The sequence below is a fragment of the Notolepis coatsorum genome (assembly GCF_963971535.1).
Source record: "Notolepis coatsorum genome assembly, chromosome: 8".
NCBI classification, from domain to species: Eukaryota; Metazoa; Chordata; class Actinopteri; order Aulopiformes; family Paralepididae; genus Notolepis; species Notolepis coatsorum.
The window spans coordinates 152,289,996-152,362,084 of NC_140172.1; the positions used below are offsets into that span (position 1 = coordinate 152,289,996).

The 72,089-nt window shown below is 42.9% G+C and overlaps 1 protein-coding gene across 1 annotated transcript; it reads left to right on the forward strand.

Annotated features, from left to right (window-relative positions):
- The first annotated feature begins 2,613 nt into the window (after nucleotides 1-2,613).
- tmlhe (trimethyllysine hydroxylase, epsilon) lies at nucleotides 2,614-35,004 on the forward strand. Its single transcript, XM_084320881.1, has 7 exons — nucleotides 2,614-2,743; nucleotides 3,965-4,141; nucleotides 18,356-18,635; nucleotides 20,019-20,138; nucleotides 20,713-20,949; nucleotides 24,293-24,431; nucleotides 34,256-35,004. The coding sequence occupies exons 2-7, from the start codon at nucleotides 3,988-3,990 to the stop codon at nucleotides 34,385-34,387; spliced, it is 1,062 nt and encodes a 353-aa protein (XP_084177007.1). The 5' UTR covers nucleotides 2,614-2,743; nucleotides 3,965-3,987; the 3' UTR covers nucleotides 34,388-35,004.
- The last annotated feature ends 37,085 nt before the right edge of the window (nucleotides 35,005-72,089 follow it).

Genomic DNA, 72,089 nt, shown 5'->3' on the forward strand with positions numbered 1-72,089 from the left:
TTATTATTATGTACATAACATAAAATCACATCACATTTAAAGGTACTATAGATAATATTTGTATGTAGAGTAATAATAATAATACAAATAAAAATAAAACATCCACAGAGCTTTTAGAAAGGTGCAGAATAAAAGTATTGCTTTTCTCCGCCCAAAAATATTGATATCGATTTATTTTTGGGCGGGTCCTAAATTAATGTTGTTGTTTACATGTTGTGTGTGTGTGTGTGTGTATCCCCTCCCTATACCTCCCATTTCCCCACGTGGAACGCACTGATTGGATAAATGACATGCTGGTGCTCTAGTATCTACAGTATATAGCCCCTTTCGTGACTGTGATGCAAGCAAGTCTTGCTTTGAATACCATAGATATCTATAGAACACTAGATAGCTTAAGGCGGAGTCACCAGTGTCACTGAACCGCCGCCATCTTGCCCCAGTCAGCCTTGAGTGAGAGTGAGTGAGCTGCACAGACAAAAATACTCATAACTCGCTGAAATATTGACGGATTTACAAACGGGTTGGTTTGATATAAACATCAAAGATGTAGTTATGATACTGCATACTTATAAAAAAAAATTAAAGATGTTTTTTTTACAAACCGCTTGAATCATAGCCACGTTAATAATGCTTGTAATAAACCAAACCGTTTGTAAATCCGTCAATATTTCAGCGAGTTATGAGTATTTTTGTCTGTGCAGCTCACTCACTCTCACTCAAGGCTGACTGGGGTAAGATGGCGGCGGTTCAGTGACGTTGCTCTCCATTGGCCGGCAGCGCGGGTAAGCTATCTACTGTAGTGTTCTATATATATCTATGTTGAATACACACTGTTACATATATCAATTCTCCACTTGCACAAACTGAAAGTAGCCATTTCCGGCTGACTTCCGGTTGCCAATGGCACTTCCTGTCCCATCCAAATACATTGGTTTTAGCTACTTTTCTCCCCTTATTTAAACAACTTTGTCGTCACAGAGAGGCAATGAAACGTTTGTATTATTATAGTATAGAATGTATTTAATAAGCAAACGTTTGTCAGCAGGGTTTTTGGGCTGTATTTCATGTAAAAACGTTTACTGTTAGTTTCCTTGCTCAGCCAGCATTAGCTAACCGAAGCTAGTGGTTAAACAGGCCGGATTAGCTTTGAGCTAACTATCTTTCCCGACCCATGTATTCATTCCATTCTAAACATAACGTTAGTTTACAAAACATGACCCGTCTATATAACGTTGAGGAACAAATTATATAGACGGGTAATGTTTTGAACAACTAACGTTACGTTTAGAATGGAATGCATCGGCAAAGATCCGTTAGCTCAAAGCTATTCCGACCATTTTATCAACTTCCTGTCATTTAGAAATATGTTTTTATAGTGAAAATCATTACCAAAACGTCCGGAAAAACCTAACAGGAGCATTATAGACGGTCATACAAATGTACAAATGCTATAAGGTGGCAAGAAATGCACTATAAACAATACTTTATGCATCGGCAAAGATCCTTAGCTCAAAGCTATTAAGGATAATGCTGGCTAACAAGAGGCTAGCGCAAGAAACGACGCAGCAAAGTATTGTTTATAGTGCATTTCTTGCCACCTTATAGCATTTGTACATTTGTATGACCGTCTATAATGCTCCCGTTAGGTTTTTCCGGACGTTTTGGTAATGATTTTCACTATAAAATCATATTTCTAAATGACAGGAAGTTGATAAACTGGCCGGAATAGCTTTGAGCTAACGGATCTTTGCCGATGCATTCCATTCTAAACGTAACGTTAGTTGTTCAAAACATTACCCGTCTATATAATTTGTTCCTCAACGTTATATAGACGGGTCATGTTTTGTAAACTAACGTTATGTTTAGAATGGAATGAATACATGGGTCGGGAAAGATAGTTAGCTCAAAGCTAATCCGGCCTGTTTAACCACTAGCTTCGGTTAGCTAATGCTGGCTGAGCAAGGAAACTAACAGTAAACGTTTTTACATGAAATACAGCCCAAAAACCCTGCTGACAAACGTTTGCTTATTAAATACATTCTATACTATAATAATACAAACGTTTCATTGCCTCTCTGTGACGACAAAGTTGTTTAAATAAGGGGAGAAAAGTAGCTAAAACCAATGTATTTGGATGGGACAGGAAGTGCCATTGGCAACCGGAAGTCAGCCGGAAATGGCTACTTTCAGATTGTGCAAGTGGAGAATACATGAACATTCAAAGCAAGGCTTGCATCACAGTCACGAAAGGGGCTAGTATCTATAGCACCTTAATTTAAACTTTTTTTCTCCCACTGAATAGACCTGTTTGTTCTGTAGCAAGTCGTTTCGTTGTTGCTGCCATCTTTAGCGTGATGGATTTCCCCCATTCAAAAATAATCGGCATAGAGACAGATGTCTATGATGATTATTATAGACCTTCTATAAGGTCTTTATAGCCTATAGCTGTCTCTGGTCACGCCCCCCACATCCCCGGATATCAGATGACCCAGATCTATATTCTGGCTCGTCGTTGCCCACATTTACCAGCCCTCTCACAGACTAACATTATTTTCGATGGCTGGAGTTTTATACCGATCAGCTGGACTCCTGCGACTTGCTTGGAGACGTGCAGCTCGCTTCAGTTCTGGTTCGGGACTCTGCAAGGTCCCGGTCCCAGGAGGACCATGCAGACACTTTTTGCCGAAGTCGCTCTTTTGCACGCAGCAGGGAACGACGTGGAAGTTACAACAAGATTGTCTTGGTGAGTTTCAGCGTTATTGTGTAAAGTGCAGTGTAGCACATAAACACTTGAGGGGTTTCTCTCTCTAAAACGCCACACAATAGACTAGTTATAGATGATGACTGACCACCATCCAGCTACATTCATTGCACACGAAAGACGAAAGTCTTTCTCTGGTCTGCATCCCCTTAACAATTGTGTGTATTGAGCTGTACTGTATTGTACCCATTCTGCAATCTGTTAATAAAGTTTTCAATCAATCAATCAAAACACACATCTACATGCACACTCACTGTAAACACTCATCTTAACATTCACTTTAGACACTCTAAACACGTTTTTTTTTAACACTACACCATATATTTATTACAAACATATTTGCACTACATCTTGCATTTTGTACTTTAGTTTTGTATATTATGTATAGTGTTTGGACTTTATTATTTTTACTGTAAGAAGCACAATCTCAGGAGGCTCATACAGAACCAAGCATTTCACTGTAATGTACATTTTACCTCACTGTAAATGTGACAAATAAAACAAAACGTGAAACTTGAAACATAAACAATTGAAGGGTTTCTCTTGCCACATAATAGACTAGTTATAAGATGATCATTCTCTAAAAGGTCTCGAGGCTGATTTTATTTTGCACATCATCTCACACACATCCAAAAACTCTAAGCTGTTTTGCACACATTAATTTTTAGTTTGACAGTTACTGAGAGTAAATGAGTTTGAATATGGCCACAGCAGGTGATGTCATCGGGGACATAATTGTATTTACTTTGAAGTCAGGCAATCAGGGTTTTTTACTGAGTTACAGTAGGGAATTGTAATCCATTACAGCTATTGTGGAGGCTGTATAAGATATACAGCTTCTGGGAAAGACATTATTATTTTTGATGGAAATTAGGCATTACTAACATAATTGCTGCACACTCGTAAATTGATGCAATAAATGTATATCTTCATATAGGCTATTCTATGGACAAAGTAATCCGAAAGTAATCTAATTACATTTCTGAAATTGATTAGTCCATTTGTTTGCGTTATGGATTGCAATTCTATAAGCAGGTAATCAATAATCTGTAACAAAATTAGCTACATTTTAAAGGTAGCCCTCCCAAAACCTGGATATCTCATTTTGGGAGCAAAACCTCGTCCAATTGGGACGTTTTGGGAGAAACACACCTATAAGTCAGTGACCAATAATAATCCACCCGTTTGAAATCCCCGCTCCAGAGATCAACTATGGAGGCGCGCGGATGCACTTGAATTACGTGTGGCTGCGGGACCACTGTCGATCAGACTCCTGCTTCAACGCCAAGACCAACCAGAGGAACCTGGACACTGCCAGTGTGGACCTCCACGTGCGTCCAGCTGAGGCCAGGGTGGAGGACGGCCATCTTCACCTCACATGTGAGTCATTCATGGCTTTGATGACCTACATTATCACGAGCAGGAAGCGTGGCTAGACTCTCGTCGCTGTGACATAACGATTGAGCTATAGCTATCTTTGGACACGGCGCCTTGAGACTTGCTTGTGCAACGACTCGAGACGTGCTCATGACTTGACATATAATAATGACACACTGGCTCGTCTCTTTCTAGTCTATCTGATGTCCCTGATATACTGATAAGTCTCTCTATAGTCGATCTGATGTCAACCTCTAGTCAATAGAACGTTAGAGTTAGTGCATTTCTCAAAACAATTGTTACAAACTGCAAAACCTATAGGTGATAACCTGCAAAAGCGCGTCACTTGCTCAAAATGGATAGTTCTTTCCTCAAAGGAAAGTATTCATGTCAATGAAAGTGTCAGTGTCATCAAAATGAAAAGTCCTGACACCATTGTTTATGAACAAGATAGTCAAATGGCTTTGTCATGTTTTCATTATGACAGTTCACTCTGTAAGTGTTTTCCAATGCAAAAAAAGTCAGATCTCAAGACAGCACTATACACTATTTGCACATGCAGCTATTTGAAATCTACAGTTATATTTCGTATTGCATCGCGTCCCGCTCTGAGCCTTACGAGATACTCATATCTCCTGTGATACCTAATGTATCTCCCACGAACAAAAACACATGCACCCCACCTGTATGGGGCCCCGCCCCTTATGGTGGCCACCGCCCATATAACCATGACCCTGGTCATGAAACACCCTTCCTCTATTTTCGTCCCAGCGTGTTGGATGCGTGCACCATACGAGCTAGCGGAATGAAAAGATTAAGGAAGATTAATAATGTTGGAAGCTTACCGGAGGTTGCTGGCCCCTGGCATCTTCGACGCATGTTTTCGGCGACACGACGGGCCTGTGATGTTCCTCGTTTGATGACTGCACATCGAGGTTCAGCTGTACAAGGCTGGCTGTCGGGCCAGCTTGTACTCAGGTAGGCCCTGTGTCTTCAGGCATGGGTATTAGTGTTAGTAATGCTGGTTTGTGTTGTTAACACAACCTTGTTGTGTGTTGGCGCCAGGGGCAAGATGGTTTGGTGAACGTTCTCTGCAGGGAACGGTTTCCAAGCTGTCTTGGGCGTGCTGCTAAAACATCTAAAGCTATGCTAACATGCTATCGCTACTGCCGCATGCTATCACTACTGCTAATTGCTATGCTGTTTTAATGTCTCCGCCGTGAGATGTTGTCACTCTCCCGCCTCTTGCCCGGTTCATCAATGAAGGTCAGTCGGTAGCTGTTGTGGGGTTTTGAGTTCTATTTACCTTTTTCGGGTAAATGGGTTGACAACGGGGTAGGTCGTGGCTAGGTTCTAGCCAGGTATTACCTTGTGTTCCGGCGGGGTTTTGTTGAACGGTGTTCCCATCTGGGTTGGCGTCGGGTAGTGGGGCTATGGGTCCAGCCGACATGGTAAACATGTTGCGTGTCTGTGCACAGGCAATTGTTGTCTTGGGTTCCACATTGCCTGGCGTTAGGCTGCAGTAGTATAAGGGCAGGGCCGCTTGGGAGAAATGTGAGGCCCTGTGCGTTTTCAGACGCGAGGCCCCCCATCTCCTGGGGCGGCCCTGTGTAGGGGGCTATTGTTTCATTTTGTCACTCTGCTATGAGAAGGTCTGTCTTGCTACAGCTTTCTCTCCTCTCAAACCATTCATACTGACGGTCAATCGGTATACTGGGGGAGTAGTGCGGGGGGGGGGCTTTGTTTACCTTTTTTGGTAAATGGGCTAAACTAGGGCTGGTGTTCTGTTGTGAATATTTTGAATGAAGACGGGTCTGGTCCGTCTCCCCTTAAACTTTGTGTGTATGGGTTTGCTCATTCTACAGTTTTTGTGGTTTAGCTCTTTTATTCATTTAACCTTTTCATGGTCCACACCACAGTGGAGGGTGCTGTTTGCAATCACCACTGGTGCTCCATGTTAACGTCAGTCCTTTGTTTTTGATATATTGAAACAATGCCCCGCCCGGCCGACACCATGGGTCGGCCTGGCGAGTGGCTGGTGGGCTGTTAAGGCTTGTACCGCCACGGTATGGAATTGGCAACGATTAGAACTGTGTTCGAATTGGTGTTTTTTCTATTAAAGAAATGGTGTCTGGTGGAGGGGCCTTGAGGGCCGGCCGACGTCGACACATCGCGCAAGGTTGTTGACGTTATTAGCTTTGACCCAGCCGCAAGCTATAACCGCTCAGGGTTCCCCTCTCCGCAGGGGATTTTGGTCTTCTGCTGGAGCGCGGGCGGTATTGTCCTAGGCCCTACACCGCCTCACACCGCGCAGCCAGAAGAAGAGAGAGCACGGCCTCGTCAGCGGCGATGACGGGGCCCTCGACAGGCGGCCATGTTTCCCCCGCCAGTGGTGCCCTGGTTGGAGAATCGACAGGGTATCGCGAGGCCGACAGTCTTGGCGGCCGAGGGATCGGCCATTTTGGGTGATTTCGGTGTTGGTAAACCACTCCGTCGTCATTTTGCCGCGAGCAGCCCGCTCCCCGTTCAATCCTCTCTCTGGTATCCCCAGAAGCGGGGCTCTGAGCGTTCTCCTTTGGCTGCGGGCCGCGAACCTTCATTGAAGCGTATGCGGCCCCATTCTTCGCTTCTCATGGAGACAGGGGCTGACACCCAGTTGATGGCTGAGCCTGGGTCTGTCCGTGAGAATGTTGTGCTGTCAAGCGGCTCCCACACCTTGAACTGTGTTGGTTGAGCCTGGTGTTACGTCTGTCAACTTAAGTGTTGTCAGCAGGGGGGCTCGAAACCTTTTGAGGCACACAGTGCGGGCTTCCCCGGCCTCGCCTTCGCCAGGCCAGGTATCATGTTGGTGCTCCCACTCCTGGAATATTGGCAAGTGGTCGCAGCTCACATGGTTTGGGGTGGTAGTGATATCACTGCAGGGCTACGGTGTGTAGGAACCCATGGGGGCCTTACACCTTGCATGTCCGGCTGCAGAACAACTCCTTCAGCATGTTCTGGAGGGGTGTTCAGTGGGGGGGCTTTTTTGATCGGAAGCCCCCCGTATCAGACAGGCCCTTTTCTGTCGGGGTTCCCCCTTGGGTGCGATTGCCTCGTGGGTGGTGTCAGGGTCAGGTGTTCCGACACGGAACGCGCTCCTCGCACGATTCCAGGGTTGTCTTCGCACAGCGGGGGGGACCGGGCCAACTATCTACAGTTCCTGGCGGACCTGCGCCACGTGACGGCGGGTGCGTTGGGAGTGTCGTCACATATGACTACGGCAGTACCATATGTCGAGGTAGATGGAGAGAATGGTGAGGCGGGGACTTGTGTTTACACAACCCCACCCGTTTTCAGGTTTGGTACAGACCCTGTTGTCGGGGTCTCCAGCAGGGACAGCTCTGGTCGACGAGATCCAATCTCTGTGGACGAAGCAAGCCATCGTCGTGGCGTTCTCCTCCCGGTGTTCTCTGCCCGAGAAGTCGGGAGGGAGGGGTGTAAGACCCAGGCTGGACCTGTCCCATGGGAAGGTTCAGCATTTTTTGGATCGTCTCCTACCTGTTGAACACTGTCAGGTGGGGGTCTGGTTCTCCTCCATAGACCTGTAGGATGCGTATGCGCATCCCTGATCTTCCATCCTAGGGCTTACCTACGCTTCCTTTGCAGGGTTAGCGTATGAGTACCAGAGGCTGCCGTTCGGTTTTCTCTGGCTCCCCGCATCTTCACCAAGTGCGTGGAGGCCGCACTGGGGCCTCTGCGTCATCCGGGGTTACGGAGTGTTCTGCCCTGATGACGTTCTGGTCCTTCGCGGTCAAGGTGGATCGTCAGGTCTCGTACCAGGCAGGTCTCTACCAGCCTGGGGTTGCTGTAGACTGGATGTAGAGTATTCCTCTTCCCAGTCAACGGTTGGAGGGCTATGGGCATCCATCTCGGAGCGTGTTGTCAACACGCTCGGGAGGTTCCGTCCTAGGACGGTTACGGCGCTGTCTCACGTCGCGTTTTCACCGACGCCTCCCTCGCTGGTGATGCGTCGGGCCAACGCAGTAGGGGGCAGCTGGCAAACCATGCTGCCCGGTCTGCGCTACGTTCAATGTGTTGGTGTTGAAAGCGGTCCTTCTGGTCCACAAATGGTGTTGATCAGGACGGACGATACGACGTCAGTGTCGTGTATCGACAGACAGGGAGGAGTACGCTCCCCCTGTCTGCACCAGGCGGCGGGCGGCTGGCTATGGGCGTCCTCCATCTGCGCGGCCTAAGGGCTCCCCACATCCCCGGCAGGGAGAATGTGGGTGCAGGTGTACTGTCGCGGGGCGGCCCTCATCCTGACGGGTGAGGATTGCGTCTGGACATGGCCAGGCAGGTCTGGGACCGATGCCGTGCCGCCAGGGATTCTTCCCCATACATCTGTTAGGTCAGTTGTTGGGACGGGTACGTTGAGGGGCGCAGGTTCTTGATCCTGATGGTGTTACCATCTGGAATGCGCATGCTCCCTCCACTGTCGCGCTTACGCGGGCAGATGACGTATGTTCCAAGTGTGGTGTAAGGCGGGGGGCCAGGACTCAGTCTCCTGCCCCCTGGTTGCTGTCCTTAGTTACCTCCAGTCTCTCCTTGATAGACTGTCGGCTTCGACGGTGAGGGTATATGCAGCAGCTATATCCTCCTATCATGAGGGGTTTGAGGGGATGTCTTGTTCAGCCACCCTCTTGTGAAGCGTTTCCTGCTTGGCGCTCGACGCGTTAAGCCGGTGCAACGCTCCTTGGCTCCGACTTGGGATCTTCAATTGGTCCTCGGTCGGTTGTCCTTGGCCCCGTTTGAGCCGCTCGAGCGGGCGCCGTTGGGACAGCTGTCCTTCAGGACCGCGTTCCTTCTGGCTGTCACTTCCGCTAAACGCGTAGGTGAGCTCTGTGCTCTCTCGGTACATCCAGAGTGCCTGTCTTTTCGGACCGATTGCGGTGTCACTCTGCAACCTAATCCTGCTTTCGTGCCTGAGAATATCCGGAGTTCCTTCCGCTCCCGGGATATTGTGGTTCAGGCGTTTCGTCGTCCTCCTCACACTGGTGAGTTAGATGCGGGCCTTCACCTGTCATGTCCAGTCCGTGCTTGGGGATTTACCTCAGCCGTACTCAGGATTTCAGGGTTACCGACCAGCTTTTTGTCTGTTACGGTGGGGCTCGTGCTGGTAAGGCACTGTCGGAGCAGCGCCTGTCCCATTGGTTGTGCGAGGGTGTTACCCTCTGCTACACGCTGGCTGGGCAGGATCCCCCTGGGGGTGTCAGGGCGCACTCCACTCGTGGGGTGGCTGCCTCTGCCGCTCTCCTGGGTGGGGCCTCGGTGGAGGCCATCTGTGCTGCAGCTTCATGGTCCTCCCCGGGCTCCTTTGTAAGGTTTTTCCTCATGGACATGACCGGGGGTTCTGTCTCCCAGGCGGTTCTGGGGTCTGTGGCCTTTCCTGCTTCCCGTCCTTTGGTCGGGTAGCAGGAGTGTATGGGTATGGGCCGCAGTGTGTTGAGTCACACGTGGTTCCGCCTGTACGGTGTGTTCAAGGGGTTCTGGCTCCCTCTTGTTCGCATTCAGGTGGAGTTGACTGCGCCCCCCCTTCGTTAGGAAGGATGGGGTGACAGGGCTCCCCGCACCCCTTGATGTGGGCTTTCCTCAGGGGGTACATCTGTCGGGTCTCGCGCCCGCTCTTCCCCATTATCTCGTAAGGCTCAGAGCGGGACGCGATGCAATACGAAATATAACGATAGGTTATGTAGATAACCTAGTTATATTAGTATTGGCTAAGCGTCCCGCTCTGCGCGCCCTGAGTTCCCTCTTGAGGGATCTTTTCCTGGGACGGGTTTTGGCGAGGAAGGGTGTTTCATGACCAGGGTCATGGTTATATGGGCGGTGGCCACCATAAGGGGCGGGGCCCCATACAGGTGGGGTGCATGTGTTTTTGTTCGTGGGAGATACATTAGGTATCACAGGAGATATGAGTATCTCGTAAGGCTCAGAGCGGGACGCTTAGCCAATACTAATATAACTAGGTTATCTACATAACCTATCGTTAAGTTACACATTACTGTATTTAGTGAGGTAAATGAGTACAAGTATGACACAATGGCAGTAGTGCAGTGCGGATTGTTTAGTGCTGAATTACTGTCCAATATACACACCTGTTCTCCCAACTAAATGTTTGAATACAGTAATTTACAGTGGTTCTCCCAACATTTGGCTGCACCCTTCGACCAGCCTCAGCCATTGTGAGGCCGTGATTGACAACATGGTCCACAATTGTAGCCCTAATTTCATCAGGAATCTGCCTATATACTTGGCCTCTTCTTCTTCCCCTTCCCCTGTCCCGAGAGAGTGACTGTGGAGAAGTGACTTATCATTGGTTACAACTAATGCTTCACACACTCCTCCTCATCAGTGAAAGCTGAGGTACACCCCGAGATAAATTGTTCAATTTGGGAGACGTTTTCAGGAAAAATTATAAAGAAATGTATAACATTAGCTTGACAGATTTGGACAACTGTCATACAAATGTTGTATGTAATGAAATGAGGACTATTCGTTTTATAGGGACTGACTAGTATTCAGCGAGCATAAGTATAGTTCATTTTGACTGACATGACATAACCAAATTATAATGTTATAAAACAGCAGAGATTTGTATGAAAGCAATTGATGCATGTCCAAAAGCATTTGCAATTTGTTGGAAAGAATGAGAAACTGCTAACTATGATGTGCACAAATGACTAAATGTTGTGGAGGTTGAACTAACGTACAGTTATGATAATTTTTATTCTGATCAGAGAAATGCACCAAAGCAATTGAAAAAAACTGTAATAGAACATTAGTGAAATGAAATTATCCCCCATTTTTCTGGGGACCCCCTGGAACTCCCCCAAGGACCCTTGGGAGTCTCTGGACCTCAGGTTGAGAACCCCTGCTCTATTGTGTGTGTATGACTCTGAGGCAAGACCAGACCAAATAAAGACACGCAGAACACAATGCTTTGGTGCTGGTGACACTTTCTCCTGTTCTAGAGCTAGTCTAATGACTAAAGGGATAGTTCAGTGTTTTAGAACTCTAGCCCTATTTCTTACCAGTGATGTTGTTGATGGGTAGAGTCCTTTCTCAGCACAAACCATGCTGTTCCTCACACTAGCTTCAGATAGTTAGCTACAAACCATGCTGTTCCTCACACTAGCTTCAGATAGTTAGCTACAAACCATGCTGTTCCTCATACTAGCTCCAGATAGTTAGCCACAAACCATGCTGTTCCTCATACTAGCTCCAGATAGTTAGCCGCACAAACCATGCTGTTCCTCATACTAGCTTCAGATAGTTAGCTACAAACCATGCTGTTCCTCATACTAGCTTCAGATAGTTAGCCACACACCATGCTGTTCCTCATACTAGCTCCAGATAGTTAGCTACAAACCATGCTGTTCCTCATACTAGCTCCAGATAGTTAGCCACAAACTATGCTGTTCTTCATACTAGCTTCAGATAGTTAGCCACAAACTATGCTGTTCCTCTGCTCATACTAGCTTCAGATAGTTAGCTACAAACCATGCTGTTCCTCATACTAGCTTCACATAGTTAGCTACAAACCATGCTGTTCCTCATACTAGCTTCACATAGTTAGCTACAAACCATGCTGTTCCTCACACTAGCTTCAGATAGTTAGCCACAAACCATGCTGTTCCTCATACTAGCTCCAGATAGTTAGCCACAAACCATGCTGTTCCTCATACTAGCTTCAGATAGTTAGCCGCACAAACCATGCTGTTCCTCATACTAGCTTCAGATAGTTAGCCGCACAAACCATGCTGTTCCTCATACTAGCTTCAGATAGTTAGCTACAAACCATGCTGTTCCTCATACTAGCTTCAGATAGTTAGCCACACACCATGCTGTTCCTCATACTAGCTCCAGATAGTTAGCTACAAACCATGCTGTTCCTCATACTAGCTCCAGATAGTTAGCTACAAACCATGCTGTTCCTCATACTAGCTCCAGATAGTTAGCCACAAACTATGCTGTTCTTCATACTAGCTTCAGATAGTTAGCTACAAACCATGCTGTTCCTCGGCTCATACTAGCTTCAGATAGTTAGCTACAAACCATGCTGTTCCTCATACTAGCTTCACATAGTTAGCTACAAACCATGCTGTTCCTCATACTAGCTTCACATAGTTAGCTACAAACCATGCTGTTCCTCACACTAGCTTCAGATAGTTAGCCACAAACCATGCTGTTCCTCACACTAGCTTCAGATAGTTAGCCACAAACCATGCTGTTCCTCATACTAGCTTCAGATAGTTAGCCGCACAAACCATGCTGTTCCTCATACTAGCTCCAGATAGTTAGCCACAAACCATGCTGTTCCTCATACTAGCTCCAGATAGTTAGCCACAAACCATGCTGTTCCTCATACTAGCTTCAGATAGTTAGCCGCACAAACCATGCTGTTCCTCATACTAGCTTCAGATAGTTAGCTACAAACCATGCTGTTCCTCATACTAGCTTCAGATAGTTAGCCACAAACCATGCTGTTCCTCATACTAGCTTCAGATAGTTAGCCACACACCATGCTGTTCCTCATACTAGCTCCAGATAGTTAGCTACAAACCATGCTGTTCCTCATACTAGCTCCAGATAGTTAGCCACAAACCATGCTGTTCCTCATACTAGCTTCAGATAGTTAGCCGCACAAACCATGCTGTTCCTCACACTAGCTTCAGATAGTTAGCCACAAACCATGCTGTTCCTCATACTAGCTTCAGATAGTTAGCCGCACAAACCATGCTGTTCCTCATACTAGCTTCAGATAGTTAGGGGAGGTACAGGTATGGCCAGGGTAATAATAGAAAGACATAAAATATAGACAATACAATTTGATATGAATATAAAATGAGTGTAACAGTGTAAACAAAGGTGCCGATGAGGGTCTGTATGCCCTATCGGTTATATTATACATAAATAAATATAGGCAATAAATAATTTGAATCTGAATGTATACTCTGAGTAAGAGTAAAAGTAAACAGTATACACAAGGTGCAGTAATACACTCCTTTCTTGAGTGTGCAGTACTTGTCGTTCCGTCTTGGATACGACCTTGCGTCAGGTTAGAGATGCAGGTTGCTGATAGGTGACGGCACTGTCCGCGATATTGTTATATTGTCATTGTTATATTGTCGTCATCGGCTTCATAAAGTGTTGCTGTTTCAAGTTTCAAGTTCAAGTTTGCTTTTATTTATATATATAAAAAGTAAAAGAGGAATAAGTCCCAACACTACAATAATACAATATACATTATACAAACTAAAGTACAACCTAAGTACAATGAAGTAAAAATGCAGACAATGAGGTACAAAATGCAGGCAATGAGATAAAAAAAAAAAAAGGCAAGATGTAAAATGCTAAATGAGGTATGGATGTAGTGCAAATCTCTTTAATAAATAGATAAATATGAGGTAGTGTTTTAAGTGAGTGTTTGTTTAAAGTGACTGTGTGCATGTGGACGTGCCGATGATAAATGATCTCCAGGTGTTGATACTTGATACTTAGGTTCCAGGGCGTTGGAGTCTGACACAGCGTTCTCTGTGTAAATTCCTGTATGATAAGCTACAGGTTATTCCCCCCCCCCCCCCGCAGATCACGTCACCTGCTTCATTTTAGGACTGTATTCTATTGCCGCCATAAAGCGGTTCAAGGACTGTGTGCACTTTGTTGCACGACAAATCGACAAATCAAATATCAAACTACTCGCAGCACAAGCATTATGTTCATTATGTGTTGTTAACCTTCCGGGCACCTTTGTTGCAATTCTCGTCAAATAGCCTTTCAAAAGATTGTTAAAATCCTGAAAATGAATAAATATTGTATGGTGAGGACTGAAGTTAATAATGATATTCATGAAAAGAAATTGGAACAATACGTGAAAAATATATGTTTTTACTGAGATCGCAGTTTCCGTCACTAGGGAGAAAGGTGGGAGTTTTTTTTTAAAGTTGACTGGCGGTTTAACCCTTTTCCCGCCAATAACGTCGTACGATGGGTTTCAAGTTCATGCAAATTCTGCCAATAACGGCGTACGACATGATTCTGATCATAATTTCATATTTTCGCCATGGTATTCATATTTCACTCACGGAGCCTTGTCATATGCTGCGGGACTCAGCACAACTCTGCAACGCTTCAATACTGCCACCTGGTGGCTGATCGGCGAGTTGCAACCGGAAGTGGATCTCTTGTGATCCCGGTGCGTCTCCCTATTCCGTCCGGCCACTCGTTTATCGTCCCTGGACTCAAGACACACACCGTGGATATGGATCTTTGCCATAACTCAATAATCCACATGATTTGGGCGGATATTAATATTATACAAACCGGAACTGGATCGCATCGATCCACATCACATAACTGGGATCTGTTTGCTCCACTCTCATCGCCCAACGCTACGAGGAAGCTGCCGTGAGTTTCAGCGTTTTTCTTGATCATTTTCGATACAAACTGCTCTGATCTATATATCACCCATACTACATAAATCATTTAACGTCGGTCACAGAATTATAAACTACCCCCCCCCCTCCGTTCACCGGCGGATGATCAGTCATAACGTTTAGGACCATGTACAGTTGACATTTTTAATATAACGTTGATCGGTATCAAACGGCATTTGATAATCTAATATATGCATTTATGTCTATATCTCACGTTCTAGGAAATACTGCAGAAAACGATAAAAACATTTATACTCTAGACGGTATTTTCGTATGAATGTGTGAATGAAAAAGTAAAACGTTCCTACATCCTGAACGATATATAATCGATGTTGAATGGGCCATAGTAATGTCAATTTAGCAATACAATTTAAAAAGTTATAGCCCTGCAAAGAAGGTGAACATCTCCATAGACTTACAGTACTGGCAAGAATGGTATAAGATGATCAAAGTGGTGGCAGGGAATGAGTTAAGGGGAGACCACCCCCCTAGATAGGGGAAAAAATAAATAAAGGATGAAATCATTTGCAAACATCTTAATTGTTTAGAATAGTCAAAAAAAGAAAAAAAATTTATTACAATTTTTTTGGTCGCATAATTTTATTACCCAAAAAGGGGCGTGGTCTATTCAAAATGGCCCCTTTTTGCATGTTACCCCAAAAAAAATTTTGAAAAAATTTATGATATATAGATATTTTCTCATGGGTTTTCATGTTACTACATTAAAAACCAAACTTTTTGCTAGAGGATTTTTTTATATGCCACCCGAACAGGAATTTATGACCTTTTATGACCCCCTAGTCATATTTTTTGGATACATTTTTTGTATAACATTTTCAAAAAATCTGGATGAGTGATATATCAAAAAATCCTCTAACAAAAAGTTGTGGTATATGGATAGGAGGAAATGTGGCCAGTTTGGTGTGTGGAGGTACTAGAAAAATTTAGATTATTTTGTTTTATGTGTAATACAAACTCATACAATCTCGTTTTGAGAAAAACACCTTTAAAGTTTTGTATTGTCTGTAAATCAGGCTATGTATGACATATCAACAAACCATTTGGCACAAAGAAGCATGATATAGATATGAATAAAGGTGGAAAGTTTGGTGTGTGTAGATGCTAGGGAAATAGTACATGTCTACCCTTTGGGAAAACACCTTCAAAGTTCTGTATTGTAAAATGCCATACATTTTTATTTGAAACCGCTATTTACAAACACAACACCCAATCAAACCATTAGTAATAGACAACCTAAACACATGCCTGATAACTTAATAACATAATAATAATGATGTAGTAGTAGTAACAGTGTAGTAACAAACAACACAACCGATTACTGTACCCCCTAATAGGCAAGAAACATATTTGAATAGATATCACTATGAAACCTTCCCAGTTTGTTATGTACATATAAACTAAGAAAAAATTTATGCAAGTTTTCTGAATTTTATGTTTATATATGCAAATGAGGCACTTCCCCATTCGATATGTGCACATTTATAGATGCAAGCAAAATAAGCAACTAAATGTGTTTTTTTTTAAGTTGTCTTGTCACTAGTTTGAAAGAAGACATGTAAAGGGGCAACATTATACAAAAATCTCAAAATTGCCCCAAAATCAGGAAAATGGTATTTTAGGTGGGTGGGCTTAAAACAGTAATGGGCTGTTTCAGTTTTAGCCTGCTGCAGTTTCTAACTATAAAGGAAGGAATCTCTGTGTGCGCGTGTGTCTGTAATTTGCGTATCTCCAGAACCGTTCATCTAATCGGCTTCACACTCAGTGGGTGTATTGCTGGGAGTTTAGTGTCGGATTTGGTGTAATTTGGTCAGATGGTGGCGCTACAGCAATTAACTTTATTTTTGGCGGGTGTGTTGCTGAGGACCCAAGGGAGTGCTGTGTCAAGTGTGAAGTAGATCGGACAAGGGGTTCTCAAGAACGCTGCTAGCAGCCATACAAGCAAGCAGCACTTCTCCAAACGGCCACATGGGCACCAAACGGGCATGCTCTCTGGACTCTGGCGATGCTGCAATCTTTATTTAAATGATTTTACTGCAATTGTTTTTCCAGCGTTTGGTTTTTCCGCAAATTCTTTTTTTACGTCAATTTCTTTTTTACATCAATTTCTTACATTTTTTTTCTTTCTTTTTCTGTGCGTAGGAAATAGGAGGCGTGGCGTGAGAGCGTGTGCAGAGGCTCAATGTGAAAGAAAAGGATCTGGCGTACGTATATTTCATTCCTCTTGAAATATATATTTAGGGGTAAAAATATTCCAATACAGAATTGAAAATAAAATGATGTTCAATACCGTTGTCTAAACCAGTGGCTCTGGACCTCAAGGGGGTCGCAAGATCATTTTGTGGGGTTGTGAAAAGATTAGGTTAGCGACTGGTAAAAAATCAACAATTCAATCAAATCGTGACCTCAACATTTTAAAATGTTTATTAAATCTGAAAATGTGTGTATGGTTACTAGGGATGGGCAAAACTCACAAAATTACTATTCCATTCTGATCACCAATAAAAGATGCTGTTCAGCGGTGTAACAGTTAACACATTGAGTGCCACGCCCCTTCCGGGAAGTGCATCTGGCCTTGCCGTCCATTAACCCCATGTAAACGCGCACCTTGTTTGTAGAGCTAAACCTATATTTTATATAGGATCGGTATCTGCAGATACTCAAAATTACATGATCGGGATCGGATCGGGAGCAAAAAAATGCGATCGGGACATCCCTAGTTTGGGTGCTTCTGAGTAATTCCAGGAAAAATACGCGAAAATAGCGTTTTAGTGGAATCCACTAAACATGTTGTAATTTTTCGCCTGATTATCGAATCTTCCTGAAATCAACGCTAGATTATCATTATTATGTCTCCTCGTGCATACATGAAATGGGCCCTGGAGCGCGGCGCCCCCCCCCCCCTCCTGCACCCAACGGTAAACAGCCACACACAGCACACAGACAGCTTCAATCGTGGTAGAAAAAAATATCAGATCAACGCAAGATTGGATATATAGAGTCCTTACCTGGTCTCTGATGTAATGCAAAAAAAATAATCCAATTATCGGATCGCCATTCCAGTTATCCACGGCGATTCTGTCTCCGACGTTATTGGGCATTGCACATGAACGGGCGGGCGGGGTCAGTTGTCCAAGCCATCCCTACAAGCGCGTGTTTTGCCGGAGTGTTTAGGACCCACCTCCACGCCGCAGCTTGGTAGAGAAAATTACTACAACGTTTCTAATGGAGTGCAATAGCGGCCGAAGGCGTTAGAGGGCGGTATAAGACCGTCTGCCAGCTCAGACACACTCAGAACAGCATGCACAAGGTGCCCCGCTGAATTATGAATGGCAATAGCGAATAAAAAATACCATGAGAAAAACGTAGATCCGGCACTCAACCGTCGGGCGACAGAAACGTAGTTCTACGTTAATGGCACCCAAAGGGTTAATAGGGTCCCATCTCAATACACTACACAGTGTAGGTGCCAGTAAAAACAAGGGGAAATATATTTTTTTTGACAAAACAATATTTGCATAAAATAATTTATTTATAATTTAGTGACGAAAATCGATGCCCATCCCTTATGGTTTAACCCTTAAAATTCGTAGTTACGAAGCACCTCTGACTCCCTCACTCAGTCATTCACTCACTCACACTTAGCCTCTCCGCCCCCTAGTGGCGGCTCACAGGCGGTGCACTTTGTGTAAGACTTTGTGTGTCCATCTGCGTCCGCCAGGGCCCGACGGCCATGTGACCCAGTACGCCCTGAGCTGGTTGGCCCAGAACAGCTACGAGGGCCGGAAGGGCAGCACCGTGCAGCCGCGTGTCCTCTGGAACTCCCACATCTACACAGACGCCCGGGTTCCCTCCGCCCGCTGGGACAAGTTCATGAGCTGCGACGACGAAGTGAAGAGCTTCCTCCGGAACTACGTGCTCTACGGGGTGGCCTTCGTCGACGGCGTCCCGGCCACGGTCGAGGCCACTGAGGCCGTCACCCAGAGGGTCAGCCTCATCAGGTAAATTAACTGTCACCATGGAGACCGTCACCCAGAGGGTCAGCCTCATCAGGTAAATGAACTGTCAGTCGAGGCCATGGCTCTTCACCAGTGGCTCAGGAGGTAGAGCTGGTCTAGAGACAGTGGCTCAGGAGGTAGAGCGGTCTAGAGACAGTGGCTCAGGAGGTAGAGCGGTCTAGAGACAGTGGCTCAGGAGGTAGAGCGGTCTAGAGACAGTGGCTCAGGAGGTAGAGCGGTCTAGAGACAGTGGCTCAGGAGGTAGAGCGGTCTAGATACAGTGGCTCAGGAGGTAGAGCGGTCTAGAGACAGTGGCTCAGGAGGTAGAGCGGTCTAGAGACAGTGGCTCAGGAGGTAGAGCTGGTCTAGAGACAGTGGCTCAGGAGGTAGAGCTGGTCTAGAGACAGTGGCTCAGGAGATAGAGCTGGTCTAGAGACAGTGGCTCAGGAGGTAGAGCTGGTCTAGAGACTGGCTCAGGAGGTAGAGCTGGTCTAAAGACAGGCTCAGGAGATAGAGCTGGTCTAAAGACAGATCTCGGGAGGTAGAGCGGTCTAGAGACAGTGGCTCAGGAGGTAGAGCTGGTCTAGAGACAGTGGCTCAGGAGGTAGAGCTGGTCTAGAGACAGTGGCTCAGGAGGTAGAGCTGGTCTAGAGACAGTGGCTCAGGAGATAGAGCTGGTCTAGAGACAGTGGCTCAGGAGGTAGAGCGGTCTAGATACAGTGGCTCAGGAGGTAGAGCTGGTCTAGAGACAGTGACTAGGAGGTTGAGCGGTTTAGAGACAGTGGCTTAGGCGGTATACCTGGTCTAAAGACACCTTGGCACCTTGCATGGGCGCCTCCGCCGATTGTAAAGCGATTTGGATAAAATAGTTCTATAAATGCACCGTTTACCACGGAGACACCCAGAGGCTCAGCCTCGTCAGGTAAATAAAGGTGTGCAAAAAAAGCGGCCGAGATGGAAGTTCGTTCGATGGCCTAAATACATTTTTAGACTAATACTGGACTAATACTCGAGGTCGAGGACTATGTCCACTAATCCATTTGTTGATTTAAAAGACAAATCTGTGAAATGTGAGTTTTCCATGTGAAGCACCTCATTGAGGGTGCAGTATCAAGGGGTCAGTGTCAATTTCCCAAGAACCGAGACTTTTTGTTTACTTTTTTGTTTACTTTTCTGTTGCATCGTGGCTGACGGCAGCAAACGCTCAACAGTTTGGCTGAGCTTCACAAAAAAGGATAGAATTGGCTGTGAAACATCAAAGGAAACCTGAACTCTTTCAGATATGCAGTGTGTATTTTCTGTGCATATTACAAAATAAAGCATTGGTTTCCAGCAGTGCTAATCAGTCTGGGACTTGGTGTGTTCATTAGCCTGTATATGTTCCAGGGAGACTACCTATGGTAGGATGTGGAGCTTCACCTCAGACTACTCGAGAGACGACACGGCCTACACCAAGCTGGCCCTGGACCGCCACACGGACACCTCCTACTTCCAGGAGCCATGTGGGTAGGTATTGACTTCATTGACCATCTGCGAGGCAAAAGAAAATGCAATTAAGAAAGACGTTTGCTGTAAGTTCCTGCAACTTAAAGGAACACGCCAACATTTTGGGAAATTAGCTTACCGTCTTCTCCAGAGAGAAATAAGTAGATACCAGTTTCCTCTCTGTAGAAAGCTGGCTGCACGTTAGCCTAGCTTAGCACAATGAATGGAAGCGGACATGACCGGTTAGCCTAGGCATTGTCCAACTAACACCTCTCCTGAAGGCTAACCGGCCATGTCCGCTTCCATTCATTGTGCTAAGCTAGGCTAACATGCAGCCAGATAGCTTTCTACTGAACGCACAGAGAGGAAACTGGTATCTATCTTCTTGTATCTATCTAACCCTTTCACTACCACACTACAGAAGGTTAACCCTTTCACTACCACACTACATAAGGTTAACCCTTTCACTGCGTCACTACAGAAGGTTAACCCTTTCATTGCCATACGACAACGGGTTAACCCTTTCACTACCATACTAAACATCTGTAGTGTGGTGGTGAAAGGGTTAATTCCATCCCCGTGGTTGGCCTTGCAGGATCCAGGTGTTCCACTGCTTGAAGCACGAGGGCACCGGGGGGCGCACTCTGCTCGTGGACGGATTCTACGCCGCGGACAAGGTGCTCCGGGAGACGCCCGAGAACTTTGAGCTGCTGGCCAGCGTTCCCGTCAGGCACGAGTACATCGAGAACACGGGCGAGCACCGCAACCACATGGTGGGCATCGGGCCCCTGCTCGACGTCTACCCATGGAACAACGAGGTCTACATGATCCGGTACGACCACTGCGTTTTCTGGCTGTAGTGCGACATGAATGAATGTATTCTCCACGTTCCTCCAAACAAATGAATGAATGAATGAATGAAAAGTTTATTTTTGAACATGTAATTCTCCATTTCCTCCAAACAAATCAGGGTATCTTGTTCCGTCAAACCAAACAATCATAACAACAAATTTAAAAACATTAAAAAAAAATAAAAAATTTAAAAAATACCAATATAAAGCTCCGTCAAACAGAACAATCATAATGAAAAATAAATTATAAACAAAAAAAAGTCAAGAGCAATGTAGTTAGTTAGTTGTCATGTTCAAAAAAGGAGTAGAGGGAAGCTAGGCTTATTGATCCCTACCCCCTTACATTTACATTTTCTTCCAAATCTTTCTGCTTGTGTTCGTGAGGCCATGGGTTAATTTATGTCCTCGGGCTGTGGTCTAAGCCGTCGGAGGCAAAGGACCTTCAGAGGAATACAGTTTTATTAACATAACAAAACCGGAGTTCATTTAATTTCAAACCTTTATTTAAACTTGAAAGGCAACGGAGGTTTCTTGCATTTACAGTCACGTCGAGAAATGAGCAAATAAAAGCATATAAAATCACAACAATAAGACAACAAGACGGCGCAGAAAGCAGGGATAACAAATCAATTAAAACACGTACAACTTTCTCAACGTCTTCCCCAGGGACAACGAAGTCTATATGATCCGGTATGACAGCGTTTTCTTGTTGTAGTGCAACATTTTATTTAATTTCAAACCTTTATTTTATGAGAATGAGGTTTCCCTCATTTACAGCGACGACTCGACGAGCTTACAAAACAAGACAGTTTATGGGCAATTTATTCTTAGCATATTTAGGCTACAATCAGTCAAATAAAATCTTTTTTTTTCTTTCTTTCTTTTAACACATTGACCGCCAGCAGCAGGGGGCGCTGATCCCCCTTCATCGCCAGGTCTTTATTCAATGGATATAGTTTTAGACTGCGACATTTGCGAGTGCTTAAAATATATCTTATATTATATCTATGGGTCTAATAACGCCATCGACTGTCAGTGAGTTTCTTCCAGTTAACATGCCCAAAACAGATTGTTTTTTCATCTGTACATTTCCGTTTTATACCGTTTTAAATAGAGTATGTTTGGGTGCTTTTGAGCAATTCCAGGAAAAAGACGAGAAAAAGGCATTTTAGTGTAATCCAGTCATCACGTTGTAATTTTTCGGCTGATTATCATATCATCCTGAAATCAACGCTAGATTATCATTATTATATCTCGTCGTGCATACATGAAATGGCCATCGTAGCGGGGCGCTCGCCCCCCCCCTTCCCACCGCAGTCAACGGTAATAAGCACATACACCTACACACAGATAGCTTTGGTCGCGGTAGAAATAAATATCAGATCAATGCAAGGTTTCATATATAGAGTCCTTACCTTGTCTGATTTAATGCAAAAAAAAGAATCCAATTATCTGATCGCCATTCCAGTTATCCACAGCGATCATGTCCCCGACATTACCGAGCGTTACACACGGACGGGCGGGGGTTAATATTCCATGGCGTCCGTGTAAGCCCCTGGCTCGCCTGAGTATTTAAACCCCGCCTGCATGGCTCAGATCGGCTCATAAAACACACCAGCCCATTTACAATGGGATGTAATAGCTCTGCAAGGCAGTAGAGGGCGGTGTTGACCGTCTGCCAGCTCAGACACATTCACCAGGGTATACAGAGGCTGCAGACATGAATTATGAATAGATATAGCGAATAAACGAAATAACGATCCCAAAAACAAGTTAACTTTCTGAAATGATTCATTAATGAATTTATAACTTAAAAAAAGTTTGCAGGTCCAAAATGAATATTGTTGTTTACCACGTTGCGTGCATGGCGATCAGGAGGTAGAGCGGTCGTCTAGTGGTAATCAGAAGGTTCCTGGTTGGATTCCCGCTCCTCCCGGGCAGCGTGTTGAAGGGCAGAGTCACGTGTCGGCCATGGAGAAACTGACCTGTACGTAGCCGTCGGCACAATGCAGGTGGCGGAGCAGCTTTCAGCAAAGGAAGCATCGCTTCGCTGGCCGATGGCAACGTTTGACACCCAATGGCTGTAGTGTAGCTGGACCCTAATAATTATTGACTAAATGTTGATCTGAGCAGCCTTGAGAACAGCTTCTTGATGGACCAGTTTGATTCTTCTTTCTTTTTTTTTCTGTAATATTACTGGTTTTTATTGATATTTCAGTGTATTAGTTAAAGGTGCTATAGATAATGTTTCTATGTAATAATACAAAAAAATTTGCAGCTCTAAATGAATGTTGTTGTTTACATGTTGCGTTGCATGTATCCCCTCCCTACTTCCCCACATGGAACGCACCTGATTGGCTACATGACATGCTGCTGCTCTAGTGGCTAAATGTTATCTATAGCACCTTTAACCTTTTACTGTATGCACACAAACAGATGTAAACAGACAAAGAAGAATTATGACGGTGTGTGCTATAGCCTAAGAAAGACAAGACAACGTTGCAAGAGGTTTAAATTATACCATATTCCACAGATACAACTATAACAACGTTTGAGAGGTTTAAATTATACCATATTCCACAGATACAACTATGACAACGTTTGAGAGGTTTAAATTATACCATATTCCACAGATACAACTATGACAACGTTTGAGAGGTTTAAATTATACCATATTCCACAGATACAACAACTATGACAACATTTTGAGAGGTTTAAATTATACCATATTCCACAGATACAACAACTATGACAACTCTTTGAGGTTTAAATTATACCATATTCCACAGATACAACAACTATGACAACGTTTGGGAGGTTTAAATTATACCATATTCCACAGATACAACAACTATGACAACTCTTTGAGGTTTAAATTACACCATATTCCACAGATACAACAACTATGACAACGTTTGGGAGGTTTAAATTATACCATATTCCACAGATACAACAACTATGACAACGTTTTGAGAGGTTTAAATTATACCATATTCCACAGATACAACAACTATGACAACGTTTTGAGAGGTTTAAATTATACCATATTCCACAGATACAACAACTATGACAACGTTTTGAGAGGTTTAAATTATACCATATTCCACAGATACAACAACTATGACAACGTTTTGAGAGGTTTAAATTATACCATATTCCACAGATACAACAACTATGACAACGTTTGAGAGGTTTAAATTACACCATATTCCACAGATACAACAACTATGACAACGTTTTGAGAGGTTTAAATTATACCATATTCCACAGATACAACAACTATGACAACGTTTTGAGAGGTTTAAATTATACCATATTCCACAGATACAACAACTATGACCGCTCAGTCATAAACACCGTCCCTCACGACGTGGTGCAGCGATGGTATGTTGCTCACCGACAGCTGACGGAGGAACTGAGGAGGCCGGAGAACGAGCTCTGGGTGAAACTGACGCCCGGGAAGGTAAATCAAGTCAAATCAAATCAAATGTATTTGTAAAGCACGACAACACACGTCCATGTCCCCATGGGCCGGACACGTATTCTTTAAACAAGTCAAGAAGAAACATCACAATAAATATAAGAACAAAACAAAACACCATGAAATCCAAAGTAAAATGTAAAATAAATTAATGCAACACTCCCAGACATACCCCACGCGAAGGTAAGGAAAAACTCACTAAAAACCTAGCAATAGGAAAAAAGCACCACAGGCAATGTGGAGGGGAGAAACCTTAGAAGGGCCGTTCAAGATGTCGGTGATAGTAGTGTTGCTATAAAACAGGTGAAACAGTTGGTAAGCATGTAATGAAACACAAATAAGTACATGCAATAGAACTGGGGTACATACGAACATTTTGAAAGATTGAAAATAGAGCTGATGGGGCGCCACGGTGGCGCACCGCGTAGCTGTGCTCGCAGTGTAATCGCAGCGTCCGGGTTTAGAATCCGGCCCAGGACCTATGCTGCACGTCCTCCCCATCCCTTCACCCAACTTTCCTCTCTGCCTGTCCTATCCACAATAAAGCTGTAAAATGCCGAAAAAACATATTTAAAAAAAATCTATAGAGCTGATGACGGATCCATTTGAGGTATGCGGGCGGCGTAGAGAGGATCGCATCCTCCCGGTCATCATCACGGGACGTCCACCACTCCGGTCATCACCACAAGACATCCACTCACAGGGAGACGGGGACAGGCGTTAGACAGTTTGCGTGTTTGTGATGGGCGGACATAGGAATAGATACATGTAGTAAGCATATTATGTGAATAGAATAGATACATGTTGTAAGCATATATGTGAATAGAATAGAAGTACTTAACCCAGCAAAGAACTAGAACAGGCATGGTTTAGAGACGTTGTAGGTCGGACAGAAGACGGTATGAAGCTGATCCATGACCTCAATGGTGCATGTAGTGGCCGCTTGTCATTCCCTGAATGTTTTGACAAGCGTCACGATGCACCTACTTAAATGTTTTCTACTCGGTAACCAAAGGTTGTGGAGTTTGACAAAGTTGAGTGTCCAGGCTGCAGCTGATGTAGTTTGCAGGGTTTATTGTCCAAAAGAAAAATGATGATTAAACATAACAGTTTTTGGTCTCTATTGCTCCGTGGCTTCACAACTCCGCAACTCAGTGACTCAGTAAATCAGTTCAGTTCAGTGACTCAGTTCTGTAAATCAGATAGGAAAATGTGTCTCCTAGCAGGTGCACACGTTGCTCTGATTACAGAGCACATTTATTAAGAGGTGGTGTGCCCCTAGTGTTCGAAACATAAATAACACTGTTACCATAAATAATACTATTTCCAACATAACGGTTTTGGCTTCTACAGTGCACATAACCAATGTGGGGGTAGAACAGTCACTGCAATCTTGGCCATCACACCGAGATATCCACCACCTTGGTCAACACTACGAGATGACCACTCAGAGAGATGGGGAGATGGGGGCAGGGGTTATAGAGTTCCCATGTTTGTAGTGGGTGGATTGGAGCAATAAATACATGTAGTGGTCATATATATGCATACAGGGGTGCAGTGCTGGGCATACACGGTCAAACGACGTTTGGGCTTCGTCACTGAGGCAGAAGTACGCGCATCCTATTATTATGCAAAGTCTAGGTGATAAGTGCCGGCCGGCCACACAAAAATGACTTGTCGCGCCATATACCCCGGCCGCCGGCACCTAGACTTTGCATAATAATAGGATACCGACAACCAAATACAAGCCCTGTAGGTGGGGGGTTGCACGTGGCGTTTGGCCTTGGCCCATATTACGACTGCACCACTGTATGCATACATGGTGACAATAGAATAAAAGTATATGGACTTCCGGTTACGCTACAACATGTAGCACACGCATTTTGCAATTGCTCCGCTCCCACTAACGCTAATTTCGTTTAAAAACATTATTTGGACAGTAAAGAAAGAGAATAGACCACATCGTATGTATTGTTAAGACCCTCTACTAACCATATCAAAAGACAATATGGTTAAAGGTGGAAAGAAGGCAGAGAAAATAACTACGGCAACTTCAACGGCGCAGGACGTAAAAAAACGAGATAGACGCGTCCTAACCGTCGCTGGTTCTGAGCCGACGGCGACAAGCTCCGAGGAGGAGAAGGAAGAGGACAACGTACCGGGATCATCGATTACGGTCCCCGAAAGAGAGTCAATAGAGACCAACATAAAAGAAGGTACAGATTCAAGCTCCGTGAGAGGGAGAGCAGCCAGATTTATGGATTCCAACGTCACTGCATCTATCTACCATATGCCGTCAACTGAAGAAAGCAGAAATCCACCCGATTTCAACACACTGTCTAACCTGATGGTGGAACAGTCTAACCTGATGAAAGAACAGTTAGAACAGTCTAACCTGATGAAAGAACAGATGGTAGAACAGTCTAACCTGATGAAAGAACAGATGGTAGAACAGTCTAACCTGCAGATTACACACATCAAGGCGCTCGAGGCAAACGTCGAGGCTAAATTCGATCGCATCGAGGCTAAATTCGATCACATCGATGAGAAATTAGAAGAAGTCAAGAAAGCGTTCGATGCACAGTCAGAGCGAATCACGACAGTGGAGATTTCGGTGACAGAAAACACAAAAGCAGTCAAGGCGAACGAAGGTATCATGACAGAGATGGGAGAAGAGATGGAAAAAGTTAAAGATGAATACCGGAGGGAAATAAAATTGCTTAAAAACGAAGTGATGGAGAGGCAACTAGAAACCCATCGTTACCACAGGCGGAATAACATCCGCATAGTGGGGCTTGATGAATCAGTGAACTGCGATGACATCAACTTTCCAAAAGAGTTATCAACGATTTTGGAAAACTCCGATCCAAACAAAGTGCCAGAAGTGGAACAAGTTTACAGAATTGGTTCTCAGGGGCAAAATATCAACGGGCCGAGAGTCATCATTGTCACTCTGCGGAAAACTACAACAAGGGATGAAATCATCAAATATGCTCGCAACCAACGTGGGAAGCTGAAGTATGGTGATAAACCAATATTTATCTACGAAGATTTGAGCAGAGAGGCCATCATCCAACGTCAACCATACAAAGTTGTGATGCAAAAGCTGTACATAGCCGGCCACAAGCCAAGGCTAGCATATCCGGCGCTGTTATCATTCTTGGACAATAACGGCCGCAGGTCAGGTCCATTTACACCCTTTGATGCTGAGGATTTCCTGATTCAAAATGCAGCAAATAACCCAAAGCATGACGGAAATGCCGGAATCAGTTAAGCCTCTCTCTAAATATATACCAGTGTGGGAATGACTTTATTGTGTTCATCAATGAGGTCATTCCACCAGTGTTGGAATGACATTGCTGTGTTCATCAAAGTAGCAAACGATATGCAAGTCGTCTATAACAAAGTGTACTGTGTAGAATACGATTCATAATACATTATAATTTCAGTCTCTGGTCTCTGAGGGGACAAATAAATATCAATGCAAAAAGATCTATCTGGAATATTCTGGGTTTATCGCTCAAATGCCCTGGGTCTCTTAGATCATTCTGGAATGTAAAATAGTCTAGGCACTAGTATATTCTACAACCTTCTAGAATATAAGGCACCATGACAACGAAGCATACAACTTTAACAATAACATTCGGTGTGCATACACATAGCAGATAATAAATTAAATGAAGTGCAATCAGCCCTTAATAATAATACTTTAAAATTATCCACACATAAACGTATGAGCACAGCAAGGTTATTCTAACAATTTAAGTAATCACTCCATTAAAGGCACATTGAAGCGCTAAAAGGCGCTGCTTTTCTATCTTATCTAATCAGTTAAATCGGTTCTAGTGGCTTCTCCACGTTGATAATTATTTATCTCTTATTCCTTATCTATATCTTTACATTGATTTTTATTTTATTAAATTTTTTCTTCTCATTACTCTATATTTTTTAAATATAATTTAACTTACATTGTTCTTTTACAATGTTCTTCACATTAAGGTGTCAATATTACTATATATTTTTTAAATATATTGTAACTTACATTATTCTTTTCCAATGTTCTTCACATTAAGGTTTCAATATTGATCTACAATCTTTTCCTTTTTTTTTCCCCACACGTTGGTGGAGGGTTCAAAGGAATATGTCGATAAAGGTTTATTCTCTTTTTATTTTATTTTTTATTTTTATCTTTAGGTTATTTATCACAATACTTCATTACAGTAAGGGAAGGTGCAAGACCAAAAGCGACATTCTATTGCAATAGAATGGAAATGTTAGATCCTATGGCAATGAGCATAGGAAAATTAGGATTACAATGCTCAGGTTGGGCAATCCGGTGGACCATGGGAGAAAGTCAATCGCGGAGGATGTGTTCTTGGAACACAGGCATGTTCGACTTTCTGGGAGAGGGGAAAATAGGGGATTTTTATTTGTATATATATATGTTTTTAAGCTCAGCTCTCAACGGGACCTCATTAATTGGATGTGCATCTATTGTAGCTTCATACTCCAGAAACATTACCAAAAACTACACGAAAACATGCATAGACTATGGCTAGTTTGAATATAATGGTATGGAACACCGGTGGGATAAACAAACAACACAAGCGCAAAAGCGTGCTTACACTGATGAAAAAAGAACATGTGGACGTGGCACTATTAAGCGAAACGCACATTTTAGAGGGAGACATAAATACGTTAGCGGATAACATATACCATAATATTGGTCACTCTTTTGCTACGAGAACTAGAGGGGTAGCCATAGTCGTCAGACGCAAATTAAATATCGAATTGAAAGGGGTATGGTCGGATGCTGAGGGGCGCATAACTATAGCTAGGATTATACACAATAACAGGAAAATTGCATTGGCAGCGGTATATGCCCCGAATTTGTACGAAGTGGGGTTCTTCACTTCACTAACAGGAGAAATGTTAAACCATCCCGAGTACTCATATATAATAGGTGCGGATTTTAATGCCATTTGGAACCCAAGGATGGACAAAACTTACCTTTCCTTCTCCAGCGAACAAAAGAATTCATCTAAAGCATTAAAAGATTGGTCGAAATCAACAGGAGTAACTGATTTATGGCGTTCACTTAACCCCATGACCCGCAAATACTCCTGTCGTTCGGCGAGACACAACACACTATCCAGAATTGATTACGTCTTTGCATCCCCGAGAATATTTGATAAATACGAAGTGGAAATGACACCCAATGCGCTATCAGATCACTGCTACTTAATCCTGAAAGCAACATTTGGTACACTATCTACCCGGGCCCCAAGATGGCGTTTTAATTCGATGCTGCTTAACAACAAGGAATTCATTACACAAATTAAAGAAGCTCTCACAGTATTCCTACAAGATAATGCTAACTCGGTGCAAGATCCCAGAATATTATGGATGTCGGTAAAGGGTATGATCAAGGATTTCTCGGATAGATTTACCTCCATATTGCGCAAAAATCAAAACACAAAACTGTCTGAAATGGAAAAGCTTTACTCAACGCTTTTTAATTCTTTAAAATACAACAACTCTACTAGACTAGATAACCAAGTTAACATTCTAAAGACCGAGATCAAAGCAATGTACAGACAAAAATCGGAATTGCAAATACGCAGCACTAGACAACAGCAGTACTTCCAAGGTTCTAAACCTAGTCACCTATTAGCCATGCGACTAAGAATTAATGCAAAATTTGCAGATATAACTGCCATTAGGAAACAACAAGCTCTAGTAACAGAACCCAAAATAATAAACGATACATTCAAAGAATTCTACTCCGATTTATATAACTCAGAAACGACCTTTGATCAAGACAAATTAGACACATATCTTAATCAAATTACTCTCCCTAAACTTACGGATGAAGAAGCTAAACAGTTAGAAGTACCGATCACATTAGAAGAACTCAAGAAGGCCATATCCGGAATGAAAAACGGCAAAGCTCCGGGAATTGACGGTATCCCATCAGAAATGTACATTTCTTGCTGGGACATATTTGGACCCTTATTACTAAATATGATCTTATACTCAGTCAAAGAGGGAAGCTTCAATGAACACCAAAATACCGCACTCATTTCAGTTCTTCACAAAAAAGACAAAGACCCCACTGAATGCGGTAGTTACCGTCCTTTAAGCCTCCTCGGAACCGACGTCAAACTGTACTCTAAGATATTAGCCATCAGATTGCAAAAGCATATGACGTCTTTAGTTCATACGGACCAAACAGGCTTCATAAAAGGTCGCCTGATCAATGATAACATAAGGCGAATACTGCACGTACTAGATACAGACAAAGAGGACATCACACCTAAGGCGATACTATCCCTGGATGCTATGAAAGCATTTGACAGGTTGGAATGGTCGTTTCTATGGGCAGTATTGGAAAGGATGGGGTTAGGAAAAGGTTTCATTGATATGATTAAAGTACTATACAAGGACCCATCGGCCATGATTACAACAGGCACAATCATCTCCAAAATCTTTCCGGTATCACGCTCTGCCAGACAGGGTTGCCCTCTTAGTCCCGGACTATTCAATTTATCATTAGAGCCTTTAGCACAATATATAAGACAATCCCAATCCATAGAACCAATCGTAATCAAGGGCACACAACAAAAAATTTGTTTATATGCGGACGACGTAATATTGTTCATGCAAAACCCCAACACCACATTGCCTCATCTGCTCAAGTTGATTGAGAACTTTGGTGATTTATCGGGATTTAAGATAAATTGGCCGAAGTCGGCTTTCCTTCCACTTAACACCCCTGCAAAAAAAGATATAACCCTCCCAGGTGCGATACCGATGGTAAAACATTTCAGATGCTTGGGAGTGGAAATATTCCCCACCATAAGACAAACGGTGAAGCACAATTACACAAAAATACAGAACAAAATCAAGGACGACCTGGACAGGTGGGCAAAACTTAAAAACTCAGTACAGGCAAGGGTATCAATAGTTAAGATGGATGTATTACCAAGAATCAATTTCTTCAGCTCAATGCTTCCGTTACCTCCTCCAGAGGGCTACTGGAAAAGATTACAAACCTCCACATACAAATTTATTTGGAATAACAAACCACCTCGCATAAAAAGATCCACCGCACAGAGAAGTAAAGCAGACAGTGGCATGGCAGTCCCAGATTTTTTACAATATTTTAATGCCTTCACATTAAGACCATTGAAGAAGATATGGTTTGACCCCGAGGCTTTGGTATCTTGGAGAAAATTAGAAGAAAACATAGTAGCCCCACAGAGATTGAAAGACATAGCATACACTAAACTTTCAATCAAGCATTGTGAGCGAGAATTTGGCCCAATAATAACCCATGCAATCAGGACATGGCGGGAAACACAAAGGAAATTTCCTAACAATCAAGTATGGCATAATCACACTCCCATATTCAATAACAATGCTCTCTTAATGGGAAAACGACCTATAAGATTCCCTGTATGGGAAGAAAGAGGCATACACTCATTAGGGGATATTTTTAATAACAAGGGCCTCTGTAGTTATGTCGAAATATGCATAAAGTTTAGCCTCACCGAGTCCACATGGCTTTTTTACATACAGTTAAAACTTTGTATGAGATCTCACGGTGTTCCATTACACATACCAATTGAACACCACAGATACCACAAATTTTTCTATGAAAGAGATACATTGGGAGGTTTTGTATCAGGTTTTTATTATCAATTACTAACGTCCTCGTACGAAACCCTTCAACTAGACAATGTCTGGAGGAGGGATATACCAGACCTGGAAAATGACTTTGATTGGCAAGGAGCCTGGGCAAATGTCCGACTTACATCAAGGAACCCGGATCATCAACAAATCAATCTGAACTATATTCACAGGACATACTTGACTCCTATAAGGCTGTGCAAAATGGGGCTTATACAAGACTCCAAATGCTCCCAATGTACAAATGGGGACGAAGGAACATTTATGCACATGTATTGGGACTGCCCACCAGTTAAGGCATTCTGGAAAGATGTCTCCCAACAATTATCAATACTCGTATTTTGGAATATACCTGTACACCCCGCGGTATTGCTATTGAATGATGTTTTTGAGTTTGCAGTGAACCCACAACTAAAAAGATTGGTTTTATCGGGTATCACAGTAGCTAAAAAACTGATTGCATCACGTTGGTTTCAACCGGAAAAAATGTGCCGGAAAGTGTGGTTTCTTACATATCTTGATGTGATATATCAAGAAATATCAACAGCAAGAATTCTGGGGCTCAATGAATCCAAAATGTTAATGTGGTTAGAAGTGGTGGAGAGAATAAAAGCTAGCCTATAATGGTGATGTCTGGTTAGGAGTGAGGGATAATGGAGGTACTATCCAAGAGGGGGTCCGGGAGGGGGGGATTTGAGCTGGAGCATATGTGTGTAGGGTTTTAGAAAATAGGTATTAGGGGTATATTATATACTAACATTTATATAATTGTAACTTCGCTGGATATACACGGTATACGATTAAAATGTTATTATTGACTATTTTTGTTTTATCCTGTTTCTGTACTTGCATATATTTTAACCACCTTTACTGAAAGTTTCATTATACATTGTGTGTTGAGTACTGACTTTTAATAAGTTTTGTTTTGCAATAATAAAAAAAAAAAAAAAAAAAAAAAAAGAATAAAAGTATATAAGAGAATTGTGAAATTAAGTAATGGATAGAACTAAGAACTACTGCAAGCGTATGTAAACAGGATGAGATACAAGACGATGGCTCAGGGCCATATGCCCCAGGGGGGGGGGCAGGAGAAACCACTCAGAATATAGGTCAAGGCCAGACAGAAGTCGGTATGAAGCTGTTCCATGGGACCGGTGGTGCTCATGTCCAGTATGAGGCAGAAGGTCACTGGAATGTCTATATCGATAAATTCACTCAGAGACAGAGACAGGGGTTAAACAATTTCTCAGATAACAGAGCAGATAACAGACATCCTAACTAAAATAAACCGATTAAGCTAAGGGTCAGTCCCCGACCAGGTGAGATCAGGGTAGGTTGAAGGAGAGGGAGAAAAGATGGGTCTTAAGTAAGGATTTAAAAACTTCGACAGAGCAGGCGCCCCTGACGACGGCAGGTAATTTATTCCACAGGTAGGGAGCACGGTAGACAAAGGCTCTGTGGCCGGCGGATTTTTTTTTTTTTTTTTTACTTCATTTTTTAGCGTTTATCGCTTTTTCTGGTCAAGCATGACCGACAGAAACAGGTTGAATAGGATGTAGAGTAGGGGAAGACACTCTGAGAAAATACGGCGGGTCCGGGAATCGAACTCGTGTACCCCAGATCCGTGACGAGCACGGTTGTCCCCGACGCCGAAATAGCGCCGAGATACGCGGTGAGCTACGGGAGCTCCCTGCGGATTTCTTTTTAACCCTAGGAATCGATAGAAGCCCCGCATTTTGTGAGGGCAGAGCACGAGCGGGCGAGTATCGTGAGATGAGATCGGATAGATAGAGCGGTGCAAGCCCATTTCCCATTTGCCCATTTTCTAGTTGTAGTTAGTATCTGTAAGAAAACAACCCTGTCAGCGGGGTGTTAAAAAGTCTTAAATTCATAATGATCAATTTAAGGCTAATGGTACATTGGGGGGGGGGGGGGGGGGGGGGCGACCGTCGGTTGTGTGATAGTAAAGGGTTAACCTGCTGTCGTGTGGCAGTGAAAAGGGTTAAAAAGTCTTAAATTTAACTTGTTGAGACCTGAGACGCTGTAAAAAAATAAGGTTATCTTAAATGTTATCTAGCCAGTTTTCTGAGTGCTGCACGTCGTCTTTCCGCCAGGTGGTTTTCATCGACAACTGGCGCGTGATGCACGGCAGGGAGTCCTTCACGGGGCTGCGGCAGCTCTGCGGCTGCTACCTGACCAGAGACGACGTCCTGAGCAAGGCCCGCTCCTTCGGTCTGCAGGCCTGAGCTCTGAGCTACATCCTTCACCGTTTGTGCTTCATGCCAAGATTTGACGAATGTTATTAATGGACCTGTCTCAAACCCTGCCCTCTTTTCTTGATCCTCCAATCACAGCTGTCGCTTACCTCGGACTTCCTCGTACAAACAAAGAAAAGGGGCAGGGTTTGAGACAGGTCTGTGCGGTTCCAAAGATCAGGGAGGGGGCAGGTGTCAGCTTTCTAGACAACTTTTTTTATTTAATTTTATTCTATTCTATTATATTCCAATTAATATTCCAATTAAATTGGATTAGGATGTCTGACCTAACAACGATTTCACATAATAGAACATACACAGGGGAAAGCTACACCAGCGATATTCACAACACAAGGTTATGTAAAACACGTTTCCTTTAGGCCAGTTTGTAAAAGACTTTAATGCAGCGGTTCTCAAACTACGGGTCGCGACCCAAAGTGGGGTCGTGGGTAGGTGACAGTAATTTATTTATTTATTTTTTTAATCATTTTTTATTTGATTTTTATGTTCTGGCAACATATTTTGGCTAAATATGCCTCGTTTTATAAATGTGTATTGATAACATAGTGCTGTAATAAAAATGTCTAATAAATATGCATGATCAAGTTCAACAATGTGTGCTTTTATTTTGATATTCCTTAATTCCACATCGAAATTACACGATACATTATGGTGTGGGGTCGCCCCAAAAAAAATCCTAAATAAAATGGGGTTGTGGTTGGAAAAAAAGTTTGAGAACCCCTGCTTTAATGTATTCAAAAGAGGGAGTGCTTCTAAGGTAATGGTGTTCTTGCAGCTCATTCCATACCTGAGGTGCATAAAAGGGGAAAGCAGTTTTACCAAGCTCTGTGCACCTGGGGACATTTTAAAGAATCACATCAGGAGATCTAGTGCTATAGTTGCTGGTGTAATAAGATAAAAGGCTGGCGATATAACTAGGTAGTTTACCAAACAATATTGGTAAATATCAACATGTGTAATTTTCTCTTTTGGTATAGAGGACCATCCTGAAGAAGAAGTGTAATGGCGCGTGTGTGAGCCTGCTCTTGTTATAAAACAATGCAGCAGGATGGCCAGGCACAGATAATAGGGTCTTGTTTTTTTTTACATTATATGAAAGTACAGGTTCTTAACTTCAAAATAAGCCATCACTTGTACAAATCGGGCGGATACGTTTCAATCTATGTCTTATGAATCATGCTGATACCACACTACTCATTCCTGAGCAACATGGCTTCAAAGAGACCGAAGCCATTTCTCTTGATATGCTCAAGACTACATTACACAGTTGTTCCAAAATAATGGATTTTCTCTAAACAGATCTGGAAGCAGAATGTCTTTCCTCCCCTGTGTCACTCTCCTCCTCCCCCCGTGCCTCTTGATCAGGGATCCCCCTCCCCATCAACAACCCTAAAACGCAGGCAAATCAAACTCACTGCAGCCAAAGAAAAAGCTGAAGGAGTTTCAGCAGAAGAGCAGGATGGCCGACCAGAGAAGGGCGCCCCAGCCCCCCCCCCCATCTTTCCTCCCTTGTATCATTATCCTCCCCCCTCCCTCTACTGCTATCAGTTTGTTCCAATACTTTTCGCACTATAAGCCGCACCTGACTATAAGCCGCAGCAGCTAAATTGAATGATGTGTACATCTATAAGCCGCACTGGACTATAAGCCGCATGTGTTTTAATGTTCAATTACCATATGTAAGGAGTGGAGCCTGCGGCTTAATTTGACTCAACACGGGAAACCTCACCCGGCCCGGACACGGAAAGGATTGACAGATTGATTGCTCTTTCTCGATTCTGTGGGTGGTGGTGCATGGCCTCTTATATTGAGCTTTAAGTTCCCACCTCTACAGAGAATGACTCCCACCTCTACAGAGAATGACATTGGGACACAATACTGTCGGACAAATAACAAGAATTAACTCATTTACAAGTTGTATTAAGTTTAGCAAATAAGGATAAATAACATTTCAATGCAGTAAAAAAAGCAATATTTCGATTTTCGGGTTTTGTCCACATATAAGCCGCACCGTTATATAAGCCGCAGGGTCGGAAAATGGGGAAAAAAGCTGCGGCTTATAGTCCGAAAAGTACGGTATGCTGTTCCTGTTCTCACTACTATCAAGACTCAAGAAGAAACGCTTGACACGTACTGTAACACAACCTCAGACCCATCATCACTCAGCCAAGGCCGGCCACACCCCCCATCACAGAATCACTGACAATGTTCCTTCTGAATGTTAGATCGTTGAGCAACAAATCTTTCTTAATCAATGATCTGATAACTGAAAAGAATTTGCAATGCATGTTCCTAGTCGAGACCTGGCTAAATGACATTACTGGTGCGACAACGCTGATAGAAGCCTGTCCTTCAAATTATAAGTATTATCAATCGGTCAGACAAAACAGGAAAGGGGGAGGGGTTGCTGCTATTTTGTCTACATCGTTTGTATGTAATGACATTGACATGGGTGAATTTACATAATTTGAATATCTTGCTATTGAGCTCAAAGCTGAACTGTCTTTGCTCATCATCACATTGTACCGACCACCAAAATACTCATCAATATTACTGCAGGAATTCTCAGAGCTAATCTCAGTCGGTGTCATTAGATGTGAAAGATGAATCATACATGGAGATCTGAATATTCATATAAATAAGAAGAACGACCCCAAGGCTATTGAGCTTATCAACCTACTGGACAACTTTGAGCTAATACAACATGTAAATGAACCCACTCACCAACATGGTAACACCCTAGACTTAGTGATAACAACAAGGCTGAACATGGATAAAGTATCAGTAATAGAATTACCTATATCCGACCATCACTGTGTATTCTTCAATGCTAACCTAAACTTAACGAAAAAGTAACTATAGGAAAATTCGCTTTACATCAACTGAGCTTTACAAAACTGTCATGGAATGCAGGGGTGTAAAAAGTACCCAGATATTAAACTTAAGTGAAAGTATGGGTACCATCTCAAAATCGTACTCGAGTAAAAGTCAGAGTATCTGGCTAAAAACACACTCAAGTAAAAGTCAAAAGGTTTCTACTTTTAAATGTACTTAAGTACTAAAAAGTAAAAGTAAATTTTTTTTTTATTCCAGGGCAATGAAATGTTCCATTTCGTCCTCTTCATCTCTCGTACTATCATTTGTGGCCATCTTCTGTAGCTTGTCACTCTGACTGTCTATTCTTCAGATAGGTGTTTAATCAAAGATCCCTGCTTTCTAGTCTTGCACAAGGACCAATCAGCATGCGTATGGGCGGGTTCATTTTCCATTGATGGGGATTTGATTGGCTGTTTTTAAATAAAGTGCAGCCACAGCATTAATAACATTAACGTTAGTTCGGCCAGAGAAACAAATATACTAATTCAAATTGTTGGACCTGCAAGATTTGTACTTTGTAGGTCTGCATTTTAAATGTAAGGAGTAAAAAGTATGTTTTTTTTCTCTGAAATGTAATTGAGTAAAAGTACAAGTATACAAACCTAATACTCGAGTAAAGTACAAATCCCCAAAAACAGTACTTAAGTATTGTAACAAAGTAAAATTACTCAAGTACTTTACACCCCTGAATAACTCCTCCACTTCCTGTATTGACCCTATAGGCCCTATACCCACAGCATTCTTTGAGCGAATATTAAGTATTGCAAGTCATGTCCTAAATATTATAAATACATCGCTTCTGACAGGCATTTTCCCAGACGCATTCAAAACAGCCGTCGTAAGACCCTTACTAAAGCTGCGCCCTGAGAGGGAGGTTTGCCCTGAGTGGGAGGTTCGAAGGGTCAAAGTGGGTATCAAACAGGAGGGAAGACTGTAAGGTTTTGAACTGTGGATACCAAACAGAGAAGGTAAAGAGGACTTTAAACTGTTAAACAGTAATCCAGAACAATTTTAAATGATTTTATATGTCTGCATTTTATGGGCTAATTTCATGTCTATTCTACTACTTATTGCACTGCACTATTGCACTATTTTACTCTGTCTATTCTATCTTACTCTTTTTATTATTGTCTATTTTTAAAACTGAATCAAACCATAAACAAGGTGGCCTATTTGGATGTCTGCACTTTATGTGGTCATTTTATGCCTGTCTTTTTTCTGTTGTGAAGCACTTTGAGCTACAGTTTATGTATGAAAGGTGCTATACAAACAAAGTTTTATTTATTATTATAGTCAAGAGTTTTATTTGTCACGGCATACAAGCATACAGTGAAATGCGGGGGGTCATGCCCGCAACGATTGTGCAATAAATAATACAAGTAATAAGAATAGGAATGAGAATAAGACATTCGTGCAATAATACAAGTAATAAGAATAAGACATAACAGGTATAATGTACATAAAGTTTACAAAAAGCATGGTAAGACATGCTAAGGTCCTGCGATAGTGCAATACAATGTTAGCTACTGGGTCTTATGTACACTACTATACAATGCTATACTATACAATCTATAGTTATACTATGTGTCCTTATGCTAACTTGCTATATCCATCTATTTACTATCCAAGAACCACTCCCGTTCTTTAAAAAAAAAAAAATTTAAGTGACCTTTTCATTGTGTAAAGTGACCGTTGAGTGTGAGTGTGTGCAGCATGTGTGTGTTACATGTGTGCTCATGTGTGCTTGTGTGTGGAGAGTTCAGTGTTCAAGACTCTGATGGCCTGGGGGAAGAAGCTGAGCCGAAGTCTCTGTCCTAGTTGCTGGTGTTCGCAGGCGTTTGCCTGACCGCAGCAGCTTGAACAGGCTGTTGTTGGGGTGGTGAGGGTCTTTCATTATTCTGCAGGCTCTGGATTTGCACCTCTTGTTATATAAGTCCTGCAGGGGTGGTAGTAGTACGCTCAGCTGAGCACACCACTTGTCCTTCTTGTCCTGTGCCGTGCTGTTTCCATACCAGGCAGTGATGTTTCCAGTCAAGATGCTCTCTACAGCTCCGGAGTAGAAGGACTGGAGTATCTTCCCCGATACTCTGAACTTCCTTAACTGTCTCAGGTGGTAGAGGCGCTGCTTCGCCTTCTTTACGACTGAGTCTATGTGTGTTGTCCATGTCAGGTCTTCTGAGATGTGGACCCCCAGGTACTTGAAGTTGCTCACCCTGTCCAGCCACGGTAGCCCCGTTTATCCTCAGTGGTGTGTGTGTTATTATTATATTATCAAGCAGGAAGAAAGACTGTCAGGTTTTTAAAACTGTGTGGGGACCCAGGTCTAGAACTGCACCCTGAGAGGGAGGTTTGCCCTGAGTGGGAGGTTCGAAGGGTCAAAGTGGGTATCAAACAGGAGGGAAGACTGTCAGGTTTTAAGCTGTGGATACCAAACAGAGAAGGTAAATACGACTTCAAACTGCTAATTAAACAGTAATCCAGAACTATTTGATTGCACTGTACTTTTTTTTTGATTTTATATGTCTGCACTTTATGTGCTCATTTTATGTCTATTATGTTCTACTATTTGATTGCACTGCACTATTTTACTCCGTCCATTCCATCTTATTTTTATTGTCTATTTTTAAAACTGAATCAAACCATAAACAAGGTGGCCTATTTGGATGTTAGATCCTAAAGTGAAAAACGAATTTATGTCTGCACTTTATGTGCTCATTTTATGCCTGTGTATTTTTCTGTTGTGAAGCACTTTGAGCTGACATTTTTGTATGAAAGGTGCTATACAAATAACGTTCATTATTATTAGTATCACTATGGAAATTGCGAGTGAATGTGATTATTATTTAGCTTATTTAGCTAACTTATCCTTAACATAGCCATTACATTAGCCCACTGACATAACCCTCCCATTGCTGTTTGCAGTCATTTTCTATATTGCATTTATAAACATACGAGAATTGAGAATTGCCCATTTTGTAAACATAATTAAAATGTCTGCAGTCAAATATCCCTGTATTTCTGAAGCTTTTTCTTTTTTGTGGGGGGACATAATTACCAACATAATCCTAACCACATCTTGTATAATGCTGATGTAATTGACGATTATATATATATATATATATATATATATATTAAAATAAATTGCACTTTCAGTGCCATGAGGTGGCGCCAGAGTTAGCTCTTGAATGCCACCATCGGCGCCAATGTTACGCTTAATATCGCCTAATCTATGTTTTAAATTATGGCTATATGTCTAATCTGCCCGTCGCTTATCAAAGAATCCTTTTCCAGTCAGTGCTGTCAAGGCAGATTGGTTTTTTATCGCTTCATTTCCGTTTGAGAGCATTTTGAAAAGCACCCGTTTTGAGGTAAAAAAACAGTCCATTCTGGACCATTCTATGATAATCATCTTTTACTGGAATATTCCAGAACGTTGATATGTGTCGGCCTATTTATGAATCGTTTTCAAATAAATGCTAGATGATCAATATTATACGTGCACGCACGCACATTCGAGCCGCGCACGGATAATCGCTGTGTTCATTTCCTCTTGGACTTTTACAGTGAAACCGATAGAGCCCATTTCACAAAACAGCTTATATCTTCATCAAAATGAGTCTGATTATCCTAACACTGATAACATAGATTCCTTACCTGACATCAGATGGTATCCAACTGGTATATTCCAATTCCTGATCACCATTCGAAAAAATCGATAAGTGTATAGATCCAACGTGATACAGTAGTACACATGATTCCGCGGGGCTCAGAGGATCCAGAATGAACTCTGATAACCCCGGCTGCATCAGTGGACTGGAAAATGTGGAGTACAGGATTTTTTCCCCCATCCATTTTCATTGAGTCCATTCCAAAATCCCTTATGTCATCTGGGAGACGATAGGGGCGCTTTTTTCCACATCTGATCGCCGGCGGCGCTCGGGTAGACTAGGGTAGGCTCGCGTGATGCAATATGATTTCAGATCGCTAAAAAAAAAAATTCAGAGAAATCTCGTGAGTGGCTTTCAACGAGATATTAATAATTCAGAGAAAACTTGTGAGTGGCATAGAAAGTGTTAAGATCGGTGGGGGAGAGGAATGATTAGTTTTTTGACATGATGCGCAGTTGTTCACTGCTCCAAAAATTGTTTAATTGGAATAATCTTTTTGCGAAAATTTTAAAGTTACACGCGGGCGATCATACCGTAGAGGAATTATTTAAGAACAATGTAACGCTATTCAAGTATACGTCCCAACACATCCTCGTCACGTGGCAGCCACCCTCCAATAGGATACGAGCTAAATATCTAAACTCAAAAACACCTAAAAGAGGAAGAGTTGCATATTATTTTCTACGAATCTGAATCATATAGACAAAGGAAACGAATAACCTCAACCGAACGATCAGCAGGTGACATCAAGTTGACTTTACGATCCAATCTCTCCCTGTTTTTCTGTTCTGTTCTCTCACGTTGCAGATACACAAGGAGCTCTGGCTCCACCAGCTGGACAATCAAGCTAACTGCACTTAGCGTAGGCGAGGTAAGTAACTCCACGACTGATTGATTGATTGATTGAGAAGTTTATTAACAGATTGCAGAATGGGTACAGTACAGTACAGCTCAATACATACAATTGTTAAGGGGATGCAGACCAGAGAAAGACTTTCGTCTTGTTTACATCAGGGTCCCCCATTTTCAATTCATCATAACATAATGACATACATGACATACAGATAGACAGTACTGCTACATCTATACATTTATGACATATCAGATTTGCAAATACAGTACTGTTTGTGATACAAGAAGTGTCCAGAAAAAGAGTGTATATACATTTGACGTAGAAACTGTACATTGGGGAGGTTGGGTGGGTGGGGTGGGGTTGGGGCTGTACATTGGAGGTGGGGGGGGGGGGGGGGGGGGGGGGGGGTTGGGTAGGGGGGACACTGTACACTGTACATTGGAATACTTGGTAATTTACTGTACAACTGGGTTAGGACATTTGTAGCGGGTAACGGTGAACTGGCTCAAACACATGTCCGGTCTGGTGGTGCGCATCATGCTGGACTACACAGACCACGTCACCTTGTGCACCAAGCTCAAGGACACGCTGGAGGAGCAGACACAGTGGCCGGAGATATGTGACGTCCAACGTAAGAGTCCGTTAACCCTCTCCTTTAAAAAATTAACAACAACAACGACGTTTGAACCTACAGATAATATTTGTGTGACTTAACTCTTAAGAACTGTCTTTTCAGAGAATGCACGCACTCAAGCATCTGTGTCGCCTGCAGATCCGAGGGCACCTCAGTCGCCTGCGCTTGAGGAACCCGGCCTTCATCAACTTCCTGCCTCTCCCTCCCAGACTGAGGCACTACCTGCGCTACACTGCAGGCAGAACTACAGTCAGCTTAGCCCTCTCTGTGATATAACTCGCTGCTCATTTTCTCCACGTTTGCTGCCCAGAGAGACATATCATGCTACAGCAACAGTGTAGTGGTTAACACTGTCGCCTCACAGCAAGAAGGTCCAGGGTTCGATTCCCACTTGGGGACCAGTTTTCCATGATGCCAGTTACCCAGGTGGGGTATCTCCCAGGCCTTTCTGTGTGGAGTTTGCATGTTCTCCCCGTGCTCGCAAGGGTCCCCCCCCCCCCCCCCCCCCGATAAGATAAACCCAATGGAAAAACAGATCGCTAACGCTGTGGCGTCCTTGACGAAGACGGACAGGAGCACTTGGATTGGTCCCCTGACACGGCTCACATTGACGCCTGTCTGCTCCCGGCTGCCCTTGGGGGGAAGGACGATGGGATGGGTTAATCGCAGAGACGAATCGCATCGGCGATCCTACAGAAAGTGTGTGTGGAGGATAATTGCATGACAATTAAAGACCTCTGAGCAGGTCCTGCATTATTATTATTGTCTGTTTTGGATATGTGTACAGTTGTTTAAGTGCAATTATTTTTTTTCTTTTATATATTCCTCAATTACATCAGCATTATAGAAAATGTAATTAGGATTATGTTGGTAATTATGTCCCCCCACAAAAAAGAAAAAGCTTCAGAAATACAGGGATATTTGACTGCATCTTATCTTGTTCCTCGACCTCAGTGTGTCAGGCTGGATGACATAGTATCGGATGTCATCTGGACAAAAACTGGAGCCCACCAGGAAACAGTTTTTGCTCCCTTCCTCTTTGTGCTCTATACTGCGGACTGCAGACACAGCAAGGCCATGTGCCATATGCAAACATGTTCTGATGATACTGCTCTTATCAACAAAGGTGATACGCGGGCCGCGTGTATGCTTTCTACAACGCCCGCTGCTGCTGGAGCTGGACCGAGTCATGTGAGAGTGTAAAGGGGGCGTAATAGCATAGGTCAGTGACCAATCAGAGGAACCAGGAAACACAACTGCGTTGTAGAAAGCATACACGCTGCGCTGTGCAATTTTTTTGGAACAAAAAGGATTTTTTTTACATGATGTGCAGTTGTTGACTGCTCCAAAAATTGTTAATTTATCGATAACTGGGAAATGCTCTTCAATCGCGGGGGATCATACCGAAAAACTCTCAGGCGGAGCGGCGTCATTTCCAGACAACTCACTATCGGTCGTGGGTTTATGCAGAGATGATGCATAATATCTCTTAACGTGTAAGATAAATACTCTCAGGCAACATGCGTGTAGCGTCCGATATATGGTTATGTCTATATTTATACAAATGTAACCGTAGAGGAATTATTTAAGAACAATGTAACGCTATTCAAGTATACTTCCCAACACATCCTCGTCACGTGGCAGCCACCCTCCAATAGGATACGAGCTAAATATCTAAACTCAAAAACACCTAAAAGAGGAAGAGTTGCATATTATTTTCTACGAATCTGAATCATATAGACAAAGGAAACGAATAACCTCAACCGAACGATCAGCGGGTGACATCAAGTTGACTTTACGATCCAATCTCTCCCTGTTTTTCTGTTCTGTTCTCTCACGTTGCAGATACACACGAAGCTCTGGCTCCCCCAGCTGGACAATCAAGCTAACTGCACTTAGTGTAGGCGAGGTAAGTAACTCCACGACCAATGTCCTCAAACTGAAAACATGTCATTTCATTACAGTCCCCTCGTCGTGTTCATACTGGGAATGGGTGAAGACATGCCAATTGCTGGAGGGCTAAAGCTGGTGAACTTGAGAACGGTTATGACTATTTCACTCTTAATAACAAACACTGCTAGGACTATGACTCTTAAGGATAAGAGCTAAATAATAATCACTATTCACTCGCAAATTCCATAGTGATACTAGGCACATTCTATCCAATGACATTGTGGTCGTTTTCAATTAAAGTCAAGTCCTTTATTAATGAATCCTCCTGGGATATTCACTATGCCAAGTATCATCCATCTGTTTATTAACATTACTGTACCTGCTGTAATGGCTAAACATTTGCAGTGCTGTGATTTGATGTCATGCTGCTGCAGCTTGAGACCTGCAAAACCACTCTTAATAATAATGATAATAAATTAAACTTGTAACAGACACTAAAAAAATAAATGCGACATTCAAAGAGTTCTACTCCAACTTGTATAAATCAGAAACGACCTTTGATCAAAACAAAATGGACACATATCTTAATCAAAATTAACCTCCCCAAACTTTCAGAGGATGACGCTAAACAGTTAGAAACACCTATCACACTAGAGGAACTCAGGAAGGCCATATCCGAAACGCAAAGTGGTAGGGCTCCAGGAAGAGACGGTATCCCACCAGAAATGTACCTCTCATGCTGGGACATAATTGGACCCCTATTACTTAATATGATTTTATACTCAGTCAAGGAGGGGAACTTCCATAAGAACGACAATATTGCACTCATAACAGTCCTCCTTAAAAAAGACAAAGACCCCACCGAGTGCGGTAGTTATAGACCCTTAAGCCTCCTCGGAACCGATATCAAACTGTACTCTAAGGTATTAGCCATCAGACTTCAAAAGCATATGACGTCTTTAGTTCATCCCGATCAAACTGGCTTCATAAGAAACCGCTTGATCACTGATAACATAAGACGATTACTACACGTACTAGATGCCAGCAAGGACGACACCACACCTAAGGCGATGCTGTCCCTGGATGCAATGAAAGCTTTTGATAGGTTGGAATGGTCGTATCTATGGGCAGTATTAGAAAGGATGGGGTTAGGAAAAGGATTAATTGATATGATTAAAGTATTATACAAAGACCCATCGGCCATGATTACAACAGGTATAATCACCTCCGAAATCTTTCCGGTATCACGCTTTTCTAGACAGAGTTGCCCTCTTAGTCCCGGACTATTCGATTTATCATTAAAACCTTTAGCACAATATATAAGACAATCCTAATTCATAGAACCAATCGTAATCAAGCGCACACAACACAAAATGACGACGTAATACTGTTCATGCAAAACCCTAACACCGCAATGCCTCATCTTCTCAAGTTGATTGATGACTTTGGCGACCTATCGGGATTTAAGATAAATTGGCCAAAGTCGGCTTTCCTTCCACTTAACGCCCCTGCAAAAAATATACGCCTTCCAGAAGATATACCAATGGTTAAACACTTTAGATGTTTGGGAGTTGAAGTATTCCCTACCATAAGCCAAACGGTGAAGCACAATTACATAGAAATCCAAAATAAAATCAAATACGACTTTGACAGGTGGTCAAAACTTAAAAACTCAGTACAGGCACGGGTTTCAATAGTTAAGATGGATGTCTTACCTAGAATCAACTTCATCAGCTCAATGCTACCGTTACCCCCTCCAGATGGTTACTGGAAAAAATTACACTCTTCCGCATACAAATTTATTTGGAATAAATTTCCCCCTAGATGGGAAAAGCAAGGCATACACACATTAGGAGATGTTTTCAACAAACAGGGTTTTTGTAGTTATGATGAAATACAAAAAAGATTTAATCTCACCGATTCCACATATTATTTTTACGCACAGTTATTGTTATGTTTGAAGGCTCACAGTGTTCCATTAAGGATACCAATTGTACACCACAGATACCACAAATTCTTCTATGAAAGAGAGACATCGAGAGGTTTTGTATCAGATTTGTATCATCAATTACTAACATCCTCGTATGAAACCCTCCACCTAGACTCAGTCTGGAGGAGGGATATACCAGACCTGGAAAAAGATTTTTATTGGCAAGAAGCCTGGGCAAATGTTCGACTTACATCAAGGAACCCGGACCATCAACAAATCAATCTTAACTATATTCATATGACATACTTGACTCCTATAAGACTGAACAGAATGGGTCTTAAACAAGACTCCAACTGCTCCTTATGTACAAATGGGGACGAGGGGACATTTATGCACATGTACTGGGACTGCCCACCAGTTAAGATATTCTGGAAAGAAGTGACCCAGCAATTATCAAATCTCTTAACTCTGAATATACCTGTACACCCCTCTGTATTGCTGCTGAATGATGTTTTTGAGTATGCAGTATCTATACAGCTAAAGAGATTGGTTTTATCTGGTATCACAGTGGCTAAAAAGCTGATAGCATCACGATGGTTTCAACCGGAAAAAATGTGCCGGAAGGTCTGGACTCTTACATATCTCGATGTGATTTATCTAGAAATATCTACAGCAAGAATTTTGGGTCTCAATGAATCCAAAATGACAATGTGGTTAGAAGTGGTGGAGAGAATAAAAGCTAGCATATAATGGTGGTGTCTGGTTAGGAGCGAATGATAATGGGTGGATTATCCAATGGGGGGTCCGGGGGGGGGGGGGTGCGAGTAAGAGCATATGTGTGTAGGGTATTAGATAGCAGGTATTAGGGGTATATCTTGTATAAGACATTTATCTAAATGGTGATTTCATTGGATGTGCACTGTTAATTAATGCTTGTATATCTAATCTTGTGTTGTCATGTTTGTTTATGTGTTTGTTTAAAAAATAATAAAAAAATAAAATACAAAAAAAACTGTGGGCTCTCACTGTGTTCTTCAGTTGGTACCAGTATATAAACTGGGCTCTCGCTGTGTTCTTCAGTTGGTACCAGTATATAAACTGGGCTCTCACTGTGTTCTTCAGTTGGTACCAGTATATAAACTGTGGGCTCTCACTGTGTTCTTCAGTTGGTACCAGTATATAAACTGTGGGCTCTCGCTGTGTTCTTCAGTTGGTACCAGTATATAAACTGTGGGCTCTCACTGTGTTCTTCAGTTGGTATGATATGATATAATATGATATTTTCATTTATAATGCCCCCCCAGCAAATTTTTACATCGGTCCGGCGCACAGCCCGGGGGGGGGGGGAATAATATGAATAAATGGACAATGGAGACAGCGAACATAAGTACACCTCAGACACACAACACAACAGCAAAGTAACTCAGTGATCATCCAGAGTGAAAAAGTGGGTTTTAAGCAAGGCCTTGAATGTCTATACGGTGTTGGCAGACTTGATGTTGAGAGGGAGCTTATTCCACAGTGTCGGCTCCATCACTGCAAAGGCCCGGAAACCCTTTGTCACCAGTTTGGCCCGCGGGACCCTCAGACACACAGTTGGTCATTCGATCTGAGGGACCTGGAGCTGACAGGTTGGACCAAGAGTTCCTCAATGTAGGCCGGAGCGAGACCATTGAGGGCTGTAGGTGAATAGCATGGTTTTGAATTTGATTATCTTCCTCACTGGGAGCCAATGGAGGGAGACAAGGACTGGGGAGATGTGGTCCCTCATTCTGGTGCCGGAGACCAACCTGGCAGCAGCATTTTGAACGCGCTGGAGGGGGAAGATGGTTTTGTCCGGAAGACCAGAGTAGAGGGAATTGCAGTAGTCCAGTTGTGAGAAAATTAGCATGATGATGACTCATTTCTGCATTGTACCTCACTGTTACTCATTTTACTTACTTACTTTTTTTTTTTTTTTTTTATATATATATACTGTATGTAGCACACTCTCAGGGGCTCATGCAGAAGCAAGCATTGCATCATAATATATTCTGTATTTTATTATGGGAAATAATAAACAAACTTGAAACTTTATTAAGGTCAGTAGGGAAGAGGAAGAACTTGTTTTTTGACATGATGCGCAGTTGTTAGAAACAGTTCAAGGGGCTACGAATAGCTCCAATTCCATCTCACTGCTCAAAAAATTGTGAAAATAAACTTTCAATCAATCATTATACCGAGTGGTCTCCGGCGGAGCGACGTCATGTCCCGACAACTCACTCTCGGTCGTGGGTTTATGCAGAGATGATGCATAATATCTCTTAACGTGTAAGATAAATACTCTCAGGCAACATACGTGTAGCGTCCGATATATGGATATGTCTACATTTATACAAAAGTAACCGTAGAGGAATTATTTAAGAACAATGTAACGCTTTTCACGTATATGAATTGAAAATGGGGGACCCTGATGTAAACAAGACACACGTCTTTCTCTGGTCTGCATCTCCTTAACAATTGTGTGTATTGAGCCGTACTGTACTGTACCCATTCTGCAATCTGTTAAATAAAGTTTTCATTCATTCATTCATTCATTCATTCATTCATTCATTCATTCATTCATTCATTCATTCATTCATTCATACTTCCCAACACATCCTCGTCACGTGGCAGCCACCCTCCAATAGGATACGAGCTAAATATCTAAACTCAAAAACACCTAAAAGAGGAAGAGTTGCATATATTTTCTACGAATCTGAATAATATAGACAAAGGTAAATGTAACCTCAACCGAACGATCAGCGGGTGACATCAAGTTGACTTTACGATCCAATCTCTCCCTGTTTTTCTGTTATGTTCTCTCACGTTGCAGATACACAAGGAGCTCTGGCTCCACCAGCTGGACAATCAAGCTAACTGCACTTAGCGTAGGCGAGGTAAGTAACTCCACGACCAATGTCCTCAAACTGAAAACATGTAATTTCATTACAGTCCCCTCGTCGTGTTCATACTGGGAATGGGTGAAGACATGCCAGTTGCTGGAGGGCTAAGGGCTAGTGAACTTGAGAACTGTTAGCGGTAGTGAAGCCATACTTGGTAGCTAGAATGAATGTCTTCGGTAAACAATAAGACGCATCACTGCTCACTTCAGTTCACTCACTGGCAAGTGAGGTTTCTTCTTCTTCTTCTTATTTGAATTTCCGGCAGTGTAGACGCATCGTGGTGTATTTATGGGCTCTTCTTCTTCTTCTTCTTCTTCTTCTTCTTCTTCTTCTTCTTCTTCTTCTTCTTCTTCTTCTTCTTCTTCTTCTTCTTCTTCTTCACCTTCTTCTTCTTCTTCTACTGGACCCCGTCATCAACTACATTGTCCATTGGAGTGCAGCTAATGCTGCTACTTCCTGTCTGAGCCCCCCTCCGCGGGACCCTCCTTGCCCCCTGCGATCTTATTCTGGGCTGCTTTGTCCCTCTCAGCCCCCTCAGCCAATTCGCTACACACCACCTCCCAGTCCAGACCTTCCAATCCCAGATGTTGAACCGCTATCCTAACAATCATCTTCACCATCGCTGTTTTACCCTTAGCCTCTGCCATACCAGTAACTACCCATGCCACGAAGGCCACAATACCTAATTTCTCCTCCCTTCCCCTCTCTCTTTCCTCCTGCTCTACCCTCTCTGTCAAATGCCCTCCTTCAACCCCCTGCACCCTTTCTTGGCTGCCCTGTCCTACCCTGCTAACCGCCTCAGCATACGACAACTTACCCTCCCTTCTCACTCTCCGATCCGCGACCTCCTTCTTCATCACCTCACACCCCCTAAACGCTACACTATGCTCCCCACCACAACTACAGCACATCGGCTTCACTCCCTCTCCACACTTCCCATATTCATGTTCCCCGCCACACCTAGCGCACCTCCGCCCCTTCCTACACGTGGTAGCTATATGGCCAAACTCCTGGCACCTATAGCACCTAAGAGGATTCTGAACAAATTCCCTAACCCTATACATCCTACGCCCTACAAACACCTCACTAGGAACAACCCCACCCTCAAACTTAATCACTACCGTCTCCGTCACTGTCCTCTCTGCTCCCCTCCTCATCCTTTCTGCACTCTTAACTATGCCATTACGCCCGTCCTCCTTTAGCTTTTCCACCAGCTGCTCTACGCTAACCTCGACCGGTACCCCATTGGCGCTCCTTCAATATATACAACGTGAGACGTATGACGTCACACGACGTGAACGTGAATATGCAGGTGAGTGTCGATGGGATCAAACACTCAACACCCCCACTTGATCTCATACTGTATAACACCGTAAAGAACAAGGTACTCAACATTAAACATCAACACAAATATCGTAATGAACAAAAAATACTTTGACATGCATTTCTATTGATCACACACCCAACATGAAACGCATGAATCTCTCCATTTTGAACTTGGTCATTGGTTTGGTCATAACGTCAGCCACCATGTCTTCTGTAGGACAGTACTCAAATATGACTTTACCATCATTTATTACAGAACGAACAAAATGATATCTGATATCGATATGTTTGGACCTTTGTCGGCACACTGGATCTTTTGACAAAGCAATTGCACCTTGATTATCTCCAAATATTTTCACTGGTGCATATTGACCATTGTTTTCCATCCCATTCATTAATTGTATCAGGTATAGACTCTCTTGTGTGGTCGCAGCCAGCGCCATGTACTCTGCCTTGTGGTCTACTGTGGCCTTCAAATACCTCATCACATGTTTAGCAGTTACCCAGTGATGTCCATCTGGTTCTGATAAATGCTGTGACAGCTTTCCCACAACCCAGCTCAAATCAGGCCTGGTACAGGTCATTAAATAAATTAGACTCCCCACAACCTCACGGTACCTTTTGGGATCCACTGGGTCAGCATCACTGTTGTCTAATTTCTGTTCACATGGGGTGGATCTTGGTTTACAATCTGACATACCAAATCTTTCTAGTATCTTAGAAATGTATGTTTTCTGGCTCATCTTTACTGTTCCCGCATCATCCTGGTCAAAATCAATGCCTAGGAAATGTTTCAGTTTCCCAAGATCCTTCATTTTAAATTTCATAGCAAGTGTTTTCTTTACATCATTCAACAGATCATCATTGCTTGCTGCAATTATCAAATCATCAACCCATATGAGGATTATTGCCCTTTCCGTTCCTGTTTGTTTGCTGTATACACAGTGGTCTGCAGTATTTTGCACAAAATCATTTTCACACAAGTAATCACTTAGCATCCTGTTCCAGTTCCTGCCAGATTGTTTCAACCCATATAGTGATTTGTTTAGTTTGCAGACTAACTTTTCCCCTGTGTCTGATTTTAACTCAAACCCTTCTGGTTGTTCAATATATACCTCGTAATCGATAGGAGCATGTAGATACGCTGTCTTTACATCCATTTGGTGTAATTTAAGACCCTGTTGCGCTGCAATCTGCATAAGGGCACGTATTGACGTCAGATTTGCAGTGGGAGAAAATGTCTCCTTATAGTCTATCCCCTTCACTTGGTTATATCCTTTGGCTACATATCTAGCCTTGTAGGTGTCAGATTGATCTGCACTGGTCTTTACTGTGTAGACCCACCTGCCCCCCACTTCCCGTTTTCCTTCTGGTAGGGTGGTCAAAGTAAATGTGTCGTTCTCTTTAAGAGAATCCATTTCTTCATGCATGGCTTTAGTCCAGTTGTCTGCCTTGTCTGAGCTCATTGCTTCTCTGTAGGTTTGCGGTGTGTCACATACTCTGTAGCAACAATCTACATTGGTAACATAGTCAGAGAGGTACTGTGGGCGTCTCCTATCTCTCCTCGGGTAACAGGGCTCACCTCCCTCTATCTGAATATTGTCAGAATCATCAGAATCACCTCCCTCAATCTTAATATTGTCTGGTCTATCAGATCCTATAGATACATCAGGATCTATCAGATCCTGAGACACACCTGTCGCTTCTGTCACATCGGCTCTAGGGATACTTCTCCTCCTATGTAAGTCAGGGAAGTCATCATCAAGTGGATCCGTCTGTGTCTCTTGTGTCTGTGTCTCTCTTTGTGTCTCAGGCGTTGTGGCAAACCTCACTAGCCTATGTTTCATGACCTTCCTAGTGTCTGGGTAGTACACTAAATATGCAGGGCTATTTTTGTCATAACCTACAAAAATCCCTTTCTCACTTCGTGGGTCCAGTTTCTTTTTGTTCTGTTTGTATGCGTAGCACACCGATCCAAATACCCTCATTTTAGACAAGTTTGGCTTCTTGCCTGTCAGCGTGTGGAATGGGGTTTGCTTGGTTCTGTTGTTAAAACACCTGTTGCGTATCACTGCCGCTGTCTGTACAGCATACGTCCACAGCTCCTTTGGCATATTGCTCTCAATTAACATGCACCGTGCCATGTCAAACAACGTGCGCCAATTCCTTTCAGCCGTACCATTTTGGTGTGGCGAATACGGTGCTGAGAACTCATGTCTAATGCTGTTTTTGTTAAGCAGAGACTGAAACTCCTGTCCTGTGAATTCGGTGCCATTATCGGACCTGAGGGATTTCACTTTTCCATATGGAGCTATGTCTGCGAGGAATCTCTCGGTAGCCTTCGCCGTATCACTCTTAGCTTTCAGGAAATACACAAATACGGCACTTTAGTAATCATCTGTAAAAGCTAGGGCATATTTAAACCCATCTTTGGCTACTGGGTCAATCGGACCAGCCAAATCTGTATGTACAAGCTCAAATTTTTCCTTTGCTCGCATAATAGAAGCTTCCTGCTTCTGCTATGCAAGCTGCTTTTCACTGTCGCTCCGTGTTTTTCTACCTATCGCTACCTTAATGATTTATTATAGCCCTTTCAACTCTAAATACTCTGTATGTTAACTCCCAGTTCCATGGTACTTCTCCAGAACTGTGAATTTATTTATTTAGATTTATGACCGCAGTACTTCACCGAAAGGACGAGTAGAGAGATCTCTCTGTGGGAGGACAGGCGAAATGAAGAAGTCTCCGTCTTATCAGCTACACACAAAGGACTATGTCGGGCACTGCTGAAGTCGAGGATATTTATGAACAGCGAGAATACTTCATACTTCATTTTGAGTTTTAACGAGACGGAAGACGACAGTGGTTTTGGTTGTCTGAGTAATAGCACAGCTCCAGGGCAACGGAACTCCCCCGTGTGATTACAGACCGGTGGCACTCACCTCTGTGGTCATGAAATGTTTCGAGAGGCTGGTCAAGGACCACATTTGTGCCTCTCTCCCCAGCGATATGGACCCTATGCAATTTGCATACAGGACAAACAGGTCCACTGATGACGCTGTCTCCCAGGTACTGCACAGCACTCTCTCCCACCTTGACCGTCAGAAGGGGGGCTATGTGAGACTGTTGTTCATTGACTACAGCTCAGCGTTCAACACCATAGTCCCCACCAGACTGGTGGACAAGCTGATCGAGCTAGGCCTGAGCTCCGCCCTGAGCGCCTGGGTACTGGACTTTCTGAGTGAAAGACCCCAGGCGGTCAGGGTGGGGGGTCAGACCTCCAACACCATCACCCTGAGCATCGGGTCCCCCCAGGGCTGTGTTCTAAGCCCCCTGCTGTACTCACTCTACACACACGACTGTGTGGCCAAGTTCAGCTCCAACTCCATTGTGAAGTTCGCCGACGACACGGTGGTGGTGGGGCTGATCTCGGACAACGACGAGAAGGCCTACCGGGAGGAGGTTGAGGTACTGGAACGTTGGTGCCAGGACAACAGCCTGCTCCTGAACATTGGTAAAACCAAGGAGCTGATCGTGGATTATAGGAGAGGACAGCGGGAGACACACACACCACTGAGGATTAACGGGGCTACCGTGGACAGGGTGAGCAGCTTCAAGTACCTGGGGGTCCACATCTCAGAGGACCTGACATGGTCAACACACATAGGCACAGTAGTAAAGAAAGCGAAGCAGCGCCTCTACCACCTGAGACAGTTAAGGAAGTTCAGAGTATCGGGGAAGATACTTCAGTCCTTCTACTCAGGAGCTGTAGAGAGCATCTTGACCGGAAACATCACTGCCTGGTATGGGAACAGCACGGCACAGGACAAGAAGGCCCTACAGAGTGTGGTGCGCTCAGCCGAGCGTACCACGGGTATTGCGCTACCTCCCCTGCAGGCTCTATACAACAAGAGGTGCAAATCCAGAGCCTGCAGGATAATGAAAGACCCCCACCACCCCAATAACAGCCTGTTCCAGCTGCTGAGGTCAGGCAGACGCCTGCGAATTCTAGAGACTAAGACGGAGAGGCTTAGGCTAAGCTTCTTCCCCCAGGCCATCAGAGCCTTGAACAATGAACATCGAGAGACACAGAAACTGAACTATCCACACACAAGTACATACACGACACGCACGCTGAGCACGCTCACACACTAGCAGCCACTTTAACACTCATGCCGCACACACGCACACTTATGGCCAGAGGAAAGGCCACTTAAAATAGTATAACATCAGGAACAGTGTATTGCACTACTAAAGCTAACTAGCATGTCCTATATGCTCTGTAAATACTAATGTACAGATACCGAGATGGCACACCATGTACCTGTTTATTGCACTGTTTTATTGGATTCTATTAATATGTTGTACCACTGTATTTTATTGGATTCTATTATATGTTGTACCACTGTATTGCACATCGTCGCGGGCAAGACCAGCCGCATTTCATTGTATACCTGTATGCCGTGACAATTAAAACTCTTGAATCTTGAATCTTGAATCTTGTAGGAGAGAGCGACGGAAGCTGCCCCGTTTAGGAGAGAGCGACAGACAGCTCTCCTGTATGATATTTCATAAAGACCCCGGATGTGAAGTGAGTGACCCACCATCACCACCACCACCACCACCATCACCACCACCACCACCATCACCACCATCATCATCATCACCACCACCACCAGCTAAGTACCTAGCTTAGCTTCAGTTTAGCCTAACCTGAAAAGACAGGAAATAAGGGAATATGCCGGGACTCGGCTCTCCCACAGAATGTACTAATTGCTTGAAGATGCGTATGAAGATTGTAAAGCTGGAGGCTCGGGTTTCTACCCTGTACCAAATACAGCAGAATGAGCAATTCCTTGACTCTATGCTTGAAGCTACTACAAATATAGCCAACAATACCATGATTGAAACCTGGCCTATGCTAGCAGCTACAGAACAGCACCACCCAAAAGACGGTCCTTGGCACAACTAAGGAGCTAGACCAAAGCAGTGGATCACCGTCAAGGAAAAAAAGAGAAAAAAACAAACCAGGACCTCACCCCCGGTACCGCCAAGAAATAGTTTCAACCTACTCTCAGAAACATGCATATCAACACCCAAAGCAAAGAGACATAGAAGCGTGGCTAACAGCGCTAACGAAGCAAACAGCGGGCGAAACGGAGCTCACGCTAACGACGCTAATAGCAAGAATACCGGAGCTCACGCTAACACTAGCGAAGCAAACAGCTGGCATGCCGGAGCTCACGCTAATGCTAGCGAAGCTAACAGCCGGCACATCGGAGCACACGCTAACGACGAGACGACGAGGAAAACAGAGCCACTAGAGACACGGCTAGCAAACACGACCCAGACCGACCGAACGGCTAACAGCGAAGAGACTATCATGCGCCGAGAACGTCGCGGTAGCCAACGCCGAAGGTACGGGACCAGCGTTAACATGCCGGCTATTGAGAAGGCTAACGAGGCTTCACCAAGGCCACAGGACTGTGGAAAGAACCGGCAGACTAGGCCTAGCCCAAAAACAAACGGCCCCAAAACTGTTGGAAAGAAAAATGCTAACCTCACACAGAAAATAGACTGTATACTGATTGGAGATTCCACAACAAGGTATGTGGAGATGGCAAACACAGAAAATATCTGTCTAGACAATACATCTGTCAAAGAGCTGGCCGAAAAACTTCCAACACTAATCAGACCGGGAATAAGAAAAATTGTCATTCACTCTGGATCGTTTGACATCCTGCGAAAGAAGACTGGCACAGAGACTTTGAAAGACGATTTCACACGTTTAATGAACACACTAGACAAACATCAGTCTGTGTACACAAACACTGATGTGTCCATCAGTGGACCAATTGCATGCTTTCGCAGAGGACAGGAAGCATTCAGTCGACTCCTAAATTTTAATTCATGGTTAGGGGCTGCATGTCTCGTACACGACCTGAAATTCATTGGCAACTTCAATGTTTTCTGGAATAACCCAGAACGTTTTCAAAGAAATGGCTTCTTCCCAAATCGCTTAGGTTCAAAGCTCCTATCAGCAAACATGCGTCATGCCTTGATGGCCTCCAAGAATATTAAGCTCACACCAGCACGAGAGATAATCATGAAGGACACAATCTCACCACGGATTACAGCAGCACAAGACGTCCCGTCCCCCCCGTCCCCCCCATATCACACAAGGCCATCTCGTCTGATCAAATGTCCCCGAAAGCACAGAACAGTCAGTACGGTACAGAATAGCACAATTGCCATGCCATCTCTCAAAACATACAAGTAATCCTAACCAGCCAATGGCATGGTGAAAAATATACACCATCAATGCGTTTACCTGCTATTAACCTCAGGGCCATCACGGTCAAGCCAAAGCAGACCTCCTCTAAAGAAGTCCAACAAATAAAATTAGCTCTCCTAAATGTCAGATCACTGAATAATAAAACTTTCTTAGTAAATGGTCTGATTAAAGAAAATAACTTAGATTGCATCTGCCTAGTAGAGACATGGCTAAATAATGACACAGCTACATCAATAATGATAGAAGCTTGTCCACCAGACTATAACTTTTTTCAAATACCCAGGAAAAATAAAAGGGGCGGAGGAGTTGCAGCAATCTTCTCCTCAAAACTCTTGTTTAGAATCACAGAACTAGGCGAGTTCATGTCAATGGAATATCTTGCCATTGAACTAAAAACAGAATCAACTATTATTGTCACAATATACCGCCCGCCTAGACACTCACCAGTATTTATACAGGAGCTCTCTGAACTGATCTCACTATGTGTTACCGGATATGATAAGGTGATCCTAAATGGAGACCTGAACATCCATTTTAATAAGAAAACAGACTCCAAAACTATGGAACTAAAAAATCTACTGGATAGCTTTGACCTAATACAGCATATAACAAATGCAACTCACCGGCTTGGGAATACACTAGACTTAGTTATAACAACAACTGGGCTAAGCATAACAAATATCTCAATAACTGAATTACCTCTCTCCGACCATCACTGTATATTTTTTGATACTCAAATAACCCTTACTAAAACAAAAAAATAAATCATAGTTAAAAAGAGGCTCCTAAACGACAAAGCTGAATCAAAGTTCATTGATCTTATCAGACTACATGAACCTGCACACAATCATGACAGCTCTCTAAATGAAATGGTAGAAAATCTCAATGATGCAATGTCATCTATATTAAATTCTGTCGCCCCATTAAAAACGAAAAAGAAGAAAACTAGAGCCTCGCCCTGGTTAAACTATAATACGGTCAACGAAGAAAAAAGGAAATGTCGTGCAGCGGAGCGAAAATGGAGAAAAACAAAAACCACCATATGCTGTGATATATACAAAGATGCTTTAACTGCTTATAATAAAACCATCCGCTTAGCAAGGAAAGATTACTTCTCTAAAATCATTACAGAAAATGCTGGAAACTCCAGAATCCTCTTTTCCACTATTAATGTACTACTCAACACTGCCCCTACACCTCCTCAGTCATCAACGGTTAAGTGTGAAGAACTTGCACTATTCTTTAACAACAAAATAACCTTGATCAGGGCCAGCATTACTCATGATGGAAATAAAGTTGATTGCGGCAAACCGTGCAATGTAACCATGAGAAGTTTCACATGCATCACATTAGATGTACTCTGCAAAACTGTCTCAGAATGTAACTCCTCCACCTCAGACATTGACCCTATACCTACAGCTTTCTTCAAACGGGTATTTAATAGTGTTTCAAGCCCTGTGCTAGATATCATAAACACTTCCCTTAGGACTGGTATTTTCCCGGATGCCTTTAAAACAGCAGTTGTAAAGCCATTACTAAAAAAACCTAACTTGGATAGTAATGAAATGGCAAATTATCGTCCAATATCCAACCTACCATTCATTAGTAAAGTACTTGAAAAGATAGTTTCAGTTCAAATAAATTTCTTTCTTGAAGAAAACAACATCTTAGAAGAATTTCAGTCAGGATTCAGAAAATATCATAGCACTGAAACTGCCCTCACCAAAATAATCAGTGACCTCAGACTAAACTCTGACGAGAATAAGATCTCCATCCTTATCCTGTTAGATCTCAGTGCAGCATTTGATACAATCGATCACGATATTCTAATCGATCGTCTTGAAAACCATGTCAGTTTCTCAGACCATGTGCTAGGCTGGTTTAAAACATACATCAGAGGGAGGAAATTCTATGTTAAACTAGGAGATCACATGTCTGATATATACGACAACAACTATGGAGTTGCACAAGGGAGTTGCTTAGGTCCTTTACTCTTCTCCCTTTACATGTTACCGCTGGGTGATATCATCAGAGAACATAATGTAGATTTCCATAGCTATGCGGATGATACACAACTGTACATATCTGCTGAACCAAATGATACAGCGATTAGCTCCATTACAGACTGCTTACTGGCAATAAATAAATGGATGAGTAAGAACTTCCTGAAACTAAACGAGAACAAAACTGAAATTCTAATTATCGGCTCCAAAACTAAAAAAGAAACATTAATAAAGAACCTGGGGGGACTAACCCCTTGGATCAAATCTGAGGTCACTAGTCTTGGGGTTGTCATAGATTCAGAACTGAACTTCAATTCTCATATTAGCAAAGTGACGAAAACATCGTTCTTCCATCTCAGAAATATAGCAAAAGTACGACCATTTATTAATCAGAACGATGCTGAGAAGCTAATTCATGCATTCATATCTAGCCGGCTAGACTACTGTAATGCACTTTTCACAGGTCTCCCTAAGAAAACCACAGAGAGGCTTCAGCTAATCCAAAACTCTGCAGCCCGACTGCTAACTAGAACCAAAAGGAGAGAGCACATTAGTCCAGTATTAGCCGCTTTACACTGGCTTCCTGTAACATTTAGAATTGACTTTAAGGTCCTTCTCCTTACATACAAAGCTCTAAATGGACAGGGACCTAGCTACATCGCCAACACTCTAATAAATTACACACCAGCAAGAACACTGCGATCATCAGCTGCTGGACTACTAGAGGCTCCCAGAAGCAGTCAAAAGAGGATCGGTAATGCAGCCTTTATCAACTATGCCCCAAAACTATGGAACAAACTACCCCAAAACATCAGGGAAGCCAACTCGCTAGACATCTTTAAAAGACAGCTTAAAACCTATCTCTTTGCTCAGGCATTTCACTGATAGATATCTGCTACCACCTAGTGGCAAGAGGAAACATCAGGGATATCCTGACACAACTTGTATTTATTCTTACCCTGCCTACTCTTTTACACTGCCTATCAAATTCATGTGTCGGTTATTGCACTTTTTACTTCTTACTGATGACTATTTTTAAACTGAATCATTTTAAACTATTCTTATTATTTGCTATGCTCGCTCATGCCTGTATTTTTTTTTTATGTCCGTCGGTTAGTGCACTTTTTAATTACTGAATAGAGAGCCTATTAGGATGCTAGATCCTAATGTGAAACACTATGCTGTTAGTAGAACCAGGTTAACTGTGTCCTGGCTGTAGTAGTAGAACCAGGTTAACTGTGTCCTGGCTGTAGCATTGTAGAACCAGGTTAACTGTGTCCTGGCTGTAGTAGAACCAGGTTAACTGTGTCCTGGCTGTTGTAGAACCAGGTTAACTGTGTCCTGGCTGTAGTAGCATTGTAGAACCAGGTTAACTGTGTCCTGGCTGTAGCATTGCTGTAGCATTGTAGTAGTAGTAGAACCAGGTTAACTGTGTCCTGGCTGTAGTAGAACCAGGTTAACTGTGTCCTGGCTGTAGAACCAGGTTAACTGTGTCCTGGCTGTTAGTAGAACCAGGTTAACTGTGTCCTGGCTGTAGCAGTTTGGTTTGTTAGAACAGACTGTAATCTTATGCTTATGGCAGATCAATCAGCATGGATTGTCTGTAAACTTTAATACATGGCAGTTTGGTTTGTTAGAACAGACTGTAATCTTCACTTGCTTATGGCAGATCAATCAGCATGGATTGTCTGTAAACTTTCACTTGCTTATGGCAGATCAATCAGCATGGATTGTCTGTAAACTTTATGCATTGTTGTCACTTGCCATATCTTGCTATGCTCGCTCATGCCTGTATTTTTTATGTCCGTTCTATTTTATAATTTTTTTTTTATTTTTTTAAACTGAATCATTTTAAACTATTTTTACTATTTGTGTTACTGAAAACTGTAAGCGGAGAGCCTATTGGGATGCTAGATCCTAATGTGAAACACTGTGATTCTACCTGTCTATCTTTTTATGCTCGCTTATGCCTGTATTTTTTACTGTTGTGAAGCACTTTGAACTGCAACCTCTGTATGAAAAGTGCTATACAAATAAAGTTATTATTATTATTATTATTATCAGACACAGGTGACCCAAAAACGTTGTCTCCCATAGTTCGTAATTTCCCTCGTCTCCATCAAAGCACAATCTAGACCATCTGCTCCCTCCTGCTTCACGCCTGGGCCCATAACCTGTTAGCGGTAGTGAAGCCATACTTGGTAGCTAGAATGAATGTCTTCGGTAAACAATAAGACGCATCACTGTTCACTTCAGTTCACTCACTGGCAAGTGAGGTTTATTGGCGCTCCTTCAATATATACAACGTGAGACGTATGACGTCACACGACGTGAACGTGAATATGCAGGTGAGTGTCGATGGGATCAAACACTCAACAAGAACGGTTATGACTATTACACACTTAATAATAAACACTGTTAGGACACTGTTATTCATTTACCCAAGTAGATTAATAAAGGAACACTTGACTTCTTTTTGTTTAATTTATTGGCTAATTCATGTACTGACAATGAAATGCAATTCATAAAACTTTGAACCGTTGCTAATTTGAAGGTGTGAATATCTGGTCTGTCCTGCACGAGGACCAGGCCTCCCTCCTCAAGTCCATCATTTGCAAATGCACTTGCAAGGCCATATTTTAACTACATGATTACAACTTCAGATCTAATTGTATTGCTTATATCTTATTTTTTTTATCCACTTTTTCTCCTTATTTTTCTATTTTTCTCCCATCCCAATTTCGTGTTTCCAATTCTCCCCTCCCCTGTCTTGAACGTTGCTCGCATATGCCTCCCACTGGTCGGCTGTAGGGAGGATAGAAGCCCTGCATCACGTGTCCCCTCTGGTACACGAGGAGGCAGCCTGTCACATCTTTTCACCTGCCAGCGGGGACTCTCATTGGCGAGGTGTAACGTGTGGGAGGCTCACACTACGCTTGCCATTTCCTGTCTACGCCGGTCGCGTGAATATTAAAGGCAACCAACTTGTGTTCAGCTTTTCGTTCAGCGTTTCTCTGATTGGCCACACGGCCACGTGACCGCTCTAGCACGCGTCCTTATCCGCGCTGTGTGTTGTCAGTAACAGAGAGAGACGCGGCAGACGCGGCAGAGAGTGGCCCGCATGCGCATGAGGCTCCCCCAGGTGCTCCGAGAGGTGCTCGTTGAGTCGTTGGTTAATGCCTCGTTGTGTTTGCGTTGTTGGTTAATGCCCGTTGTTGTTGGTTAATGCCATATCGCTATCGCCGCATCACTTAACGCCATAACTAACTGCCTAACTAACTAACTAACTAACTAACTAACTAACTAACTAACTAACTAACTAACTAACTAACTAACTAACTAACTAACTAACTAACTAACTATTTCGCGATGGACCCTGCCGCCAATGTGCAAGCTTTTGTGCCAGCACAGAGCAATTCGCATGTTTCATTGATTAACGCCATTACCTGCTGTGCTGTAGGCGCAAGCAGAGGTACAGTAAGGTACAGTAGGTGTAGGTTACATGTTTCATTGATTAACGCCATTACCTGCTGTGCTGTAGGCGCAAGCAGAGGTACAGTAAGGTACATAATTGTAAGTAGGTGAATTCTACACATCTGACAACGCCATCTGACCATAGACGCCTGCGCAATAGAGCATGCGAAGCATCTGCTCTACGACTATTGAACATGGGGGGGCAAACGTCTGGTTTTGCTCCCCCACTTTTTTGCTCATATGAAAAATATGATATACCCCCCCCCATATATAAATCTAACCATAACTACGTAATTTCAATCAAATTAATAATACGCAATGACACTTAATAGCACGTTTTTAAGTTTCCAAAGATTGTGTGACCCCCCACTTTAATGGTTTGATCCAGTGCCCACGGGCCACGGTTCGTCGGCATGACGTATACGACATGTTGGGGGAGGCAGCTTTTTCGAAAGCCCTTGAAAAATTCAGGCTGGATATTGGATAACATTGTGAGGATTATTCTTCTGCGTTTACATCAAAATGGAGCAAATCATCACGTAAGTCGAACACTGTGACTGTATACTAAATGCGCAAACAGATTGAAACTGAATATTTCTCGTATGGTGAGCCGCCCTCCGCGCTGCACCGAGTGAATCCAGAGATACAGGATGGTGCGCAGGCGCTGTGATCACCCAACGGCGGAAATAATGCCGCTTTGAGCAGTTTATAAAAAAATATTAAAAATATTTATTAGCAACGCCGAGCTTTCAAACCATCTCGTATCTCTGTCTGAACCCCTCGTGCAACTGTGAGCACCTTTGTAATGTCTCTGTGATACTTGTATAACGAACGGTTCGGCCAGAACCAGTCCTTCAGGGTAAATCTAGGTTGGTTTCCAATTGAGGAGCAAGTGACTGTGGATTCACTCGGTGCAGCACAGTCACGAAAGGGGCTAGTATGGACCCTGATGTAAACAAGACAAACGTCTTTCTCTGGTCTGCATCCCCTTAACAATTGTGTGTATTGAGCCGTACTGTATTGTACCCATTCTGCAATCTGTTAAATAAAGTTTTCATTCATTCATTCAGCCGCCGCGCTCACTGGGGCTATTGATAGCGTCAATTAATTGTTGTTGTTGTTGGTACTGCCGCTGCGGATGTGAACGGGCCGGAGGGGCTTTGGGAGGATGGGAAAGTTATTATTATTATTATAATAGTAATTGGCTATCATACGTGCCTAGCTAGCGTTAGCTAAAAGAGCCCTCGCAGTGAAGTTATTATTATTATAGCTATCATACTGCAATATAAACTGAGTTTTATAGTGAAAAGAGCAGCTTTATTTTGGTCAAGATTGAAGGCTCTATATTGCAGGAAATTGCACAGGTGTTCATTAAATGTAAAAAAATATGCCGTGGAGGGGGTCGTACCGGACCCCCTCCAAACCACCCCTTGCAAAAAAAAAAAAAAAAGGGTAAAAAAAAATCTTGCACCCCCACTTTCAACTATAACTAGGCGGCCATGCATCTGACTATATCATAATGATGTGTTTTCTATATTATATCCACAATCATTCATCTAAAAAATTGTATGGGCGTAAATACATGTTAAGATATTCAAAATCGTCACAGCAGTATAGTTTGTTTATACTTCAGAAGTGATGTACAGTGACGAGTGAATCTGGTAGTTGGTTGTTAAAAACGCGAAATAACATAATAACGTTACGCTTTCTAGTTCAGTCAGCTAGTTTGTTTATACTTCAGAAGTGATGTACAGTGACGAGTGAATCTGCCTCGCGAAATAACATTATACATTATGCTCCGCGAAATAACATTATACATTATGCTCTGCGCATTTCATAATCAGTCAGCAGCCTGCGTCCTCCACTGCTGCCGCTTGCTCCTTGGATTTCATTTGGGACGTGGGACGGCTGCCGCTTGCCTGCCGCGTGGGGGCGAGGGGTCGCGGCCAATCAGAGAAAAGCTGAACACAAGTTGGTTGCTTTTAATATTCACACCTGCCGGTCAGATGTCCCCCAACCGACCCGTAGGAGTTGCTGTCCACAACTTCCAGATTACCACCCATCGACTTCCACCCGCTAACTCTGCCAATGAGTTAGTATGACGGCCGGACCAAGCCGGAGGCAATGCTGACACCCAGATTCGAGACCGGAGTCTCTTGCATTGGTGACGAGCGCAATCTCCGCTGTGCCACCCAGCTGCCTGTATTGCTTATATCTATGTATTTCTACTATTACTCTCACATGACCAGAAACGTCTGCCAGAAAGGTTGGTCTGAACCACTGTGGTTCATACTGTAACTTGAAGTCTGACCAGATGGATTCTTGCGTGATCTCATGAAGCTGCCATGCAAGGTTAGGGGGGAGGGGCACCACACAGTACAAAATAAATAGATTTGACCCTTATTGACAACACATTGTGAAATGCTGTTGGTTGTGATTGACAACACATTGTGAAATGCTGTTGGTTGTGATTGACAACACATTGTGAAATGCTGTTGGTTGTGATTGACAACACATTGTGAAATGCTGTTGGTTGTGATTGACAACACATTGTGAAATGCTGTTGGTTGTGATTGGTGCCCGACCATCTGAGAGCACCACAGTCCGTTGAAGTTTTTAAAAGGGGCCTAAAACATTTCTTTTTAACAAGGCATTTGCCTGAATTATTTATATATATATAAATGTATTTATTTTATCTGTATGTTTCTTCCATTTCATTGGTTGTTTTATTCATTTAATTTTTTATCATTATCTCCTGTAGCACTTTGAGATTGTCGCAATATAAAGTGCAGTACAAATTTTATTTATTATCATTATTATTAAGAGTGGTTTTGCAGGTCTCAAGCTGCAGCAGCATGACATCAAATGTCATGCAAATCCATCAAAAGGGCATCAAATCACAGCACTGCAAGTGTTTAGCCGTTACAGCAGGTACAGTAATGTTAATAAACAGATGGATGATACTTGGCATAGTGAATATCCCAGGAGGATTCATTAAAAAAGGACTTGACTTGAAAACGACCACAATGTCATTGGATAGAATGTGCCTAGTATCACTATGGAATTTGCGAGTGAATAGTGATTATTATTTAGCTCGTATCCTTAAGAGTCCTAGTCCTAGCAGTGTTTATTATTAAGAGTGAAATAGTCATAACCGTTCTCAAGTTCACCAGCTTTAGCCCTCCAGCATCTTCACCCATTCCCAGTATGAACACGACGAGGGGACTGTAATGAAATGACATGTTTTCAGTTTGAGGACTGATAGATTAATATCTAATATCTTCTAAGCTCTTCTATCTAAGCTCCTCTGGTCATCTCCCTCACGCTGCATGTGGCCAGTGGGTCGAGTGACGACGCCAGCCAGGAATAGAAATACATTGACCTGTGTGACCTAATGCCAGGCACAGGCCAGGTTTATACTATGAGGAGAAAACCAGATTCATCTTTAGACTACTACCATATACGACCAAGCCTGTCTGATCATCATTTTTAACCAGTGGCTCACTAAATTTGGAACCCACATAGTATTTAAGCCATGATTGTGTCATCATTCTGGAGCCTCACAGGTCACAGCCACACAGCCCCCATGGAGGGCTGTGGTCTCCAGGACTGTTCCTCGTTCTCTGTGTTCCTGTGTCAATAAATACCATCGATTGACTTCACCTTCGTCTCCTGGCTCATCATATCAATCGAAAGAACTCAGTTTTATTACTAACAGGACATTGGACGTGGAGTTACTTACCTCGCCTACACTAAGTGCAGTTCGCTTGATTGTCCAGCTGGTGGAGCCAGAGCTCCGTGTGTATCTGCAACGTGAGAGAACATAACAGAAAAACAGGGAGAGATTGGATCGTAAAGTCAACTTGATGTCACTCGCTGATCGTTCGGTTGAGGTTATTCGTTTCCTTTGTCTATATGATTCAGATTCGTAGAAAATAATATGCAACTCTTCCTCTTTTAGGTGTTTTTGAGTTTAGATATTTAGCTCGTATCCTATTGGAGGGTGGCTGCCACGTGACACGGATGTGTTGGGAAGTACACTTGAATAGCGTTACATTGTTCTTAAATAATTCCTCCACGGTTACATTTGTATAAATGTAGACATATCCATATATCGGACGCTACACGCATGTTGCCTGAGAGTATTTATCTTACACGCTAAGAGATATTATGCATCGTCTCTGCATAAACCCACCATGATCGAGAGTGAGTTGTCTGGAAATGACGCCGCTCCGCCTGAGAGTTTTCCGGTATGATCATCCGTGATTGAAGAGCATTTGTAGCAGTCACTACAATTAACTATTTTTGGAGCAGTGAGATGGAATAGGAGCTATTCGTAGCTTCCTGGACTGTTTCTAACAACTGCGCATTATGTTAAAAATCAAGTCTGAGTTCCTGCGACTCAGCAAGCATGTCTTTTTTTTTTACCATCCATCTCTTGTGTCTTATATTGCAATGTACAGTTTTGCTTGTACAGTTGTACAGTGTCCTCCGCTGTTAATAAGCAACACGCGTCCCCTACCCAACCACCTCCAATGTACAGTACCCCCCACCTACCCAACCTCCTCCAATGTACAGTTTCTACGTCAAATGTATATACTTTTTCTCTGGACTCTTTGTATCACAAACAGTACTGTATTTGCAAATCTGGTATGTCATAAATGTATAGATGTAGCAGTACTGTCTATCTGTATGTCATATATGTTACGATTACGATGAATTGAAAATGGGGGACCCTGATGTAAAACAAGACGAAAGTCTTTCTCTGGTCTGCATCCCCTTAACAATTGTATGTATTGAGCTGTACTGTACTGTACCCATTCTGCAATCTGTTAATAAAGTTTTCAATCAATTACCTATTTTATTTTTTAAACTGACGGACTGATGACCAACTCCTTGGTTTTTTCTGTTTAGTTCCAAAAAATTGGCACAGCGCCAGTGGCCCCGTCATCACCTTTGTTGATAAGAGCAGTATCATCAGAACATTTTTGCATTATGGTACATGGCCTCGCTGTGTCTGCAGTCCGCAGTATAGAGCACAAAGAGGAAGGGAGCAAAAACTTTCCTGGGGGGCTCCAGTGTTTGTCCAGATGACATCCGATACTATGTCATCCAGCCTGACACACTGAGGTCGAGGAACAAGATAAGGTGCAGTCAAATATCCCTGTATTTCTGAAGCTTTTTATTTTTTGTGGGGGGACATAATTACCAACATAATCCGAATCACATTTTCTATAATGCTGATGTAATTGAGGAATATATAAAAGAAAAAAAAAGAATTGCACTTAACACTTTCAGTGCCTTTGATTAACGTTGATTTACCCTGTTGAATGCCACCATCCACTTCAATGTTAGCGTTAAAAACACCTAATCTATGTTTCAAATTATGGCTATGTGTCTAATCTGCCCGTCGCTTATCAATGACTCGTTTGCAGTCAACATTGTCGAAGCGGATTGTTTTTTTATCAGTGCATTTTCGTTTTATAGCATTTTGAAAAGCCCTCGTTTTCAAGGAAAATATCAAGATTCCATGATAAAAGACATTTACTGGAATATTCCAGAATACACAAAAACATTGTCATTTTTCGGCCTATTTATGAATTGTTTTCAATAAACGCTAATTATCAATAGTATATGTGTACGTATGCATGCTATAGACGCAAGCTGAAAAATCTATTCTCTTATTTCCTCATCAGCGATCACAGCCAAACAGCCACATCACACATAGGGGACATGCTGTTATCTCAGCGAATACAGCGCAGATTACCCCAAGACTGGTAACATAGACTCCTTACCTTAGATCAGATGTTCTCCAAAAATATTATTCCAATTCCTGATCGCCATTCCAAATATCGATCACGCTTATTGATTGATTATTGGTTGCTGTAAATATATATTCCAGGCTGATTTCCGTCCCGCGAGCAGATCCCTCTTGAGCAGACTGCTCGCCAGCACAAGGAGCCAGTTGGCTCCCCCCCCAGAGATCTACAGATCCCAGGTCAGTCTAAGCGACTGACCTGCAGTTACACAGGGATAGACGATAGGGGGTGCTTTTTTCCAATCTGAGCTCCTGTAGGGGCTGCTGTACCAACGGGAGACTCGGTTGATGAAATATGAATTCATATCGCTAATAAAAAAATAAAACGATATTTGTCGTCGTGGGCACTCAATGGGGGGGCTGATAAAACGAGTTATGTCGTCCGTGGCACTGAAAGGGTTAAACAACTGTACACATTTCCAAAACAGACAATGAAATGTCTCTGGGCAGCAAACGTGGAGAAAATGAGCAGCGAGTTATATCACAGAGAGGGCTAAGCTGACTGTAGTGCTGACTGTAGTTCTGACTGCAGTGTAGCGCAGTGAAGAAGGCACGACAACGCCTCTACTTCCTCAGGCGCCTAAGGAAGTTCCAAGTCAGTCAGAAGATCCTTAAGAACTTCTACTCATGTACAATAGAGAGCATCCTGACTGGCAATATCACCTCCTGGTTTGGGAATAGCACTGCACAAGACCGTAGCAGACTACAGAGAGTGGCACGTTCAGCCGAACGCACAATTGGAGGGGGGCTTCCCACTCTCCCCAACATTTACAACAAGCGGTGCAGGGGTAAGGCTAAGAGAATTATCAAGGACTCCGGCCACCCAAAAACTGCCTCTTTGAACTGCTGCGGTCAGGCAAGCGATACCGGAGTCTCATGGCAAGCACAGAAAGACTCAGAAGAAGTTTCTACCCCCAGGCCATCAGGTTGCTCAACAAACAATAACACTATGCAACAACCATCAAATGCACTCACAACACACACATCCACACGCACACACTCACTTTAAACAAACACACTGCAGCACCCACTCTCCACACTTTAGAACACCTAAACACACTTTATATTTATTGATAAAGGATTTGCACTACAACCCATACCTCAGTACACCTTACTGTAAATTTTACCTAAATTGTACATCATCCCATTTCTGCTAATATAGTATATTAGTATATTGCATAGTATATTGTATATTGTATGGTAACTCAGTTACTTCTATTCTGCATCGAACATTGTACAAATGTATATACTGAACACTGTGTCTACGTACGTGACTTCTATTTTTACTTCTATTTTTACATGCTATACTATTTTATTTTATACTTATCCTTTTGTCTAGCACAGTCTCTGGAGTGTAACAGAAAGAAGCATTTTGTATAAAAGTATTCTGTACTTCTGTATGACAACTATTAAAGAAACTTGAACTTAAAACTTGAGGTAGTGCCTCAGTCTGGGAGGGAGAGGCAGGAAGTTGATGAAGGCCGGGTTCCCTCTGATCTGCAGGCGACACAGATAGGGATGGGTACCGAATTCGGTACTTTTGAGGTACCGAACCGAAACACGTCGGTACTACCGAGTATCGATTTATTTTTACCTTTTTTTTTATTTTAATTTTTTTAATTTTTTTTTACCTTTTTTCTTTTCATGTCAACGTTCACACGCACAATATATGCTTACCTAGAATTTGACTTGATTCAACAACAAAGCAGTCGGAGCAATGGCAAGCCGAAAACTGTCGAAATTGTAGTTATTTGAAGTTTGGATTTTTTTTCATGACTGAGGTAGGTAAATTAAATTTCTTGAGACTAAAGTACCGAAAAAAGGTACCGTTGGGTACCGGTATCGATTCACAGGTACCGGTACCGGTACCGTATCGGTTCAAATGTGAAAGGTACCCATCCCTAGACACAGATGCTTGAGGCTGCGTGCGTTCTCTAAAAAGACAGTTCTTATGATAGGTATATTCAGTTGGGGGGGGTTGGGTAGGAGGGGTGGGTGGGTGGGTGGGGGTGGGGGACACTGTACAACTGTACAAGTAAAACTACATTGGAATATATCACAATTAACAATGATAATCTAAAAACAGTAAGACATTGTAGACATCATTATCAACATCAGATTATTTTGCTCACATCTTTAAGTAGTGCATTCTCAGGTGGTATTTGAAAGACACTTTACTATTCAATTTACTTATGTTCAGTGGGCAGTTATTCCAATGATTGATGGCACGATAAACAACAGTCCTCTTTAAAGCATTTGATTTTGGACGTGGTAACATAATCTGTCCATCATCAGCTGACCTAGTAAAATAAGAATGAACCTGACTGCATCTGACAATTTGTTTGTATAAGAAAACAGGTTGAGACGAAAAGACAGTGTTCCTGAAAATTTTTACTGTGTTGAAAACCAGTTCATGTTTCATTGATTAACGCCATTACCTGCTGTGCTGTAGGCGCAAGCAGAGGTACAGTAAGGTACAGTAGGTGTAGGTTACATGTTTAATTGATTAACGCCTTTACCTGCTGTGCTGTAGGTGCAAGCAGAGGTACAGTAAGGTACATAATTGTAAGTAGGTGAATTCTACACATCTGACAACGCCATCTGACTATATCATAATGATGTGTTTTCTATATTATATCCACAATCATTCATCTAAAAAATTGTATGGGCGTAAATACATGTTAAGATATTCAAAATCGTCACAGCAGTATAGTTTGTTTATACTTCAGAAGTGATGTACAGTGACGAGTGAATCTGGTAGTTGGTTGTTAAAAACGCGAAATAACATAATAACGTTACGCTTTCTAGTTCAGTCAGCTAGTTTGTTTATACTTCAGAAGTGATGTACAGTGACGAGTGAATCTGCCTCGCGAAATAACATTATACATTATGCTCCGCGAAATAACATTATACATTATGCTCCGCGCATTTCATAATCAGTCAGCAGCCTGCGTCCTCCACTGCTGCCGCTTGCTCCTTGGATTTCATTTGGGACGTGGGACGGCTGCCGCTTGCCTGCCGCGTGGGGGCGGGGGGTCGCGGCCAATCAGAGAAAAGCTGAACACAAGTTGGTTGCCTTTAATATTCACGCCTGCCGGTCAGGTGTCCCCCAACCGACCCGTAGGAGTTGCTGTCCACAACTTCCAGATTACCACCCATCGACTTCCACCCGCTAACTCTGCCAATGAGTTAGTATGACGGCCGGCCCAAGCCGGAGGCAATGCTGACACCCGGATTCGAGACGGGAGTCTCTTGCATTGGTGACGAGCGCAATCTCCGCTGTGCCACCCAGCTGCCTGTATTGCTTATATCTATGTATTTCTACTATTACTCTCACATGACCAGAAACGTCTGCCAGAAAGGTTGGTCTGAACCACTGTGGTTCATACTGTAACTTGAAGTCTGACCAGATGGATTCTTGCGTGATCTCATGAAGCTGCCATGCAAGGTTAGGGGGGAGGGGCACCACACAGTACAAAATAAATAGATTTGACCCTTATTGACAACACATTGTGAAATGCTGTTGGTTGTGATTGACAACACATTGTGAAATGCTGTTGGTTGTGATTGGTGCCCGACCATCTGAGAGCACCACAGTCCGTTGAAGTTTTTAAAAGGGGCCTAAAACATTTCTTTTTAACAAGGCATTTGCCTGAATTATTTATATATATATAAATGTATTTATTTTATCTGTATGTTTCTTCCATTTCATTGGTTGTTTTATTCATTTATTTTTTTATCATTATCTCCTGTAGCACTTTGAGATTGTCGCAATATAAAGTGCAGTACAAATTTAATTTATTATTATTATTATTAAGAGTGGTTTTGCAGGTCTCAAGCTGCAGCAGCATGACATCAAATGTCATGCAAATCCATCAAAAGGGCATCAAATCACAGCACTGCAAGTGTTTAGCCGTTACAGCAGGTACAGTAATGTTAATAAACAGATGGATGATACTTGGCATAGTGAATATCCC

Excerpts from the sequence above, each read along its gene's own strand:
- tmlhe (XM_084320881.1), top strand. The coding sequence starts at position 3,988 with ATGCACTTGAATTACGTGTGGCTGCGGGACCACTGTCGATCAGACTCC. Across the intron at positions 18,636-20,018 it reads CAGAGGGTCAGCCTCATCAG|GGAGACTACCTATGGTAGGA; the intron begins GTAAATTAACTG and ends TATATGTTCCAG. Across the intron at positions 24,432-34,255 it reads TGAAACTGACGCCCGGGAAG|GTGGTTTTCATCGACAACTG; the intron begins GTAAATCAAGTC and ends TCTTTCCGCCAG.